Raw genomic sequence first — 63,786 nt, 5'->3', positions numbered from 1 at the left:
AGAGAGAGAGAGAGAGAGAGGGGGTGGGTTTAGAGAAGGCTGGAAAATCTGGAAAAACATGGTAAACCAAGGGAAGCAGGGTAAAGCCACAGAAGAGAGGTATGGAACAGCACCAGGGAAGCATTGTAAAAGACAGAGGTTCTGTCTGGTTAGGTGTTCTCAGGGGTTGTTGCTGTTCGTTGTGGTAAAGGTTAGTTCTCTGGAGCCGAGGGGGCAGTAGACGAACGTTCTCCAAGTACAACCTTCACTTTGTAAGAGCCCCTCCCGCCACCACCACATGCACACCACCACCAAGCCAGGGCTGGCTGGCGGCCCTCCTGCCTCCTCATGTCACTCACTCACAGGATCGAGGGGGCCTGTCAGGCTGTGGGACCCCCTGGACTCAAGATGTTTGAGGCGACTGGCGGGTTGAGAAACACGACCGGCCCCACCCATAACCCTAGCCCCGACCTAACTCCGCCTCCTTCGCTAACCCCCTCCCACTAGTAGGGGAAAAAGAATTTACATACCTATAGAGAGAGGAGGAGAAGGAGGGTGGGTGAGAGGGCTCTCTCGCTCTCTCTCCTCTCCTCCTCCCCACTCTCTCTCCTCCACCCCACTCTCTCTCTCTCCTCTCCTCCTCCCCACTCTCTCTCCTCCACCCCACTCTCTCTCTCTCCTCTCCTCCTCCCCCCTCCTGATGAGAGAGCGGAAGGAGGAGAGGAGGAGTGGTTGAAGGAGAGGCGGGGGGTGAAGGAGAGATGAAGGAGGGAGTGGTGGACGCTTCTCTCGCACGCTCTCTCTCTCTCTCTCCTCCTCCCCACTCTCTCTCCTCCACCCCACTTTCTCTCTCTCTCTCCCTCTCCTCCTCCCCACTCTCTCTCCTCCACCCCACTCTCTCTCTCTCTCCTCTCCTCCTCCCCTCTCTCTCCGCCTCTCAGGTTTTAGAGGAGCCCTCTGTTGAAGAGACTTCCCTTCATGACCAGATCATGCCCACTGTGGTGCGCCCCGCTAATTAATTGTGTTGCGGTCTCATCTCCCTGGCCATTCTTGGTTGGAGATAGATTTTCATGATTATTATTATTCTTATTATTATTTTAAATAATCCTAATCAAGTAAGGCGCTCCGAAATGTTCTCGCTGGAGTGTCTCTGGTCCCCCACTTGAGACGGAGTTTGTTTGGTCTACGACGACGTCTCAGAAAGTTATCCTACTCCTGCTCTACGTCTCGTCCTCTCCTCCTCCCCACTCTCTCTCCTCCACCCCACTTTCTCTCTCTCAGTGTTGTTATTGTCTCTCTCCTCTCCTCTCTCCTCTCTGTCCTCCCCCCCCTCTCTCTCTCTTCTGTCCTCCATAACACCCTCTGTCTCTTCCTTTCTCAACCCCCTCCTCTCTCAGGGCAGGTTTGAGCTGGGTCTCTCTCAGTTCCTCCTCCCCTCTCTCTCAGGGCAGGTTTGAGCTGTGTATTCTCTCTTCGACCAGCTCCTCTCCTATCTCCTCCCCTCTCTCTCTCTCCTCTCTCAGGGCATGTTTGAGCTGGGTATTCTCTCTCAGTTCCTCCTCTCCTCTCTCCTCTCCACTTTCTCTCTCTCTCTCAGGGCAGGTTTGAGCTGGGTATTCTCTCAGTTCCTCCTCTCCTCTCTCAGCTGGGTATTCTCTCAGTTCCTCCTCTCCTCTCTCTCAGGGCAGGTTTGAGCTGGGTATTCTCTCTCAGTTCCTCCTCTCCTCTCTCTCAGGGCAGGTTTGAGCTGGGTATTCTCTCTCAGTTCCTCCTCTCCTCTCTCAGGGCAGGTTTGAGCTGGGTATTCTCTCTCAGTTCCTCCTCTCCTTTCTCAGGGCAGGTTTGAGCTGGGTATTCTCTCAGTTCCTCCTCTCCTCTCTCAGGGCAGGTTTGAGCTGAGTATTCTCTCTCAGTTCCTCCTCTCCTCTCTCAGGGGTTTGAGCTGAGTATTCTCTCAGTTCCTCCTCTCCTCTCTCAGGGCTGAGCTGAGTATTCTCTCCGAGTTCCTCCTCTCCTTCTCAGGGCAGGTTTGAGCTGGTATTCTCTCTCAGTTGCTCCTCTCCTCTCTCTCGGGGCAGGTTTGAGCTGGGTATTCTCTCAGTTCCTCCTCTCCTCTCTCAGGGCAGGTTTGAGCTGGGTATTCTCTCTCAGTTCCTCCTCTCCTCTCTCAGGGCAGGTTTGAGCTGGGTATTCTAGCTCAGTTCCTCCTCTCGTTCTCTCAGGGTGTTTGAGCTTAGTTGTCTATGTGAGCAGTCCTTTCCCCTCTCAGGGCATGTTTGAGCTGGGTATTCTCTCTCAGCACCTCCTCTCCTCTCTCAGGGCAGGTTTGAGCTGGGTATTCTCTCTCAGTAACACCTCTCCTCTCTCAGGGCAGGTTTGAGCTGAGTATTCTTTCTCAGTTCCTCCTCTCCTCTCTCAGGGCAGTTCCTCCTCTCCTCTCTCTCAGGGCAGGTTTGAGCTGGGTATTCTCTCTCAGTTCCTCCTCTCCTCTCTCAGGGCATGTTTGAGCTGGGTATTCTCTCTCAGTTCCTCCTCTCCTCTCTCAGGGCAGGTTTGAGCTGAGTATTCTCTCTCAGTTCCTCCTCTCCTCTCTCAGGGCAGGTTTGAGCTGGGTATTCTCTCTCAGTTCCTCCTCTCCTCTCTCAGGGCAGGTTTGAGCTGAGTATTCTCTCTCAGTTCCTCCTCTCCTCTCTCAGGGCATGTTTGAGCTGGGTATTCTCTCTCAGTTCCTCCTCTCCTCTCTCAGGGCAGGTTTGAGCTGAGTATTCTCTCTCAGTTCCTCCTCTCCTCTCTCAGGGCAGGTTTGAGCTGGGTATTCTCTCTCAGTTCCTCCTCTCCTCTCTCAGGGCAGGTTTGAGCTGAGTATTCTCTCTCAGTTCCTCCTCTCCTCTCTCAGGGCAGGTTTGAGCTGGGTATTCTCTCTCAGTTCCTCCTCTCCTCTCTCAGGGCAGGTTTGAGCTGAGTATTCTCTCTCAGTTCCTCCTCTCCTCTCTCAGGGCAGGTTTGAGCTGGGTATTCTCTCTCAGTTCCTCCTCTCCTCTCTCTCAGGGCAGGTTTGAGCTGGGTATTCTCTCTCAGTTCCTCCTCTCCTCTCTCAGGGCAGGTTTGAGCTGGGTATTCTCTCTCAGTTCCTCCTCTCCTCTCTCAGGGCAGGTTTGAGCTGGGTATTCTCGTTCAGTTCCCCTTCTCCTCGGCTCTGCAGAGGGCGAGTGTCGTGACTAGAAGGCTGGGGGAGAAGCGGCTCCACGCCTACATGAAGGGGGCGCCAGAGACAGTGTCCCGACTGTGCAAGAGAGAGACAGGTGAGACACTGAGACACACTCACTGAGACGCACACAAACTGAGACAGCGTCCCGACCGTGCAAGAGAGAGACAGGTGAGACATGCTGGCAGAGAGACACACTGAACGCATTCACAATGTGTCCCCCCCCCGCCCCCTCTCTCAGTCCCGGCTGATTTCTCGGAGGTGCTGGATAGCTACACTCGGCGGGGCCTCCGTGTGATCGCCTTGGCTCACCAGCGGCTGGCCAGCCGTTTCATGTGGCACCGCGTGCAGAGCTGCGGCCGGGAGGCGGTGGAGAGCGGCATGGACTTCCTGGGGCTCGTGCTGCTGCAGAACAAGCTGAAGCCACAGACCCTGCCGGTCCTGGCAGCGCTGCGCAGAGCCGGGATCCGCACTGTCATGGTCACAGGTAACAAAACCACATGCATAAAAACGATTCTGGCTTCAGACTCGTGGGATTTGAGGAGGTTTGCGCGCCCTTAGAACATCCGTGCTCTGCGGAGACTCACTGCAGTGAGGAGAAGAAACACGATTGGACATTCCAAAATAAAAGGGGCGGGGTAAATAAAAAAACTACTACTAATAATAGTACTAATAATAATAATAACTGCTCACTAAAATAAAAACAAATAGAGAAGCAGTGATAGGGATGTAAAGCTGAATGCTGGTAAAGAAACAATATCTCTCCCTCTCTCTCCCCCTCTCCCCTCTGTCTCTTTCCCGCTCTCTGTCTCTCTCCCTCCCTCTCGCTCCCCCTCCCTCCTCCCAGGTGACAGCATGCTCACTGCCGTCTCCGTGGCGATGGAGTGTGGGATGGTCCCCCCTCAGGGCAGGGTGATCATCACTGAGGCCACGCCCCCCCGTGAGGGACAGCCAGCCACCATCCACTGGATCCACGGAGAGAAGAGGGGGGAGGAGGTGAGAGGAGAGGGAGAGAGGAAGGGAGAGGAGAGGAGAAGGGGAGGAGGTGAGAGGAGAGGAGAGGAGAGGGAGAGGAGAGGAGAGGGGGTGCAGATGAGAGAGAGAGAGGGAGAGGAGAGAAGAAGGGGGAGGAGGTGAGAGGAGAGGAGAGGGAGAGGAGAGAGAGGGGGGAGGAGAGGAGGGAGGAGGAGAGAGGAGGGGAGAGCAGGAGAGGAGAGGGAGAGGGAGAGGAGAGGAGAGAGAGAGAGAGGGGGAGAGAGAGGGGAGAGGGAGAGGAGAGTGAGGGAGAGGAGAGAAGGGAGAGGAGGGGAGAGGAGAGGGAGAGAGAGAGGGAGAGGAGAGAGAGAGAGGGGGAGGAGGTGAGAGGAGAGGGAGAGGAGAGGAGAGGGGGAGGAGGTGAGAGGAGAGAGGAGAGAGAGGAGAGAGGAGAGAGGAGAGGGGGAGGAGGTGAGAGAGAGAGGGAGAGGAGAGAGAGAGGGAGAGGAGAGAAGGGGGAGGAGGTGAGAGGGGAGGGAGAGAGGAGAGGAAGAAGGAGGTGAGTCGGAGAACCAAAGCAACTCCTTCTCTCCTACCAGTTCAAACCCTGAAGAGCCAGGAGAGCTACTCAAATAGAAAGATGATGGGGAAGCTCTGTGGGGAGAACCTGCATCACAGAGCATCAGAACAGCTGCTTTAATCAGTGATATCTAGAATAGCCACCGCCCTGGAAAACACATACCTGATACAGAGAGAGGAGAGCGTGTGTCAGCGCGTGTGAGTCACACCACACACACACACACACACACACACACACACACACACACACTCGACGTGAAGTGTGACTGTCTCTCTCCTCTGGCACTCACGCGCACTCAGTTAAGACAGTGTGTGGGTCACACACACACACCACACACACACACACACACACACACAGAGCTGCACTTCACACTGCAGAGAGAGGAGAGCGTGTGAGCAGCGCTGTGAGTCACACCACACACACACACACACACACACAGAGCTGCACTTCACACTGCAGAGAGGTCTCTCTCCTCTCACACTACTCAGCACCGTCGTGACACTGTGTGTGGTGGGTGTGGTGTGTGTGGGGTGTGTGTGTCTCGACGTCACGGTGCTGCACACCGAGCGGTGAGTCTGACGCTCTCTCCTCTCGCACACTCGTCGCGAGACTGCGCACACCACACACACACACACACACACACACAGAGCTGCACTTCACACTGCAGAGAGAGGAGAGCGTGTGAGCAGCGCTGTGAGTCACACCACACACACACACACACACAACACAGAGCGCTGTGAGTCACACCACACACACACACACACACACACAGAGCTGCACTTCACACTGCAGAGAGAGGAGAGCGTGTGAGCAGCGCTGTGAGTCACACCACACACACACACACACACACAGAGCTGCACTTCACACTGCAGAGAGAGGAGAGCGTGTGAGCAGCGCTGTGAGTGAGCTGCACACCACACTGCAGAGAGAGGAGAGCACACCCACACACACACACACACACACACACACACACACACACAGACTGCAGAGAGAGGAGAGCGTGTGAGCAGCGCTGTGAGACACACACACACACACACCACACACACACACACACACACACAGAGCTGCACTTCACACTGCAGAGAGAGGAGAGCGTGTGAGCAGCGCTGTGAGTCACACCACACACACACACACACACACACAGAGCTGCACTTCACACTGCAGAGAGAGGAGAGCGTGTGAGCAGCGCTGTGAGACACACCACACACACACACACACACACAGAGCTGCACGACGTCGTCTCACGTGAAGAGTGACGTCTCTCTCACTCTCGCGGTAAACGTCGCGCAACTCCAAACCCCACACACACACACACACCCACACACACACACACACACACACACACACACACACACACACACACACACACACACACACACAGAGCTGCACTTCACACTGCAGAGAGAGGAGAGCGTGTGAGCAGTGCTGTGAGACACACCACACACACACACAGACAAATATCAGATATTTTTAGGAGAGGTGGGGTCAGCTTGTGGACTAGCTGCAGAATACATGACTGCCTGCCACAGTCTACCAGAAAAAAATGACCTGCACTGAAAATATCTCTTCATTTTCATATTTATACATTCTGCCTGTCTCTCTCTGTCTGCCTGCCTGTCTACCCGTCTGTCTGTCTGTCTGTCTGCCTGCCTGCCTGCCTGTCTGTGTCTGCCTGTGTGTCTGCCTGTCTGTCTGCCTGCCTGCCTGCCTGTCTGCCTGTCTGTCTGTCTGTCTGCCTGCCTGTGTGTCTGCCTGTCTGTTTGCCTGTCTACCTGTCTGTCTGCCTTTCTGTTTGCCTGTCTGTTTGTTTTTTTTTCTTATACATTGTAATTTGGCAAAACGTGTTTATTCATGTCATGCGAATGACGCTTATTGAATTGAGAGGAGAGGAGGAGGAAGAGGAGAGAGGGGGGAATCAGAGGCGTGTGAGAAGGGAGGGAGAGTTGATAACTGAGTTTTAATACAGTACAAAATATTACAACAAACTTCAGACAAGATACTCTGGTGCATCTTCATTAAGAATGGTCAGTTTCATAATTTATTATTATGATGATGATGATTATTATGAAAGTCCAGCTTGTTATAAACTGGTCTCTCTCCCTCTCTCTCTCCTTCTCTCTCTCTCTCAGAGTGTGATTGTGGAAGGGGAGGGCGAGGGGGAGGGCTCCAGCTATCACTTTGCAATGAGCGGGAAATCCTTCTCTGTCATTAGCGACCACTTCCCAGACCTGCTGCCCAAGGTCAGTGCAATTGTAGATTTAGATAAATTCTCAGCTGTCTCTGTTTTTTTACGTTAATCTGGGTTCTTTCTGTAGTTTCAGTAGTTGTGTCCTCTCTCCCTCTCTCCCTCCCTCTCGCTCTCCTCTCTCTCTCTCTCTCAGTTGTTGCTCTGTGGTACAGTATTTGCTCGCATGGCTCCTGATCAGAAGACACAGCTGGTGGAGTCGCTGCAGAAAGTGGAGTGAGTATCACGCTACTCGCACGCTACTCGCATGCTTGTCTGATTGTGATGAAACTTGGTAAAGACATTCTCCCCTCTCCCCCTCCCCTCCCCTCTCCTCTCATCACAGCTACTACGTGGGCATGTGTGGGGATGGAGCCAACGACTGCGGGGTGAGGCAGAGGAAAACCCTCTCTGTGTGTGTGTATGTGTGTGTGTCTCCGTATCTGTCTGACTCTCTCTATATCTGTCTGACTGTGTCTCTCTCTCTCTCTCTCTCTGTAGCTGTCTGACTCTCACTCTGTGTCTGTCTGACTGTGTCTCTCTCTCTGTCTGGCTGACTCTGTCTCTCTTTATCTGTCTGACTGTCTGTCTGTCTGACTCTGTGTGTCTCTCTCTGTATCTGTCTGATTCTCTGTATCTGTCTGTCTCTCTCCCCTCATTCTGAAGCGTGCTCAAACCCGCTGTGTGTGTGTGTGTGTGTGTGCGTCTCTCTGTCTCTTATGTTTGTGTGTGTGTGCGTGTGTGTGTCTGTCTCTGTATCTGTCTGACTCTCTTGCTCGCTCTCTCTCTCCCTCCCCTCAGGCTCTGAAGCGTGCTCATGCAGGAATCTCCCTCTCGGAGCTCGAAGCCTCCATCGCCTCCCCCTTCACCTCCAGGACCCCCGACATCTCCTGCATTCCCCACCTCATCAGGTACAGCAGAACTCTCCCTGCGCTCCCTGGGAGCCCCCTGGTCCTCTCACTGACCCCCAGAACTCTCCCTGCGCTCCCTGGGAGCCCCCTGGTTCTGTCACTGACCCCCAGAACTCTCCTTGCGCTCCCTGGGAGCCCCCTGGTCCTCTCACTGACCCCCAGAACTCTCCTTGCGCTCCCTGGGAGCCCCCTGGTCCTCTCACTGACCCCCAGAACTCTCCCTGCGCTCCCTGGGAGCCCCCTGGTCCTCTCACTGACCCCCAGAACTCTCCTTGCGCTCCCTGGGAGCCCCCTGGTCCTGTCACTGACCCCCAGAACTCTCCCTGCGCTCCCTGGGAGCCCCCTGGTCCTGTCACTGACCCCCAGAACTCTCCCTGCGCTCCCTGGGAGCCCCCTGGTCCTGTCACTGACCCCCAGAACTCTCCCTGCGCTCCCTGGGAGCCCCCTGGTCCTGTCACTGACCCCCAGAACTCTCCCTGCGCTCCCTGGGAGCCCCCTGGTCCTGTCACTGACCCCCAGAACTCTCCCTGCAGTCCCTGGGAGCCCCCTGGTCCTGTCACTGACCCCCAGAACTCTCCCTGCGGTCCCTGGGAGCCCCCTGGTCCTGTCACTGACCCCCAGAACTCTCCCTGCGCTCCCTGGGAGCCCCCTGGTCCTGTCACTGACCCCCAGAACTCTCCCTGCAGTCCCTGGGAGCCCCCTGGTCCTGTCACTGACCCCCTCCTCTCTCTCTTTTTGTCTCTCTCAGGGAGGGCCGGGCTGCGCTGGTCACTTCGTTCTGTGTGTTCAAGTTCATGGCTCTGTACAGCATCATCCAGTACCTGAGTGTGCTACTGCTGTACTCTGTGAGTGCCGGAGACCTGACGTGACTCTCGTCATTATTATTATTATTATTATTATTATTATTATTATTATTATTAATAGGAGTTTGAGCTGTATCTGTTCTTGTTGTTTGTTGTTCAGATCCTCAGTAATCTGGGAGATGTTCAGTATCTCTTCATTGACGTGGTGATCATCATGTCTGCAGCCTTTACCAGTGAGTAAAGAGTCCTCTCAATACACCGCACTGCAACACAGTACAGCGCAGTGCGGTACAATACACTGCACTGCAATACACCGCACTGCAACACAGCACAGCGCAGTGCGGTACAATACACTGCACTGCAATACACCGCACTGCAACACAGTACAGCGCAGTGCGGTACAATACACTGCACTGCAATACACCGCACTGCAACACAGTACAGCGCAGTGCGGTACAATACACTGCACTGCACTGCAATACACCGCACTGCAACACAGCGACAGCGAGTGGAAGCGACAGCAAGTGGGAGAAGTACAGCGTGGAAAAGTACAGAGCAGTTTCGAAGCAGTTGGAAAGCAGGTTGACGGCTGCAGAAGAAACTAAACTTCAAAAAAAAAAAAAAAAAAAACCCTCAACATGGTCTTCAAGCCAGTAATCTGTGACACCTGCTTGATGTGGGAAATCCGAGAAAACCCAGCGGAGCTAAACCAAGTGTGCGTAAAGTGCCGCGCGATCCAGGATTTGCATAAACTAGTAAGCATGCTAGAAATGGAGCTGGAAGAAGTGAGACAGCAACAAGATCTTGAGGAACTGGCACACCCACAATTCATGGAAGTCTGCATCACCCCTAACAGACTGAAAGCCACCAGGGAGATAGAAGGTCAGAACAGCTGGGTTCAGGTAGGCAGAAGCAGGGAAAAAAAGAAACTTCGTCAAACACAACCACCAGAAATCAAAACAACCAACAGATTTGAGTCACTTCAGAATTGTGATGAGCAGAACCAACAACAAGAGAATGAAAGGAACAACATCCAGGACCCCATTGACAGTGGTGACCAGACAGCAAAAAGAAGGGAGGTCATGATTGTTGGGGACTCCATATTGAGAAACACAGCAAGTTCAGTTCGCAGTTTGGACCCCCTTACTACAACAGTGTGCTGCCTTCCGGGAGCCTCGGTCAAGCACATCACTGAAAACGTGGACAGGCTCCTAGAACGAACAGGAGACGACCCGGTAGTAGTCGTCCACATCGGTACAAACAACATTGGAAGAGACAGACCAAAATCCCTGCAAAACAAATTCAGAGAGCTAGGAAGGAAATTAAAAGAGAAAACCAAAACTGTGGTATTTTCTGGTATACTACCCGCACCTTGCAAAGGACCATATGGACAGCTGGAAATAATAAATCAAAACCAATGGTTGAAGACGTGGTGCACACGGGAAGGCTTCACCTATCTTGATCATTGGACCACTTTCTACAACGAGGACTATCTGTATAGACGGGATGGACTGCATTTAAATAACAAGGGAACTAGTCTACTTGGAGAAAAGATCCTTCCAGCAGGTTCGGAAGCATTTAAACTAGAAAGGAAGGGGGGAGAAATCAACAAAAAAACAGAAGGGAGACCGCATCAAAACAAGAACAACAACTCAGGTAAGACAACCATTAAATGTATTTATCTAAATGCTAGAAGTATCAGAAAAAAAATTCTAGAACTTGAAGCTACTGCACTAACAGGTAACTATGATGTGATAGGTGTTACAGAAACGTGGTTATCTGAGAGTGATGGGGACGAATATAATATTTGTGGGTATACACTGTATAGGAAAGACAGGCAGGACAGACGAGGAGGAGGGGTAGCGCTATACATAAGAAACAGTCTTGAAGCCCAGGTGTTAAACCTGGACAAAGAAAATAAAGCCGAATCAATATGGGTCAGAATAACAGACAAAAATTCAAAAGGCATAATAATAGGAGCATGCTACAGACCGCCAGATTCAGACGGTGAGCACAATAATCTGTTATACAATGACATTAGAAATGTGTGTAGCAAAGGAGAAGCCATACTAATGGGGGATTTCAACTTCCCCCAAATAAAATGGGAAAACCCGGTGGGTAGCGCGAAGGACGAAATAGAAATGGTGGAAATGACAAATGACTGCTTCCTAACACAATTTGTCAAGGCACCCACTAGAGGGGAGGCATGCCTTGATTTAGTCTTTTCAAATAACGAAGATAGAATAACTAAAACAGAGGTCAGAGAACCACTGGCAAACTCAGACCACAACATGGTCTCATTTGAAGTGTTTTTTAAATCCTCAAAAGTAAAGACTAAAGCTAAGGTTTACAATTTTAGAAAAGCAAACTATGAAGGCATGAAACAGAGACTAACAGAAGTAGATTGGAGTAAAATAGAGAAAACACCCACAGAAGAAGGATGGTTGTTCTTCAAAAATGTAGTACTAGAGGCGCAAAACAATTATATCCCTAAAGTAGACAAATCTAAATGTAAAACTAAATTGCCAAAATGGTTTAATAGATCAATTAAAAAAAATATTCAGCGAAAAAAGGCACTTTACAGAGCATTAAAAAAGGACCAAAAAGAAAGTACACAGAAAGAGTACACAGAACTGCAAATGCAAGTCAAAAAGGAAGTTAGAAAGGCCAAGAGAGAAATAGAAATGAACATTGCTAAGGGAGCTAAAACCAATTCCAAAATGTTTTTCCAATATTACAACAGCAAGAGAACATTCAAAGAGGAGATTAAATGTTTAAGAGATACAAATGGCAAAATCGTAGAGGAAGAAAAAAAAATAGCAAATATGTTAAATGATTACTTTTCACAAGTTTTTACAAAGGAAGATACTGACAACATGCCCCACATGTCATCCAGTTCCTATCCAGTTTTAAATAACTTTAGCATAACTGAGGCAGAAGTGTTAAAGGGACTAGGAGCTCTTAAAATAAACAAATCCCCTGGGCCGGATGAGATCCTCCCAGTAGTACTCAAAGAAATGAAAGAAGTAATTTACAAACCGCTAACCAAGATCATGCAGCAGTCTCTTGACACAGGGGTGGTACCGACAGACTGGAAAATTGCAAACGTAATACCGATCCACAAAAAGGGAAACAAAACTGAACCAGGTAACTACAGACCAGTAAGCCTGACTTCTATTATATGCAAACTTATGGAAACTATAATAAGATCCAAAATGGAAAATTACCTATATGGTAACAGAGTACTGGGAGACAGTCAACATGGTTTTAGGAAAGGGAGATCGTGCCTAACTAACTTGCTTGATTTTTTTGAGGATGCAACATCGATAATGGATAATTGCAAAGCATATGACATGGTTTATTTAGATTTCCAGAAAGCTTTTGACAAAGTCCCGCACAAAAGATTAATTCTCAAACTGAACGCAGTTGGGATTCAAGGAAACACATGTACATGGATTAGGGAGTGGTTAACATGTAGAAAACAGAAAGTACTGATTAGAGGAAAAACCTCAGAATGGAGTGTGGTAACCAGCGGTGTACCACAGGGATCAGTATTAGGTCCTCTGCTATTCCTAATCTACATTAATGATTTAGATTCTGGTATAGTAAGCAAACTTGTTAAATTTGCAGACGACACAAAAGTAGGAGGAGTGGCAAACACTGTTGCAGCAGCAAAGGTCATTCAAAATGATCTAGACAAGATTCAGAACTGGGCAGATACATGGCAAATGACATTTAATAGAGAAAAGTGTAAGGTACTGCACGCAGGAAATAAAAATGTACATTATAAATATCATATGGGAGATATTGAAATTGGAAAAGGAATCTATGAAAAAGACCTAGGAGTTTTTGTTGACTCAGAAATGTCTTCATCTAGGCAATGTGGGGAAGCTATAAAAAAGGCTAACAAGATACTCGGATACATTGTGAAAAGTGTTGAATTTAAATCAAGGGAAGTAATGTTAAAACTGTACAATGCACTTGTAAGACCTCATCTTGAATATTGTGTGCAGTTCTGGTCACCTCGCTATAAAAAAGATATTGCTGCTCTAGAAAGAGTGCAAAGAAGAGCGACCAGAATTATTCCGGGCTTAAAAGGCATGTCATATGCAGACAGGCTAAAAGAATTGAATCTGTTCAGTCTTGAACAAAGAAGACTACGTGGCGACCTAATTCAAGCATTCAAAATTCTAAAAGGTATTGACAGTGTCGACGCAAGGGACTTTTTCAGCCTGAAAAAAGAAACAAGGACCAGGGGTCACAAATGGAGTTTAGAAAAAGGGGCATTCAGAACAGAAAATAGGAGACACTTTTTTACACAGAGAATTGTGAGGGTCTGGAATCAACTCCCCAGTAATGTTGTTGAAGCTGACACCCTGGGATCCTTCAAGAAGCTGCTTGATGAGATTTTGGGATCAATAAGCTACTAACAACCAAACGAGCAAGATGGGCCGAATGGCCTCCTCTCGTTTGTAAACTTTCTTATGTTCTTATGTTCTTATGTTCTAATACACTGCACTGCAATACACCGCACTGCAACACAGTACAGCACAGTGCGGTACAATACACTGCACTGCAATACACCGCACTGCAACACAGTACAGCACAGTGCGGTACAATACACTGCACTGCAATACACCGCACTGCAACACAGTACAGCGCAGTGCGGTACAATACACTGCACTGCAATACACCGCACTGCAACACAGTACAGCGCAGTGCGGTACAATACACTGCACTGCAATACACCGCACTGCAACACAGTACAGCACAGTGCGGTACAATACACTGCACTGCAATACACCGCACTGCAACACAGTACAGCACAGTGCGGTACAATACACTGCACTGCAATACACCGCGACTCGCTGCACTGCAACACACTGCACTGCGACACACTGCACTGCAACACACCACACTGCAATACAGTACAGCGCAGTGCACTGCAATACACTGCACTACACCGCACTGCAATACAGTACAGTGCATTACAATACAATGCACTGCAATACACCGCGATACACCGCACTGCAATACACTGCGATACACCGCACTGCAATACACTACAGTAAAGTACACTGCAATACAGTACAGCACAGTACACTGCAATACAATGGAATACACTGCAATACAGTACAGTACTGTACACTGCAATACAGTACAGCACAGTACACTGCAATACAATGGAATACACTGCAATACAGTACAGTAAAGTACACTGCAATACAGTACAGCACAGTACACTGCAATACAATGGAATACACTGCAATACAGTACTGTACACTGCAATACAGTACAGCACAGTACACTGCAATACAATGGAATACACTGCAATACAGTACAGTAAAGTACACTGCAATACAGTACAGCACAGTACACTGCAATACAATGGAATACACTGCAATACAGTACTGTACACTGCAATACAGTACAGCACAGTACACTGCAATACAATGGAATACACTGCAATACAGTACAGTAAAGTACACTGCAATACAGTACAGCACAGTACACTGCAATACAATGGAATACACTGCAATACAGTACAGTAAAGTACACTGCAATACAGTACAGTACTGTACACTGCAATACAAGCTAATTCAGTACAAGCCCATGCAAAGCATTTCAGTTCAATTCTTTGTAAATTCTATCATATTTAAATTCGCATGACTCTGTACAAGCAATAGAAAAGCTGATAGTCCCATCAGTGCAGTTACATTCAATCCTGCTCTCTCTCTCTCTCTCTCTCTCTCTCTCTCTCTCTCTCTCTCTCTCTCTCTCTTCTCTTCTCTCCCCTCACTCTCGCTGCAGTGAGTTTGAACACTTCCTGGAAGGAACTTGTCCCTCAGAGGCCACCGTCCAGCCTCATCTCCGCCCAGCTCCTTGTCTCCGTGGCAACGCAGATCCTACTCACCCTGGGCTTCCAGGTCGGGGCTTTCCTATTGGTCAGGAGCCAGCCCTGGTACAGCCAATGGGAGCCAGGCATGGAGTGAGTATAGAAGGGTTAGCTCTCTGAGGGTCTGTCATGAGTCAACAAGATATGATTGATTGTGGATCAGTTAATTAACCCTCTCTCCCCTCTCTATCTTCCCCCTTACCATCTTCCTCCTCTCTCCCTCTCGCTCTCTCCCTCTCTCGCCTCTATCTTCTCTCTTCCTCTTCTCCCCTCTATCTTCCCTCTCTTCCTCCTATCTCCCTCTCGCTCTCTCCCGCTCCCCTCTATCTTCCCCCTCGCTCCCTTTCTCCCCTCTCTTCCGCCTCTCCTTCACTCCTCCTCCCTTTCCCCCTGACTCTGCCCCTCTCAGTGCCTGTAACCCCGCCCCCCTGAACGGCAGCCTGGCTGGTGATTGGCCGGGCGAGAATTCCTCCTCCTCCTCTGCGGCGCATCACAATGGGACAGGGCAGGAAGGGGAGGAGCCTGACGAGCACAACGTGAGGAACTTTGAGAACACGACGCTGTTCTTCATCTCCTCCTGCCAGTACCTGACAGCGGCCCTCGTCTTCTCAAAGGGGAGGCCCTTCCGACAGCCCATCTACACCAACTGTGAGTCTCCATGATACTGAGAGACAGACACAGACACACACAGAGACAGAGACACAGAGAGACACACACACTGAGACAGAGACACTGTGACACATAGACACACACAGGCACTGAGATACACTGACACACACACACACAGACACAGACAGAACTCTCACCCACACTGTGAGTCTCCTGTATTGCAGGCCTGTTCCTCGCCTCAGTCCTCACTGTGTACAGCTTCCTGATGCTCATCCTGTTCCACCCCCTGCAGGCTGTCCATGAGTTCTTCATGGTGAGTGAGGGGGGGGGGAGAGAGTGCAGGGGGCTGTGTGTGTGAACATGAACTGTAAACCCAGGCTTTAAAATCCATCCTCTTACCTCTTATTAGCTTAATTAACATGATCGATGGTCCTCTCTCTTTTCTGTACACACAAGGGTAAAAAAAAGCAGTCTTTGAAGCTGCACCTTCTTTAATTAATTGTTAACTCCCTCTCTCTCCCCTCTCTCCTCCCCTCTTCCTCTCCCCTCTCTCTCCTCCCTTCCTCTCCCCTCTCTCTCCTCCCTTCCTCTCCCCTCTCTCTCCAGCTGGTGTGCGTTCCCTTTGAGTGGAGAGTCACTCTGCTGTTTCTCATCACAGCCAACCTCCTGCTGGCGTTCTTACTGGAGGTGATACCATAGACTACAACACCAGCCTAGACTATACAACACCAGCCTAGACTATACAACACCAGCAGACTATACAACACCAGCCATAGATACAACACCAGCATAGACTATACAACACCAGCCTAGACTATACAACACCAGCATAGACTATACAACACCAGCCCAGACTATACAACACCAGCCCAGACTATACAACACCAGCCCAGACTATACAACACCAGCATAGACTATACAACACCAGCACAGACTATACAACACCAGCACAGACTATACAACACCAGCACAGACTATACAACACCAGCACAGACTATACAACACCAGCACAGACTATACAACACCAGCACAGACTATACAACACCAGCACAGACTATACAACACCAGCAGACTATACAACACCAGCATAGACTATACAACACCAGCCCAGACTATACAACACCAGCATAGACTATACAACACCAGCCCAGACTATACAACACCAGCACAGACTATACAACACCAGCCCAGACTATACAACACCAGCCCAGACTATACAACACCAGCCTAGACTATACAACACCAGCATAGACTATACAACACCAGCATAGACTATACAACACCAGCCTAGACTATACAACACCAGCCCAGACTATACAACACCAGCCCAGACTATACAACACCAGCCCAGACTATACTATACTATATACTGAAATGTGAAAAGGATTCTTACTAGTTACTTAAGTAATCTCACTCACACTGACTCACACACACACACACACAGAGCTGTGCTTTTATACAATGTCTCGTGTGTTAATATTAATACCCTCCCTCTCTCTCAGAGCGTGATCGATTGTGATCAGCTGTGGGTCAGACTCTTCTCTGCTAAAAAAGAACATGAATTCACAAAGAACCCCAACTCCACTCAAGTGAGTCCCCCCCCAACCCCAACCCCCAAAGCACAGAGAGGTCTGGTAAAGCACAGGGAAGCATTGTAAAGCACAGAGAGGAGTGGTAAAGCATAGGGAAGCATTGTAAAGCACAGAGAGGAGTGGTAAAGCATAGGGAAGCATTGTAAAGCACAGAGAGGTCTGGTAAAGCATAGGGAAGCATTGTAAAGCACAGAGAGGTCTGGTAAAGCACAGGGAAGCATTGTAAAGCACAGAGAGGTCTGGTAAAGCATAGGGAAGCATTGTAAAGCACAGAGAGGTCTGGTAAAGCATAGGGAAGCATTGTAAAGCACAGAGAGGTGTGGTAAAGCATAGGGAAGCATTGTAAAGCACAGAGAGGTGTGGTAAAGCATAGGGAAGCATTGTAAAGCACAGAGAGGAGTGGTAAAGCATAGGGAAGCATTGTAAAGCACAGAGAGGAGTGGTAAAGCATAGGGAAGCATTGTAAAGCACAGAGAGGTATGGTAAAGCATAGGGAAGCATTGTAAAGCACAGAGAGGTATGGTAAAGCATAGGGAAGCATTGTAAAGCACAGAGAGGTCTGGTAAAGCACAGGGAAGCATTGTAAAGCACAGAGAGGTCTGGTAAAGCACAGGGAAGCATTGTAAAACACAGAGAGGTCTGGTAAAGCACAGGGAAGCATTGTAAAACATAGAGGTCTGGTAAAGCATAGGAAAGCATTGTAAAGCACAGAGAGGTCTGGTAAAGCATAGGGAAGCATTGTAAAGCACAGAGAGGTCTGGTAAAGCATAGGGAAGCATTGTAAAGCACAGAGAGGTCTGGTAAAGCATAGGGAAGCATTGTAAAACAGAGAGGTCTGGTAAAGCATAGGAAAGCATTGTAAAGCACAGAGAGGTGTGGTAAAGCATAGGGAAGCATTGTAAAACAGTTTGGTAATACAGTTTGTCTTTGCAGCTGGAGCTGGGAGATGCATCCTCATCGTACAGCCGGTGCCTGTGTTGCCGTGGTAACCACGCCCCCAAAGCGAAGTACCAACGCCTGGCACAGGAGCTGCTGCAGGACCCAGACTGGCCACCACAGCCCCAGAGCAGCACCAAGGCCAAACCCCACTCCTCCCTCCACAGTGGTACGCTCCGGGGCTGGGATCCAGAGACCACTCCCCTGTGACTGAACCATTGCGCTGGGAGAGAAAGGGGGGAGGAGAGCACAGGCCACTGAAACTACATGTTATTATTGAACTTGATCAATGCAGCGACTAACTTTTCCACCAGAAGCCTCCTCCAGCGTCTTGAAACGTCTCCTCGGATCCTCCACGCTTCTCCCAGCGTCCCTGTCGGATTTGTGATGAAACTGGCCGAGGATCTTCTCGCAGCACCAGTTCTGTGTTCGGAACCTGGAGGCTGTCCGTCTGTCCGTCTGTCTGTCTGCCCGTATTACAAGATTAAATCAAATAAAAAAATACTTTCCATAAATGATATTTATTTATTAGGACTTTGAAAAGGTGTGTATATATATTTGTCGTTAAGATCTAGTTATTTTTATTAACAGGGAAGGGGTTTAGATGTGTGATTGAAATTCTGTATCTCTTAATATATCAAGAAGACAGTGTGTCTGTCTGTCTGTCTGTCTTTTCCTTTCTGCACCCACACCCCGCCCGGCTCCTCTTTCACCCAGGGGAGGGTCCAGGCAGTGTTTGGAAACAGAATTCTGACCCCCCCCCCAGGGGTACTTTGTTTAGTGACCCCATCGCTGGATCACTACAGTAACCGTGCTTCTCAAACTAAACAAACCCACAAAACCAAAAAATATAAAGAACAAAAAACAAAAAATAAACAGGAAGTTTAAAAAACGAGAGGGTGCCGTTCCCCGGTTTATCCTGCATGAAATGCTGACTTTCCCCTGGGCAAGGCCGGGCACTTCATACTGGATATTGATAGAGATTTACAGATAGATAGAGATATAGAATTATTAATGGGAAGAACTGCTGTGTAGCAAAATGTATAAAAACAATGTGAGTAATTCATTAAAAAAATATCAATTATATCAGGAAGGTCTGGACTACAAGTCTTATATATTTGTGTGTGGGGGGGGGGGCAGGTATTACTCTCAGTGTGTGTGTGTGTTTATATATATTTGCTTCCCTATGCTTTACCAGACCTCTCTGTGCTTTACAATGCTTCCCTATGCTTTACCAGACCTCTCTGTGCTTTACAATGCTCCCCTATGCTTTACCAGACCTCTCTGTGCTTTACAATGCTTACCTATGCTTTACCAGACCTCTCTGTGCTTTACAATGCTTCCCTATGCTTTACCAGACCTCTCTGTGCTTTACAATGCTTCCCTATGCTTTACCAGACCTCTCTGTGCTTTACAATGCTTCCCTATGCTTTACCAGACCTCTCTGTGCTTTACAATGCTTCCCTATGCTTTACCAGACCTCTCTGTGCTTTACAATGCTTCCCTATGCTTTACCAGACCTTTCTGTGCTTTACAATGCTTCCCTATGCTTTACCAGACCTCTCTGTGCTTTACAATGCTTCCCTATGCTTTACCAGACCTCTCTGTGCTTTACAATGCTTCCCAATGCTTTACCAGACCTCTCTGTGCTTTACAATGCTTCCCTGTGCTTTACCAGACCTCTCTGTGCTTTACAATGCTTCCCTATGCTTTACCAGACCTCTCTGTGCTTTACAATGCTTCCCAATGCTTTACCAGACCTCTCTGTGCTTTACAATGCTTCCCTATGCTTTACCAGACCTCTCTGTGCTTTACAATGCTTCCCTATGCTTTACCAGACCTCTCTGTGCTTTACAATGCTTCCCTATGCTTTACCAGACCTCTCTGTGCTTTACAATGCTTCCCTATGCTTTACCAGACCTCTCTGTGCTTTACAATGCTTCCCTATGCTTTACCAGACCTCTCTGTGCTTTACAATGCTTCCCTATGCTTTACCAGACCTCTCTGTGCTTTACAATGCTTCCCTATGCTTTACCAGACCTCCCTGTGCTTTACAATGCTTCCCTATGCTTTACCAGACCTTGCTGTGCTTCCCTATGTTTTCCCATGCTTTCGCTTTGTTTTGTTACACTATGCTTTTGCTATGGTAGACTTTTAGAAGGGTAATCACCATCAAAGAACCCTATAACAGAAGCAGGGTCTAATTTAATAGGGGGTCTTCTCAATTAATAATGTAACAGTGATATTCCAAAACAGAAAAAAACCACACAGGGAGCACACTAGGGTCACGCAAAAAAAAGAGTTTAATTCAAGAACTATGCCAGTGTGATACAAAGGACTATAATACTTAATAATACTGACATCAAAATAAGATAGCTACCTGCCTCTCCACTACACGGCTTGCTCTGTGTTGAATGGTAAAACATTCCTCTTTGAACTGTAGTTAGTGGTTTGCTTCCAATCCTCGCCTCTCCATTCAGTTCAACAAATTGAGAAGCACCATTCACACCTCTGCAAGGTTAGCGTTTGACAGAAAACAGCTCTTTCCTCTACTGGGTCCATTAAGAGATCACACTTTATCAAACTGGGAGGCCACATCACCCAGTGATATAAGAAAATGAATCAAACCTCATTTCAATATTGAAGACCTGGAGAAAGAGTCGAGTTTCTTCTCTGATTTCTAGAAGCATTTTGTAAGGTACTGAAGAGCCTCTAGACTAATCCCAGGTTTTACAGGAATGACATCTGAAGATTGAGGGAACTGAATCTAGACAGAACAAAGAAGAAATAGGGGGCCACTTTTTTGAAGTCTTTAAATCGAAACAAGTTGATAAAGTCAACCTAACCCAAATTCAAGCACAGCACAGAAACCAGGACCGGAGGACACACAGCTGAACATGAAGAGGTGATAAGACTTAGACCAGAGGGAAGGAGACTCTTCTTCACACAGAGAGGGGTGAGGGGGTGGAACGGGTTACCCAGCTGTGTTGTTGAAGGAGACTCTTCTTCACACAAAGAGTGGTGAGGGGATGGAATGGGTTACCTAGTCATGTTGCTGAAGGAGACTCTTCTTCACACAGAGTGGTGAGGGGATGGAATGGGTTACCTAGACATGTTGCTGAAGGAGACTCTTCTTCACAGAGAGTGGTGAGGGGATGGAATGGGCTGCCTAGTCATGTTGTTGAAGGAGACTCTTCTTCACACAGAGAGTGGTGAGGGGATGGAATGGGTTACCTAGTCATGTTGTTGAAGGAGACTCTTCTTCACACAGAGAGTGGTGAGGGGATGGAATGGGTTACCTAGTCATGTTGCTGAAGGAGACTCTTCTTCACACAGAGAGTGGTGAGGGGATGGAATGGGTTACCTAGTCATGTTGTTGAAGGAGACTCTTCTTCACACAGAGAGTGGTGAGGGGATGGAATGGGTTACCTAGTCATGTTGTTGAAGGAGACTCTTCTTCACACAGAGAGTGGTGAGGGGGTGGAATGGGTTACCTAGTCATGTTGCTGAAGGAGACTCTTCTTCACACAGAGAGTGGTGAGGGGGTGGAATGGGTTACCTAGTCATGTTGCTGAAGGAGACTCTTCTTCACACAGAGAGTGGTGAGGGGATGGAATGGGTTCCCTAGTCATGTTGTTGAAGGAGACTCTTCTTCACACAGAGAGTGGTGAGGGGGTGGAACGGGTTACCCAGCTGTGTTGTTGAGTCAGAATCACTGGGATCCTTCAAGACCCAACTTGACAAAGTTCTGAGATCAATCAGCTAGCATGAACCGGACGAGCTCTGATGGGTTGAATGGCCTCCTCTCGTTCGTTAACTTCCTTCTGTAAATACTATAGATACAGGATGTTTGAATACAACGACAATATTGTTTATGAATCATCCTGCTCTATTTATCTCCATTGAATATGAATATACTGGTATAGGTGGTTATAATAAAAAGTACATAGGAACTATACTCTCCATTTCCACTGTCTTCTTAGGTTCAGCATTGCAGGAGGACGCTTAGCCCTCTGCTTGCTGAGAAGGTTGCTGGACAGAAATCACGGGCTGTAACAAAAGAAATGGATTAAAACAAATGTGCTTGAATGAGTTGTAAGAAACCAAACAACGCCCCTGTCATGCACCTCCGTTCGCTATGTAGCTCTCAAACGAGTAGTTTGGAAATCTAGACCTGCACTCTGTTTTCATGACTTTAATTAAGGGAGTGGTCCCCGCCCCTTCACTGGCTTCTTTCCTGTCAACAACCAATCATCTGCTTCCCCCACTGACTGCCATGCTTTCAGCCAGTAACATGACCCTGGAAGACACTGCTGAGGTGAAAGGGAGTAAGGCAAGAAAACTGAGAACTTTCTTTAACCTGGTGTAGAACCAGATATGGTGTCCTTAAATGACAATTTAGGGATGAGAGTGCAGTGAAAGGGATCAGACTCACCACGCTCCTGGGGGCACCACAGCACTGGACTGCTTTACAGCAGTAGGAAGCAATGGTTATGCTGACCGCAACTTGCGCGGCTAATGCAAAAAGACTCTCCATGTAAACAAAATCACTAATCAGCTGTGGAGGAAACAGAAAAATAATCAAAGAGAATACACACAGAGCCCTGGCATAAGAATTCCAACTTGAAAATCTTAATGGGGTTCAAATGCAGATTCCGACCGTGCCTTTATCGGGGGAGAGCCTCGGAGGACCCCATGCGCTCCCCTGACTGTGTGACTACCCCCCTGCACACCACGTGGCCGTGCCTTTGCCAGGGGAGACCCTCGGGGACCCCTGCGCTCCCCTGACTGTGTGACTCCCCCCTGCACACCACTTGGCCGTGCCTTTGCCAGGGGAGACCCTCGGGGACCCCTGCGCTCCCCTGACTGTGTGACTACCCCCCTGCACACCACGTGGCCGTGCCTTTGCCAGGGGAGACCCTCGGGGACCCCTGCGCTCCCCTGACTGTGTGACTCCCCCCTGCACACCACGTGGCCGTGCCTTTGCCAGGGGAGACCCTCGGGGACCCCTGCGCTCCCCTGACTGTGTGACTACCCCCCTGCACACCACTTGGCCGTGCCTTTACCAGGGGAGACACACTAGGGACAAGGTTGCAATTTTAAAAGAAATTCAAACTCAGTTGCTTCAGACTATGAACTAAGTATTACCCTGTTATCATTTCAAGGATAGGAAAACAATGTGAGGGGCAACTGGAGAGAATGGTTACCGAAAAGTTAGGAAGCTAATATAAAGAATACTTTGACTGTAGTTCTTTTTCAATGTCTTAGTACAAAAAAATAACTACAAGTTCTAAGGTAAAATAAAAAAAGAATTGAAATGTTACGAGGAAATTGTAAAATTGACCTGCTGGTTATTTTTGAGAGGGTTCAGCAGACAATCTGGGTGAGACTTACACCATCAAATAAAAGAACACTTGCCTCATACTTCTGACACAGTTTCAATTCTTGGCTGTGTGTCTCATTCCAAAAGCGGTACTCACAGTAAGGATGATAACTTGAGTAATACCCCACAGTGGGCCAGCTATATATAAATAACATAAAACCAGTGCAAGCAGATCCCAGGACTTCCATGCAAAAACAGGCCTTGATCTGAAACGATACAAACAAACAGGCAAGTGAGACTCACGGTGACGTTCAAGCAGCTCTAAACCCATAGGCACCCCAGAGCCCCAGTTTGGTGATCCCCGCTGTGGATGCACCCCTCAGTGAGGGGGAGATACGGCAGGGGAGGTACTGCACACTTCACATCTTCCAATGTCTCATAGCTGCTTATCCAGTCGTCATGGGAACTGGTATTGACAACATTAAACATACCCTAAAGGGAGCTTGCATGAGTCTGTGAACCCATCGTCATGAGCCCTTTATACTGACAAAGTGCTCTGGAAACTCTGCTGGCAAGATCTAACTACACCCTGCTGTGAGTGAGTGAGTGAGTGTGTGTTGTGTTGTGTTGTGTTGTGTTGTGTTGTGCTGTGTTGTGCTTTTTGTACCAGTTTGCAGCTTTATATTACTTATATATTGTTTTGTTTAATCCTTTTATTTTTGGCTCTGATGCTCTGTTTATTTGTTCCTGTTTGTTTTTGTTAATTGAAGTGCGCTTTGTGTGTAAAACTGCAGCTTTCCAGGGATACGTCAATACAAATATCATAACAATCGCGATTCTGCTGAAAAAGACACTGCAGGAATGCGCGCCTCAAAGCAGAGCGTTAGGAAAAGTAACATACTGTGTTTTAAACCCGACAGCTTGCTCAGCGACACTTTAATATCAGACTGACATACAAACAAGACTTACGAGAGGGAGACGAAGGGTTTTATCAGAAGCTATTGCCAAAGCCCCAGCGATCAGCACCTGAAGAGAAGAATCAAGCATGTCACCTGTAATCTACAGAAAAATCACAGGGGGAATAAAGGCACCAGACATATAATGATGTGGTATATACAAACAGGCAAGTTACATAGAAATAAACACTAACCTTTAGACCACTCTACATGTCCACGCTAAACCTTAGATCAGTCTGCCTGTCCACACTAAACCTTAGATCAGTCTGCCTGTCCACACTAAACCTTAGATCAGTCTGCCTGTCCACACTAAACCTTAGATCAGTCTCTGTCCACACCACCCCTGAGATCAGTCTGCCTGTCTACACTAACCCTTAGATCAGTCTCTGTCCACACCACCCCTGAGATCAGTCTGCCTGTCTACACTAACCCTTAGACCACTCTGCCTGTCTATGTTAACCTACAGATCAGTCTGAGACCGGTCCAACGTCATTTACCAACAGGAAAGGACAGTAGAGGACAGCACAGGGCAGTAGGGACAGCACAGGGCAGTAGGGACAGCACAGGGCAGTAGGGACAGCACAGGGCAGTAGGGACAGCACAGGGCAGTAGGGACAGCACAGGGCAGTAGGGACAGCACAGGGCAGTAGGGACAGCACAGGGCAGTAGGGACAGCAGAGGGCAGACCATTCTCCAACCTTCTCTTTAATTCTACAAGCGAGTTCGATAACAAAATGAACTGAACGGCAGACTGGGTTGAAATTGACAGAAAAACACTAACCAAGAACACAGCAGCAACTTCAGCCCAGTGCTCTGCAAAGGGGGATCCATACTGAATGGTGCCACACGCAAAGAAAAACACGCAAAGCATTATCTGAGTCACCTGAAAACCACAAAGAGAACGACGGAGAATTACAATGGGGTGCAGAGAACAAAATGATTCCACAAATCTTACTCACGTTTACTTCCATGAGCTGCAGAGCTCTCCAAATGTGCAGTTTTGAAGAAGAAAAAAACAACAGAAAGACACACGTTATAGCACATGCGTGTTATTATTTTAAAACTGTTCATGAAACTGTAGTGAATCTCGGGAGACTGGTGGAACTGTCGTGTCTCTCTGTAGAGTCCACTCACCCCCAGAGATCCAGGATGTCCTTCTCTGAACTTCTGGATTCGGTTTTGGACCTTCTCAAAGCGGATGGTGACAGCAGGCCCTTCTTCCCTCACACTGGGTCTGAGGGGGGAGGAGGGCTGAGTGCTTTGGGGCTGATCCATCGCTGCGCTGGGAATAAAACACGTAGTTAATACTGCTTGAAGTATTCGACTCACAGGATGGTAATACACATGCAGGCTTCATGCTAAACACATCGAATGGGGCGTTTGCTCAAAGTTCATTACATGTGTAGTACATCTGTTTCCGATTTCAATTTGACCTTCTGGACAGTGTGTGTGGGTGTGGGGGTGGAACATTAAAAAAACATTGTTGTTTGACAAATAGCCACTAGGGTTTGGAGAACCAATCATTTTCATAATAATAATAATAATAATACTATCTACTACTACTATATTATTATTATTAGTATTATTATTATTTTTTTTTTATAAAATGAATAACAGACACCATACAGTACATACATCCTCAAGCTTTCACTCCATTGTTGTTAGAAGTCCATACTGACAGATAATACTGACAGAAAGTGACAGACTGAGACCCCCTCTCCTTCTAGCTGCACTCTGATCCTGAGGTAACAGAGACAGGCATCTGCAGTGAAAGACAGTATCCAACATTCTCAACTCACCAAGAGTCCGCGTTCCTAGTTTTTCTTCTCGAAGGGTGTCTGCTGTTTTGTCCTGTGCTCTGTGAGTCTCTGCTTCTCTTTGCACACGAAATGTTGAATATAGACAAAAAGGGGAGCTGCTTTGGTGTCCGGTTTCATTGCTGTTAACTCTTGGGGTGCTAGCACTGAAGTTTAATGTTGAACCAAATCTATTTAGCATAGAGCTAAGAAGATTGAAGGGAGAATTGACTGAAATGTATCTTAAAAGGAATTGACATAATTAACCTGAAACAATACAATAAGAGAAGCACAGAAACCGGGACCAGAGGACACAGCTGGAAATCAAGTGGAGATAGACTCAGGACGAAGGGAAGGAGACTCTTCTTCACACAGAGAGTGGTGAGGGGATGGAATGGGTTACCTAGTCATGTTGTTGAAGGAGACTCTTCTTCACACAGAGAGTGGTGAGGGGATGGAATGGGTTACCTAGTCATGTTGCTGAAGGAGACTCTTCTTCACACAGAGAGTGGTGAGGGGATGGAATGGGTTACCTAGTCATGTTGCTGAAGGAGACTCTTCTTCACACAGAGAGTGGTGAGGGGATGGAATGGGCTACCTAGTCATGTTGTTGAAGGAGACTCTTCTTCACACAGAGAGTGGTGAGGGGATGGAATGGGTTACCTAGTCATGTTGTTGAAGGAGACTCTTCTTCACACAGAGAGTGGTGAGGGGATGGAATGGGTTACCTAGTCATGTTGCTGAAGGAGACTCTTCTTCACACAGAGAGGTGAGGGGATGGAATGGGTTACCTAGTCATGTTGCTGAAGGAGACTCTTCTTCACACAGAGAGTGGTGAGGGGATGGAATGGGTTACCTAGTCATGTTGTTGAAGGAGACTCTTCTTCACACAGAGAGTGGTGAGGGGATGGAATGGGTTACCTAGTCATGTTGCTGAAGGAGACTCTTCTTCACACAGAGAGTGGTGAGGGGATGGAATGGGTTACCTAGTCATGTTGCTGAAGGAGACTCTTCTTCACACAGAGAGTGGTGAGGGGATGGAATGGGTTACCTAGTCATGTTGCTGAAGGAGACTCTTCTTCACACAGAGAGTGGTGAGGGGATGGAATGGGTTACCTAGTCATGTTGCTGAAGGAGACTCTTCTTCACACAGAGAGTGGTGAGGGGATGGAATGGGTTACCTAGTCATGTTGTTGAAGGAGACTCTTCTTCACACAGAGTGGTGAGGGGATGGAATGGGTTACCTAGTCATGTTGCTGAAGGAGACTCTTCTTCACACAGAGAGTGGTGAGGGGATGGAATGGGTTACCTAGTCATGTTGCTGAAGGAGACTCTTCTTCACACAGAGAGTGGTGAGGGGATGGAATGGGTTACCTAGTCATGTTGCTGAAGGAGACTCTTCTTCACACAGAGAGTGGTGAGGGGATGGAATGGGTTACCTAGTCATGTTGTTGAAGGAGACTCTTCTTCACACAGAGAGTGGTGAGGGGATGGAATGGGTTACCTAGTCATGTTGCTGAAGGAGACTCTTCTTCACACAGAGAGGTGAGGGGATGTTTGTCCTCCTGCAGTGTGTGGAGTGAAGGGTATGTCACAATACATTACATTATTTCTTATTCTATACTATTCAATACTGTCACGTCATGGTCATTAATGTTCACATACTGATTGCTCTCAGTTTGAATTTACAGCCATGCCGATGGGGATGGTAGCTTTGACACTAGATGTGTGCTGTTTTCACCCTGATTGTATGACACGTTGCTTTGTATATGTAATGAACTCTCTCTCTCCCAGCTTTGGTTCGTGGTGCTGTGACCGTCGCTCGCTGAGTCGACGTTAAATTAAGCTTTCGATAACGTGCCCTTATTTCTTGTTCCCTCTTGCAACATTATTGCAGGCTCCCTTCATCGCAGTGCAACCCAAGAGTTTATTAAATCCACTATTCTCGTGTTATCACAGTTTTGTTTTCATGAAAACTTCTGATAATGACCAAAGGAAATAAATACCGTGTGTAGTGTTCACGTGTCCGCTCCGGGCTGTCGCCGGGTCCGCGGTTTTCCCGCGGAATTGGGCTACTTTTAAAAACACAGCCGCGGGAAATGTGAAGGAGTCGCGGGTTGATAATGTAATTAGATCAACACTCTAAGTACAATAAATACTAAAGATAAATCGTCTTTTTTAGTCTGTATTCTACTAAGATGCTGCGTAACTGAGAGATGTATACACGGTGTTATTCAGCACGCATTATATAGTTACTGTGCATAGCTGCTATTTAGGGTTTGGGTTATGATTGGTGTTCGGCTTCATTAGTGCCATAGAAATCATCGTGCATGATCAATATCACTTCATTCACAATAACACTTAAATATTTAAGAAGTCTTAGGAATAGCGACATCTACTGGTGCTTATGGTATAACACCACATGTTAATCAATACCATGGCAATGAATCAAAAATCAAAGTTATATAATTAAAAAAGGAATTCATTCTATATTATCAGACTGGGTCCTGGTAGTCCCGTGAGGTCCCAACATGATTTCCCAATCAAACTCAGAAAAAAAAAAAAAAAAAAAAAAAATTACAAAACCACGTCACTTGTTTTACATTCACATCTTGACGGATCCTGATTCTGTTTCGCCTCATTTGTCCTGCCAGACATTATTTTCAGCGTACACAATGCCTTGTTTAAATCTGGTTTGGGATTTATTGAACGTTCACATCATTTCTAAAAATGGGACTTTTTGAGTTTTGGGTCCTTTCATTGTGTTTTTTAATTTAATTTTGTATTTTTTTTGTATTTTAGTGTTTATATTTTATGCAGTATGTGGATTCTGAAAATAATAATAAAAAAATTATATAGGAAAAAGTGATTTTAACAGTGCAATGAGTAAAGGTGGGGGAGTTAGTCTCAGGCAGGGGTGTCTGTCCCTCCTGATATGGAGGGAGAGGGGAGCGGCACGGCGAGGGGCTCCAGACCCACCACTGTGCAGCGCTCTTCTCTCTCTGATCCCCAGCAAGCAGAGACAGAGGAAGACACTGAGAGACACACACACTGAGACTGAGACACTGAGACACATAGACACACACAGGCACTGACACTGAGACAGAGACACTGAGATACACAGACACACTGAGACAGAGACACTGACACACACACACACTGATACACACATATACTGAGAGACAGACTCACTGACAGACACACACACTGAGACAGAGACACTGAGACACACACACATATACAGAGACACACACTGAGACAGACGCACTGACACACACACACAAAGACAGACCCCTCACCCACACTGTGAGTCTCCTGTATTGCAGGCCTGTTCCTCGCCTCAGTCCTCACTGTGTACAGCTTCCTGATGCTCATCCTGCTCCACCCCCTGCAGGCTGTCCATGAGTTCTTCATGGTGAGTGAGGGGGGGAGAGAGAGTGCAGGGGGCTGTGTGTGTGAACATGAACTGTAAACCCAGGCTTTAAAATCCATCCTCTTACCTCTTATTAGCTTAATTAACATGATCGATGGTCCTCTCTCTTTTCTGTACACACAAGGGTAAAAAAAAGCAGTCTTTGAAGCTGCACCTTTTTTAATTAATTGTTAACTCCCTCTCTCTCCCCTCTCTCCTCCCCTATTCCTCTCCCCTCTCTCTCCTCCCCTATTCCTCTCCCCTCTCTCTCCTCCCTTCCTCTCCCCTCTCTCTCCAGCTGGTGTGCATTCCCTTTGAGTGGAGAGTCACTCTGCTGTTTCTCATCACAGCCAACCTCCTGCTGGCGTTCATACTGGAGGTGATACCATAGACTACAACACCAGCCTAGACTATACAACACCAGCATAGACTATACAACACCAGCCCAGACTATACAACACCAGCATAGACTATACAACACCAGCATAGACTATACAACACCAGCCCAGACTATACAACACCAGCATAGACTATACAACACCAGCCCAGACTATACAACACCAGCATAGACTATACAACACCAGCCCAGACTATACAACACCAGCATAGACTATACAACACCAGCCCAGACTATACAACACCAGCATAGACTATACAACACCAGCCCAGACTATACAACACCAGCATAGACTATACAACACCAGCCCAGACTATACAACACCAGCATAGACTATACAACACCAGCATAGACTATACAACACCAGCCTAGACTATACAACACCAGCATAGACTATACAACACCAGCATAGACTATACAACACCAGCCCAGACTATACAACACCAGCATAGACTATACAACACCAGCATAGACTATACAACACCAGCATAGACTATACAACACCAGCATAGACTATACAACACCAGCATAGACTATACAACACCAGCATAGACTATACAACACCAGCCCAGACTATACAACACCAGCATAGACTATACAACACCAGCATAGACTATACAACACCAGCATAGACTATACAACACCAGCATAGACTATACAACACCAGCATAGACTATACAACACCAGCATAGACTATACAACACCAGCATAGACTATACAACACCAGCACAGACTATACAACACCAGCCCAGACTATACAACACCAGCCCAGACTATACAACACCAGCCAGACTATACAACACCAGCCTAGACTATACAACACCAGCATAGACTATACAACACCAGCATAGACTATACAACACCAGCATAGACTATACAACACCAGCCCAGACTATACAACACCAGCACAGACTATACAACACCAGCCCAGACTATACAACACCAGCATAGACTATACAACACCAGCACAGACTATACAACACCAGCACAGACTATACAACACCAGCCCAGACTATATAGACTATACAACACCAGCACAGACTATACAACACCAGCACAGACTATACAACACCAGCATAGACTATACAACACCAGCCCAGACTATACAACACCAGCGCTAGACTATACAACACCAGCCCAGACTATACAACACCAGCACAGACTATACAACACCAGCACAGACTATACAACACCAGCACAGACTATACAACACCAGCCCAGACTATACAACACCAGCATAGACTATACAACACCAGCCCAGACTATACAACACCAGCCCAGACTATACAACACCAGCCCAGACTATACAACACCAGCATAGACTATACAACACCAGCCCAGACTATACAACACCAGCATAGACTATACAACACCAGCATAGAATACAAAAAAAGCCCAGACTATACAACACCAACAGACTATACAACATCAGCATTGAAAATATAAATGCCGTGTTTATTTGCGTAGCTGTCTGAACTGAAGTTACGCGATTATTAAGCCGTTTGACTCACAACACACACACACAAGCGCTTTTAAACAATATGTGTCTCGTGTGTTATCTTAATACAGTTGTATTACTTATCAGTGTGTGTGGGGGATGGGGGTGGGGTATTACTATCAGTGTGTATATATTGGGGGGGGGGGGGGGCAGGTATTTCTATCAATGTGTGTGTGTGGGGGGGGGAGGGGGGCAGGTATTTCTGTCAGTGTGTGTGTGTGTTTATTTGACTTGCAAGCATAATAACATACATACACAAAAATACACACCGTACCTTTAGGGGAGAAGGGGCGCTGGGAAATGTAGTTCTTTTTGACCGGTGTTTACCGCAAAGGTCTTTCGGCTTCGCGTGGAGACTTGTGGGAAGTGTAGTCCGTTTGAAGGATGTCCGGGTTCCGGGAGGTGGCGATGTGACGTCACAGCTTCTGTTTCAACTGTCAACAGCATGGCAGCGCGCGGCGGAGGGAGGTTTACGAGCCCGTTTCTATAGTAATAATAATAATAATAATAATAAAAAAGAGAACATTTTCAACTATCAGAAATATCTCATTGAAAATGTAAATGCCGTGTTTATTTGCGTAGCTGTCTGAACTGAAGGCGCGATTATTAAGCCGTTTTTCTGTAATAAGAATTGCAACGTTTTTGCAGGTAAGTTAATTAAAAGTATGTTTGGAGAAATCTTACCATGGGCTGTGCTTTACAATGCTTCCCTATGCTTTACCAGACCTCTCTGTGCTTTACAATGCTTCCCTGTGCTTTACCAGACCTCTCTGTGCTTTACAATGCTTCCCTATGCTTTACCAGACCTCTCTGTGCTTTACAATGCTTCCCTATGCTTTACCAGACCTCTCTGTGCTTTACAATGCTTCCCTATGCTTTACCAGACCTCTCTGTGCTTTACAATGCTTCCCTGTGCTTTACCACACCTCTCTGTGCTTTACAATGCTTCCCTATGCTTTACCAGACCTCTCTGTGCTTTACAATGCTTCCCTATGCTTTACCAGACCTCTCTGTGCTTTACAATGCTTCCCTATGCTTTACCAGACCTCTCTGTGCTTTACAATGCTTCCCTATGCTTTACCAGACCTCTCTGTGCTTTACAATGCTTCCCTATGCTTTACCAGACCTCTCTGTGCTTTACAATGCTTCCCTATGCTTTACCAGACCTCTCTGTGCTTTACAATGCTTCCCTATGCTTTACCAGACCTCTCTGTGCTTTACAATGCTTCCCTATGCTTTACCAGACCTCTCTGTGCTTTACAATGCTTCCCTATGCTTTACCAGACCTCTCTGTGCTTTACAATGCTTCCCTATGCTTTACCAGACCTCTCTGTGCTTTACAATGCTTCCCTATGCTTTACCAGACCTCTCTGTGCTTTACAATGCTTCCCTATGCTTTACCAGACCTCTCTGTGCTTTACAATGCGTCCCTGTGCTTTAACAGACCTCTCTGTGCTTTACAATGCTTCTCTATGCTTTATTCCACTGTGCTGTTCTGTACTATTGGGGTGCTTGTATAAAGCTAGTTTATCCTGGTTTATTAATTTCTTGTGTTTCTCTGAAAGGGGGTTGGGCTGTTCTTAGTCCAATAAGAGGAAGCTCAGTGCTTCCCCCTGCTGTTGAAGATGAAACTGGCAGTGCCTACGACAGATTGTACCCCCAAACCCTACACCCCACTACACTACACTGACCAGGAGAGCCTCCCATTGCACTGCGCCCCAAAACGACCGGGGCACACAGTCCTGGAACCTGTCTCTGCGACGAGCAAGCCCATGTTATTGGGATCCACTGACCAGGAGAGCTTCCCGTCGTACTGCGCCCCAGGACCAGTGGGGTGCGATGACGGAGACGCATCGTTACGGCAGTGCAGTGACCCCGAGAGCCGGCCTGTGCAGAGCGGCGCCTCACTGTTGGGGTACCCAGAGTCTGTGCCCATGCGCCACGCCCCCACTCCCCTGCACTCCGAACCACAGCCCCTGGGGTCCCTCCCGGACCTCGATATCTCACTGACCCCTGAGAAGATGAGCCGGGGAACGGGGGGGATTCTGAAGAGAGGAGGAGGAGGAGAGAACAGACACCGACAGGTAGAGAGATGGAGGGAGTGTGTGTGTATATCTGTCTGTCTGTCTGTCTGTTTCTGGGTGACTCTCTGTCTGTCTGTCTGTGTGCCTGTATGTCTTTTTCTTTGTGTGTGTATCAGTCTGTGTTCGACAGTGTGTGTGTGTTGTGTATCAGTCTGTCTGTCTCTGTGTGAGTGTATATCTGTCTGTCTGTCTGTCTCTGTTAGATAGAGACTGACAGAGACTGTCTCTGGGTGGCTTAGTCCCACCGCTCAGACAGAGAGACCTGTCCCACACTGACAGACAGACAGTGAAGAGTGTGTCCACTGTCTCACAGACAGACACACTGTGTCTGGTCTGTCTGTGCAGACATGACAGACACACAATAGTCTTGTATGTGTGTGTGTGTGTGTGTGTGTGTGTGTGTATCTATCTGTCTGTTTGCTTGTATGTCTTTTTCTTTGTGTGTGTATCAGTCTATGTTGTACAGTTTATGTGTGTATCATTGTGTTTGACGGTCTCCGCTCCCCTGTCTCATTGTGTTTGACGGTCTCCGCTCCCCTGTCTCAGTGTGTTTGACGGTCTCCGCTCCCCTGTCTCAGTGTGTTTGACGGTCTCCGCTCCCCTGTCTCAGTGTGTTTGACGGTCTCCGCTCCCCTGTCTCAGTGTGTTTGACGGTCTCCGCTCCCCTGTCTCAGTGTGTTTGACGGTCTCCGCTCCCCTGTCTCAGTGTGTTTGACGGTCTCCGCTCCCCTGTCTCAGTGTGTTTGACGGTCTCCGCTCCCCTGTCTCAGTGTGTTTGACGGTCTCCGCTCCCCTGTCTCAGTGTGTTTGACGGTCTCCGCTCCCCTGTCTCAGTGTGTTTGACGGTCTCCGCTCCCCTGTCTCAGTGTGTTTGACGGTCTCCGCTCCCCTGTCTCAGTGTGTTTGACGGTCTCCGCTCCCCTGTCTCAGTGTGTTTGACGGTCTCCGCTCCCCTGTCTCAGTGTGTTTGACGGTCTCCGCTCCCCTGTCTCAGTGTGTTTGACGGTCTCCGCTCCCCTGTCTCAGTGTGTTTGACGGTCTCCGCTCCCCTGTCTCAGGTGCGTTTTCACATCACTCCCCAGTCGGACACCAGCACCTGCAAGGAGAGCGATGACCTTTCACCCCGGCCGGAGAGGGAGGCGGAGCCCCGCACTGTGACGCCGGTGTCGGGGGGCGGAGTCAGAGAGAGGGGTGTCGACACCCCCAAACCCAACCCCAACCCCACAGCCATCTTCTCAAAGGAGGGGTCCTCGTCACGCCAGAAGGCACCTAAGAGGACAGCTAAAGCCAAGGCCCCCAAGGGTGGGGCTGAGTTTGCACTTTTGAACGAGCTGGAAAACAGAAATTTTAACTTCGTACCACAGTAAGAAAAAATAAATCGGGACTTTAGTGAAATAAACCCTTTTTTTTTTTCTTTTTTTTTTTTGTAGCCAGTGATGAGCGGACGAAAAGCAGAGCCCAGCAGGCAGTGGGTGAGACGCCCGTGGAGGCCGGGCCAGGGGTCCTTCTGGAGAGACCTGCGCTCCACACCACGCTGGCTCTGGGGGCGGAGCTGAGGGGCGTGGAGGGGGCGGAGTTTCATCCCAGGAGGGCGGTGCTAGAGCAGCTGAGGAAATCATCCCTGACAAGAAACATTGTGGAGGGGAAAATAGCAGAGGGTGAGAGAGAGAGAGGAAGGAAGGGAGGGAGGGAGAGAGAGGAAGGAAGGGAGGGAGGGAAGGAGGGAGAAAGGGAGAGAGAGGAGGAGGAGGAAAGGGAGAGGGAGAGAAGAGGGGGAGAGGGAGAGGGGAGAGAAGAGGGGGAGAGGGAGAGGGGAGAGAGAGGAGAGAGGAGAGAAGAGGGAGGGGAGAGAAGAGGAGAAGAGGGGAGAAGAGGAGGATAGAGAGGGTGGGGAGACTGAGGGAGAGCCAAGTGTGAGAGGGCAATGAGGGAAGATGGGGTAGCTCGGGAGCAAAGCAGGAGGAGAGGAGAAGATAAAGAGGAGGGGCCCTCTAGGGACGAGGGTAGAGGATAGAGAAGAGGAGCAGGGAGAGAAGGGAGAGGGGGGAGAGGAGAGAGGGGAGAGGAGAGGAGGGGTGAGGAGAGAAGAGAGGGGGGAGGAGAAAGATGGAGAGAAGAGGGGAGAGAGAGGGGAGGAGGAAAGGGTTAGGGAGAGGAGGAGAGAAAGGGATGAGGAGAGAGGATAGGAGAGGAGTGGACGAGGAGGAGAGAGAGAAGGTGGAATCAGGAGAGGGGAGGAGAGAGGGAGATAAGGGAGGGAGAGTTGATAACTGAGTTTTAATACAGTACAAAACATTACAACAAACTTCAGACAAGATCCTGTATCCTGAATCTGTTGAATCTTTATTAAGAACAGTCAGTTTGATTATTATCTCTCTCTCTCTCTCCTCACCTCTCCTCTCTCTGTCTCTCTCTAGCTGTGAATGTTCCTCGGTATCAGACCCGGTTCCAGGCTCTGGTCAGCCTGGCGGTTCCGCAGCAGGATGTTCTGAGCTCCGCGCTGAGGGAGCGGCTGGCGCTGGTCCCGCCCGGTCGGACCCAGCCCGGGAAGGTGAGACGGTCTGATTCTCTGCGTTTCCACAGTGTTTCTTTGTTCTTGCGTTTTTAAAAGGTCGTGGGGTGATAGTCTTTCAGAAAGCTGTGATATTCAGAGCCCCGTACAGGTTGTTAGTTTCGGAGGCTGAAGGCAGTCCGGCTACATTCGCTCTCTCTAGCGTTGAAACGTCTCTTTCCACATCATAGGCACTTAGCCTGCAATGTCATAAAGGAGGCCAGGTCTGCTGCCTTGTGGGGACTGTCTTCACAAACACACAATAAAGAGCAGAGACAGACACACACACACACACACAGACACAGACAGAGACACACACACACACACACACACACGCAAACACACACACAGACACACACCCACACCAGGGTTTATAAAATAAAAGAAAACCACACAGCTGATAGTGAAATGTTTGCTGGCAAGAAATATTCTCTAAATTCGCTTTAATTTTAAAGAAATAAGTGTTTGTTGCTCTCAGGCGTCTTCTGACTCCACTGAACTCGCTTCATTCTTTCTATTTATTTTGTATTCATTTCCGACCCTGCCTCATGTGTGGTGGTTTTGTGTGCAATTCCAGAGTTCCCCAGCAGAGGGCCCCGACCTCCTCGCCTTCTACAGCCCCTGCGAGCTGCTGTGGGAGACCCCGCACCTGCCCCTGGAGGGGTTGCCCCCTCTCCGAGTGAGCACCAGGACCAGACCCCCCGAAACTACTTTCAACCTCTACAGCAAGCGCAGGCAGTGGGAGTCCTGAGCGGGGCCCCCTTATTGATCTGCACCCCAAAGGCACTTCCAGGCCCCCCTCTCCGAGTGAGCACCAGGACCAGACCCCCCGAAACTACTTTCAACCTCTACAGCAAGCGCAGGCAGTGGGAGTCCTGAGCGGGGCCCCCTTATTGATCTGCACCCCAAAATACTACAGACCCCCAGCACAGCGCACCCCGCTGGATTCTTGTCGGATTGGAAATATTATGTGACGTGTGTCTGCTGTGATCTGTGTTTTTTTTTCCTACTAATTTTATACCGTATGATTTTGCAATAAAAAATTACATAAAAACAGTGTCTGGGTGTTTTTATATTTTATGTTGATGTGCAGACACACGAAAACACTGCTTCCCTCCCTCCCTCCCCGTCCCTCCTCAGCTCCACTAGAGCCACACTGCCTCCCTCCCTCCCAGTCCCTCCTCAGCTCCACTAGAGCCACACTGCCTCCCCCTCCCCGTCCCTCCTCGTTACGGGTTGATGGGTAGACTCCCTCCCTCCCGCATAAGAGCCAGGGCGAAAACGACTGTGTCGAAAGCTCGGCGCCCACCCACGCCTCCCTCCCTCCCAGTCCACTCCTCAGCTCCACTAGAGCCACACTGCCTCCCTCCCTCCCAGTCCCTCCTCAGCTCCACTAGAGCCACACTGCCTCCCTCCCTCCCAGTCCCTCCTCAGCTCCACTAGAGCCACACTGCCTCCCTCCCTCCCAGTCCCTCCTCAGCTCCACTAGAGCCACACTGCCTCCCTCCCTCCCAGTCCCTCCTCAGCTCCACTAGAGCCACACTGCTTCCCTCCCTCCCAGTCCCTCCTCAGCTCCACTAGAGCCACACTGCTTCCCTCCCTCCCAGTCCCTCCTCAGCTCCACTAGAGCCACACTGCTTCCCTCCCTCCCAGTCCCTCAGCTCAGCTCCACTAGAGCCACACTGCCTCCCTCCCTCCCAGTCCCTCAGCTCCACTAGAGCCACACTGCTTCCCTCCCTCCCAGTCCCTCCTCAGCTCCACTAGAGCCACACTGCTTCCCTCCCTCCCAGTCCCTCCTCAGCTCCACTAGAGCCACACTGCTTCCCTCCCTCCCAGTCCCTCCTCAGCTCCACTAGAGCCACACTGCTTCCCTCCCTCCCAGTCCCTCCTCAGCTCCACTAGAGCCACACTGCCTCCCTCCCTCCTCCGAAGGTTCGGTGAATGCTGTCGGGTGATCACGAAGTGACGAGGGTGTCTGAGGCCCACTCCTCAGAAGGGAACTAGAGCCACACTGCCTCCCTCCCTCCCAGTCCCCTCCTCAGCTCCACTAGAGCCACACTGCCTCCCTCCCTCCCAGTCCCTCCTCAGCTCCACTAGAGCCACACTGCTTCCCTCCCTCCCAGTCCCTCCTCAGCTCCACTAGAGCCACACTGCTTCCCTCCCTCCCAGTCCCTCCTCAGCTCCACTAGAGCCACACTGCTTCCCTCCCTCCCAGTCCCTCCTCAGCTCCACTAGAGCCACACTGCCTCCCTCCCTCCCAGTCCCTCCTCAGCTCCGCTAGAGCCACACTGCTTCCCTCCCTCCCAGTCCCTCCTCAGCTCCACTAGAGCCACACTGCTTCCCTCCCTCCCAGTCCCTCCTCAGCTCCACTAGAGCCACACTGCTTTCCCTCCCTCCCAGTCCCTCCTCAGCTCCACTAGAGCCACACTGCTTCCCTCCCTCCCAGTCTCCTCAGCTCCACTAGAGCCACACTGCTTCCCTCCCTCCCAGTCCCTCCTCAGCTCCACTAGAGCCACACTGCTTCCCTCCCTCCCACAGACGGTCGAGGATCTCGGGTGACGAGGTCAGTAGGAGTCTCGGTGTTCGGTCAGACTGAGGGAGAGTGTCAGGGGATCCTTGCTTGACAATAATCTCCCCCTACCCCAGATTCGGTGCCTCCTCAGGATCCTCCCAGTCCCTCCTCAGCTCCACTAGAGCCACACTGCTTCCCTCCCTCCCAGTCCCTCCTCAGCTCCACTAGAGCCACACTGCTTCCCTCCCTCCCAGTCCCTCCTCAGCTCCACTAGAGCCACACTGCTTCCCTCCCTCCCAGTCCCTCCTCAGCTCCACTAGAGCCACACTGCTTCCCTCCCTCCCAGTCCCTCCTCAGCTCCACTAGAGCCACACTGCTTCCCTCCCTCCCAGTCCCTCCTCAGCTCCACTAGAGCCCACTGCCTCCCTCCCTCCCTAGAGCCACACTGCTTCCCTCCCTCCCAGTCCCTCCTCAGCTCCACTAGAGCCACACTGCTTCCCTCCCTCCCAGTCCCTCCTCAGCTCCACTAGAGCCACACTAGGATCTCGGTCCCCTCCCATTCCCCCTCTCGGTTACAAGGAGCCCCACTCCCTCAGTTCGATGTGCTCAAAGGGACTGGGACCTCACTCCAGGGTAGTGAGGCCCAGTCCCTCCTCCTCAGTGACGGAGGGACCGTTAGGGACGCTGCGAAAGGAGGCCATCACGGGAGTAGGTCCTCGACGGAGTCCCAGATCAGGGCGAGTCTAGGTACTCGGTGTGCGCTAGGATCGTCTCAGGAGGCTTCGCTCCCATCCCAGAGGGACCTCGGCTCCAGGCTGATCTCACTAGGGAGGCCCCAGTCGAGGCTGATCTCGTCCCTCCCAGGAGGGAGGGTCAGCTCCGGAGACCGACAGTCGAGTCAGTATCTTAAGCCACCCTGCTTCCCTCCCTCCCAGTCCCTCCTCAGCTCCACTAGAGCCACACTGCTTCCCTCCCTCCCAGTCCCTCCTCAGCTCCACTAGAGCCACACTGCTTCCCTCCCTCCCAGTCCCTCCTCAGCTCCACTAGAGCCACACTGCTTCCCTCCCTCCCAGTCCCTCCTCAGCTCCACTAGAGCCACACTGCTTCCCTCCCTCCCAGTCCCTCCTCAGCTCCACTAGAGCCACACTGCCTCCCTCCCTCCCAGTCCCTCCTCAGCTCCACTAGAGCCACACTGCTTCCCTCCCTCCCAGTCCCTCCTCAGCTCCCTAGAGCCACACTGCTTCCCTCCCTCCCAGTCCCTCCTCAGCTCTCAGCTCCTAGAGCCACACTGCTTCCCTCCCTCCCAGTCCCTCCTCAGCTCCACTAGAGCCACACTGCTTCCCTCCCTCCCAGTCCCTCCTCAGCTCCACTAGAGCCACACTGCTTCCCTCCCTCCCAGTCCCTCCTCAGCTCCACTAGAGCCACACTGCTTCCCTCCCTCCCAGTCCCTCCTCAGCTCCACTAGAGCCACACTGCTTCCCTCCCTCCCAGTCCCTCCTCAGCTCCACTAGAGCCACCCTGCTTCCCTCCCTCCCAGTCCCTCCTCAGCTCCACTAGAGCCACACTGCTTCCCTCCCTCCCAGTCCCTCCTCAGCTCCACTAGAGCCACACTGCCTCCCTCCCTCCCAGTCCCCCGGGCCTCTCCACTGACCGAAGCCACCTACCGCCTGGTAGGGAGGTTCCTCATCCTCAGCTCCACTAGAGCCACACTGCTTCCCTCCCTCCCAGTCCCTCAGCTCAGCTCCACTAGAGCCACACTGCTTCCCTCCCTCCCAGTCCCTCCCTCAGCTCCACTAGAGCCACACTGCCTCCCTCCCTCCCAGTCCCTCCTCAGCTCCACTAGAGCCACACTGCTTCCCTCCCTCCCAGTCCATCCGGTGGTGCGGCCGTCCCTCCCTCGTCGTCGCCTAGATCTCCATAAGCACACTGCTGCCGCTCATCCCTCCTACGAAGGAGGGGCGGGTCCAGGGAGGAGTGTCTAGGACCTCGGTGTGACGGAGGGAGCCCTCCCAGTTCCCTCCTCACTCCACTAGAAAGCCGCCTAGTCGTGTTGGATCCCAGGTCTTCTCCCTCTCAGCTCCACTAGAGCCACACTGCTTTCCCTCCCTCCCAGTCCCTCCTCAGCTCCACTAGAGCCACACTGCTTCCCTCCCTCCCAGTCCCTCCTCAGCTCCACTAGAGCCACACTGCTTCCCTCCCTCCCAGTCCCTCCTCAGCTCCACTAGAGCCACACTGCTTCCCTCCCCCCCAGTCCCTCCTCCGCTCCACTAGAGCCACACTGCTCCTCCCTCCCTCCCAGTCCCTCCTCAGCTCCACTAGAGCCACACTGCTTCCCTCCCTCCCAGTCCCTCCTCAGCTCCACTAGAGCCACACTGCTTCCCTCCCTCCCAGTCCCTCCTCAGCTCCACTAGAGCCACACTGCTTCCCTCCCTCCCAGTCCCTCCTCAGCTCCACTAGAGCCACACTGCTTCCCTCCCTCCCAGTCCCTCCTCAGCTCCACTAGAGCCACGCCGCTTCCCTCCCAGCACCTCCTCACTCCACTAGAGCCACACTGCGCCTCCCTCCCTCCCCCGTAGTCCCATCCCTCAACTAGAGCCACACTGCTTTCCCATTCCCTCCCTGGGCTGGCTACAGCTCCACTAGCAACCACAGGCATGCTCTGAGAAAGGGTTCCCAGGTATCAGCACAAATAGAGCCACACTGCTTCCCTGCCTAAATGAATAAATAAATGCTGCCTGGTGTTGTCATACAGCGAAAGAGCTCTCCCTCCCAGAAAGGTAAATGCTAGTCCACCCCTAGTACCCACACAGCCCAGCCCTCCCAGTCCCTCCTCAGCCCAAAAAATCCGCGTTAGAGCTGCTGACCCACTGAGAGGGCTGCCCCAGCCGGTGGTGCGGGAGCGGGTGCCCGCCCTCCCTCCCCGGGGGTGTTCCCCTGTCCCTCCACGGTCTCGCCAGCGCATAGCCCGAACCACAGGTCTTCCCCATGCCTCTGAGAAAGGGTTGGTAAGGGATCAGCACAATAATAAATGAATGATAAATGAATAAATAAGAATGCCGGGTGGTGTTTGATTTACAGCCAAAAGAGCAGTAATAAGGTAAAATGATTAGTCCACACCCGTACCCCCCACAGGCCCCAGCCGGTCCTGGTCTGGCGGTTAAAGCCGCGTTATTGTGCGCCTCGGACTCGTTATTTATCGCGCTGCGCTCTCCGGCCAGCGCCCCGCTTCGTTTGTTTGCAGACGGTCCCTAACGGGCGCGCCCGCTGTTTGAGGGAAGATGGCCGGGAAGCGGAGAGCCCGGCGAAAGAATGGACGATTTTTAATCAAAATCAGACAACTTTTACATCAATAACATCACTGAGTAAAAGCGGGGCACAGTGCAGCCCGTTAACGGGGGGACAAAATAATAAATAACAACAACAAAAACAACAACAAATAAGGTAAATAATAATAATGAAAACAACTAACTAATCCCCCCCCCAATAACACGACAACGAGAAAAACAACAATAATACAAGATATAATGAATAATGATAATAATAATAATAATGATAATGATAATAATGATAATAATGATGATAATAATAATAATACTAATAATAATAATAATAAAATGATAGATATAAGATGATAATAATATAATAATGATATGATAATAAATAATAATAACAATAATAATAATAATAATAATAATAATAATGATGATAATAATAATAATAATGATAATGATAATAATAATAATAATAATAATAATAATAATAATAATAATAATAATCTGTCTCTATGAATAATTATATACTATTATTATAATAATTATACGGATAATAACTAATAATGAATAATCATGATAATAATAATACATAATACGACTAATACTACTTACTAATCCTCCCCCATGATACTAATAAATGAGATAATAATAATAATGATGATAATGATGATAATGATGATGATTGTTTAAGTTTCTGACCGGTGTTTTTGTCTCTGTGTCGCTCGCAGGGTCTGAGGGAGGCCGTGTCTCTGATGGCAGCTCTGAACAGTAACCTGGAGGTGTGGAGCGAGAGGACTGGGGAACTGGGCAAACTGGGACTGGTGAGAGAGGACTGGGGAACTGGGCAAACTGGGAGTGGTGAGAGAGGACTGGGGAACTGGGCAAACTGGGAGTGGTGAGAGAGGACTGGGGAACTGGGCAAACTGGGAGTGGTGAGAGAGGACTGGGGAACTGGGCAAACTGGGAGTGGTGAGAGAGGACTGGGGAACTGGGCAAACTGGGACTGGTGAGAGAGGACTGGGGAACTGGGACTGGGAGTGGTGAGAGAGGACTGGGGAACTGGGCAAACTGGGACTGGTGAGAGAGGACTGGGGAACTGGGCAAACTGGGACTGGTGAGAGAGGACTGGGGAACTGGGCAAACTGGGACTGGTGAGAGAGGACTGGGGAACTGGGCAAACTGGGACTGGTGAGAGAGGACTGGGGAACTGGGCAAACTGGGACTGGTGAGAGAGGACTGGGGAACTGGGCAAACTGGGAGTGGTGAGAGAGGACTGGGGAACTGGGAGTGGTGAGAGAGAACTGGGAACTGGGACTGGTGAGAGAGGACTGGGGAACTGGGCAAACTGGGACTGGTGAGAGAGGACTGGGGAACTGGGCAAACTGGGACTGGTGAGAGAGGACTGGGGAACTGGGAGTGGTGAGAGAGAACTGGGCAAACTGGGACTGGTGAGAGAGGACTGGGGAACTGGGAGTGGTGAGAGAGGACTGGGGAACTGGGATTGGTGAGAGAGAACTGGGGAACTGGGCAAACTGGGACTGGTGAGAGAGGACTGGGGAACTGGGAGTGGTGAGAGAGAACTGGGCGAACTGGGACTGGTGAGAGGACTGGGGAACTGGGACTGGTGAGAGAGAACTGGGGAACTGGGCAAACTGGGACTGGTGAGAGAGGACTGGGGAACTGGGACTGGTGAAAGAGAACTGAGGAACTGGGAGTGGTGAGAGAGAACTGGGCAAACTGGGACTGGTGAGAGAGGACTGGGGAACTGCAAACTGGGACTGGTGAGAGAGGACTGGGGGACTGGGCCTGGGAGAGAGAGTATTGGGGAACTGGGCAAACTGGGACTTATTGTGTTGTTGTGTCTCTCATAGGCCCTGTATTGTGTTTTTGTCTCTCGTAGCTCCTGTATTGTGTTGTTCTGTCTCATAGCTGCTGTATTGTGTTGTTGTGTCTCTCACAGCCCCTGCATTGTGTTTTTGTCTCTCGTAGCTCCTGTATTGTGTTGTTGTGTCTCTCACAGCCCCTGCATTGTGTTGTTGTGTCTCTCACAGCCCCTGTATTGTTGTTGGATTTCTTGTCCCTCTAGGTATGGGGAGTGTTTCAGAACCGCATGGCCTCTCTCTCCGATGCTCTGACTTCGCTGGACCCTCCCCGGGACGAGGGACAGTCAACACGGCCCCCAGAGCACTGACAACAGGACAAGGGGACAGCCGGACCCCTCCCTGTTCCTCCACTGCACTGTCATGGTCCTGCTGCAGAACATAGTTACACGTGTATATTGAGTGACTGCACACTGACTTTTGGTTCATAATAAACCTGCTTTAATTTATACAAAACACTCTCGGGGTTGTGATGTCGTATCGATGGATCGTCCTTTCTGTAGAGCAACGCTTCTGAAACCCACCCCCCACCCCCCGGGGCTGCTGGTTTTCATTCCAACCGAGCTGTCGATTACTGAACCAGATCCTTCCTTGATGATCATTCACTTAATTAGACCTTTGTTTTCAGCTCTTAAACAGTTGCAAATTTCACAAACCTGCACACACACACCCAACCTGAGAAACACAGAGACATTCCCAGATGCACATTCATAAACACTCATGTGCACACCATGACACACACAGACAAGAGACTGAAGAGCAGATCCAATTGAAGCTTTAATAATATGCAAATCAGTGTGGGACTGACCAGATGAGAAGCATCCCAACACATCAGAGTCATTGTGAACAGAACCAGGAGGGGCTAAAAACAATAACACCTCCCTCAGTCATGATAAAGATAACCCTGTTCTCTCCTGCTGGGACCAGCCTGAGTGGATAGACCTTCTCTCCATGGCTGCCTGATTGCCCCACACACATTACCGTTGGAGCTCAACTACCAGCTGTATATCAGACCTTATCAAGATGGCTACCACACCATTAACCCTTTCATTTATTTCAAATCAGATGCAGGAATTCCAATACAACATGTCATGACTAGAACCAGTGCCTGCTTCTGCCGAGGACTGAAAAAAACCCCAACATATATATATTTATTGTGTCTTCAATGAAAATATCCCCTCGGTTTCAGCTTGAGTTTCATCCAGGGAGGAGAGGGGTGGGACAGCAAACCCCACATAATATCCAAAGTTAAAAAATCAAAAGCAACCTTCACAATCCTCCTCTCTCAAAGTCCAACAAGCAAGAAAAAAAAAAAAATAATAATTTGTGTGTGTGTGTGTAGGGTGGGGGAGCTTTTGAATTTAGGTCCTTAATAAAGTCAATGTGTAGATTCCTCCCCCTCTCAACAGCAGTATAATCTCCTCCCTGGAGTCAGGCCAGTGGGGGGGTGGGTGGATCCGATCCATCAATCCGTTTTTGTTTTCCACAAAAAAAAGTATTTATTAATTCAAAAAAAAATTAAAAAAAACAAAAAAGTAAGTCAGTGTTCAGCTTAAACAACCGTCCGCATCATCGACAACAAACAAAACAACTTAAAACAGAGAGAGAGAGGGGAGGGGAGTGCAGAGAGAGACTCTCCTTTCTCCCCAGTCAGTGGTCACTTTCTCTGTTCAGCAGAGAAAGGGGGAAGACCGTCCCCCTCTCAGGGGAGCATCGACCTCAGCTCCCCCGTCAGAGAGAGAGAAGAGAGAGAGAGGGGGGGAGAGAGAGAGAGAGAGAGGGGGGGGAGTGCAGAGAGAGAGAGGGACGGAGAGAGGCAGGGAGAGAAAGAGGGTGCACAGAGAGGGAGGGGGAGTGCAGAGAGAAGGATGGAGAGAGGCAGGGAGAGAGAGAGGGGGGAGTGCAGAGAGAGAGAGAGAGGGGAGTGCAGAGAGAGAGAGAGAGCAGAGGGAGAGAGAGAGAGAGAGAGGGGTTGGGGAATTGCAGGAGAGAGAAGAGGGGACGGTGCAGAGAGATAGCAGAGGGAGAGAGATAGGAACGGCAGTGGCAGGGAGAGAAAGAGGGGCAGTGGTCACGGAGTAGAGAGAGGAGGGGGAGTGCAGAGGAGAGAGGGAAGGAGAGAGCCTGCAGAGCAAGAGAGAGAGGAGAGAGAGAGGGAGAGGAGGGGAGGGGAGGAGAGACGGGAGAGAGAGAGAAAGAGGGGGCAGTGCAGAGAGAGAGAGGAGGGAGCGGGGAGTGGCAGGGAGAGAAAGAGGGGGCAGTGCAGAGAGAGGGGGGAGTGAGAGAGAGAGAGAGGGGGGAGTGCAGAGAGAGGGAAGGAGAGAGGCAGGGAGAGAAAGAGGGGGAGTGCAGAGAGAGAGAGAGAGGGGGAGGGGAGGGCAGTGCAGAGAGAGGGACGGAGAGAGGCAGGGAGAGAAAGGAGAGTGCACAGAGAGGGAGGGGGAGTGCAGAGAGAGAGAGGGGAGTGCAGAGAGAAAACCGGCCCTCTGAAGAGGGGAGTGCAGAGAGAGAGAGAGGGGGGAGTGCAGAGAGAGAGAGAGAGGGAGGGGGAGTGCAGGAGAGAGAGAAAGGAGAGTGCAGAGAGAGAGGGAGGGGGAGTGCAGAGAGAGAGGGAGATGGAGAGAGAGAGGGAGAGAAAGAGAGGGGGAGTGCAGAGAGAAGGATGGAGAGAGGCAGGGAGAGAAAGAGGGGGCAGTGCAGAGAGAGAGAGAAAAATTATTTTGAAGTCCAAAAATGCCAGGTGTTGGATTTTTTTTTTTCTTCCTTTTTTCCTCCCAAACTCCCTCTTGTTTTTCTTAACTGTCATTCTGAAATGTTCTTACTTTTAAAATAAAAAAGATAAAGAAACAGACAGGAGCAGCGGCGTGGAGGATCCAAGAGCTCCCTCACTTCTCCACGGATGCCAGTCCCTTGTGATACAGATAGATCGGACGCTGAAACCCTGCAGAGAGAGAGAGAGAGAGAGAGCTCTCTTTTGTAGAAAAAAAAAGATTCGTACGTGTCCTCGCCGTATAGTGTACCCTGCAGCACCTCATCCTACCTCCTCTCCTGCACAGTGAAGCTGGAGCTAGCCTGCGCGTTTTATCTAAATTATGAACGAGTCACTCTCCGGCAGATGGTTTTATCCAGAGTACCTTTCCAGGATGCTGCTCCTTATTCCTAGAATTGAACAGTCAGACTCTAGTCCACTGCCTTTACCATCAAAACTCATATGCTCTTTTCTATGTCCTTCTCACTGCTATTTATTAGTGAAGAGCTCTTGCCTACGGTCAGGAACACTATTCCTATCTGCCATTGACATCAGTCTGCACAGTGAAGCTGGAGCTAGCCTGCGTATCTATAATTCTTTCCGGCAGATGGTTTTATTTAGATGCACTATTTCATGTATTCTGCTGCTATCCTGTATTCTGCTCTTTCCACTGTATTTAATGCACTATTTCATGTATTCTGCTGCTATCCTGTATTCTGCTCTTTCCACTGTATTTAATGCACTATTTCATGTATTCTGCTGCTATCCTGTATTCTGCTCTTTCCACTGTATTTAATGCACTATTTCATGTATTATGCTGCTATCCTGTATTCTGCTCTTTCCTCTGTGCATCATGTTTATGCATTTCTCTGTATTTGAAATATTATGGATTTTCATGTTCTTATTGCATCTTGTAAAGCACTTTGTGATGGTGGTCCGCTATGAAAGCCTCTATATAAAATAAAGATTGATCAATCGATTGATTAATTGACTAACGGGTGAGAATCATTTATAAACTGCAGTGTACAAAACTGCAGGCATATTAATATATATTTTTTTTAAATGCACACAAGATTTACAAGATTCAAAAACCTTATTTTTAGAAATGACTCACTTCACGACTTGATCTCCTCTACATATATTCATGCTCTGCGATGCCTCAGTTATATAGAGCTCTATAATACATGGATGAAGGCTGTATTTGCATCCTGAGCCATACTTGAACTCTGACCCACTCGACTCCGAGACCATCGCTTTCAATTCAAAACTCGTTTTCAATCACTCGACACCCGCAGCACAGAAACGTTCATTAATGATCAAATGAGAATGCATTTAAAATAACGTCGAGCTGCTGCGTTCGTATCTCGCAGAAACTGGAGAGGAACGGGAAATTAAAACGAGGTAAAAGGCGAATCGTCCAAATAAAGCCGAAGCGCTAACGGATAACGAGACGGACCGTCTTGCACAGCCCTGAAACACGACACCCGACTGACCCTCTGAACCTCATCTTCTGTAATATCAGCATCACAAGGGCATGACATTCCACACTATCGCGATACTGTGGATCATACTGGTCCTCTACATGTTAAAGGGCTGGCTGCTGTGCTGTGCGCGGGAGGACTGACCTTTGGGGGCGCTGTCGGGGGTCCCCAGGAGCTCGTAGCTGCTGAACCCCACCTCTGGAGAGACTAGGTACGAGGAGAACTGCTCTGGCTTCAGGCGGATGCTGTAGTAATTGCTGTAAATCGTTTCCTGTGTACGAGGAAACAAAGTCAGTAACACATGAATCAATCAATTAATAAATACACTGCAGAAGACGGGATTGAATGGGCTTCACATTTAGACATTTCACACAAGATAAAAACGGTAAGTGATTTAACCCATTCACTGCTGCAACTCTTATTTGAGGTCAGGGCTGAGTTTAATATATTTTTGGAACACTCATTTTTTCAATTAGTATTTGATATGTTCTAAATTAACTAATTAAATCTGCTCTTTGAAGTGTACTGTTATGATAACTTAACTCTGATTTTTGTTATTGAAAAAGTTTATCAAGAGAGTAGAGTGATTTACAGTCATGGGTGGAATAAGACTCCTGTTCCACAGCAGTGTCACCCAGTCCAGGTTTTACTACCAGCTTGATCAGCCCCAGTATGTCTACGTAACAAGCACAGGTGTGTCTTATTATTAAACTCGCAGTGAAAGCAGGACTGGATCAAACTGCTGTGCAGCGGGAGTCTTATTCCCAGCCCTGGATAGGAGCTTTTCCATTGACTTGAATGTCATTCTCCATTTTGTCGAAACGCCAGCCGTGGGATTTTCAGTGGCTTGTAATTTTTGCTCTGAATGCAGAGCTGGCGTGCGTCTAGCAGTCACTTCAGGAGAGGAACCAAGGCAGCCGGGTCTATTCTCCAGCACTGTTTCAGTCACAGTGATGCGATAGGGAGAGAATTCCCTGCTGCAAATCTACAGTTGCGGACAAACAAAGCAGTTTTGCCTCGCCTAGAATTTTAGGATTGAGAGATCATTTAAAAAAATTAATGAACGGAATTTTGATCTTTTATTTAACCGTGTCAAAGAAACTACAAAAAAAGAAAACAAAAAAAAAAAAAAAAGAGAGTCTATACCGGAAACCATAACAGTTCACGTTAGATAATTCATGTTAGATTTGGAAATGTCACTTTTTCCTGGTCCAGAGGTTAAAGAAAGGGGGCTTTTACAGAAATGGGATCTTGATACCAGGAGGTTCAAATCCCTCAGCACCCTTTGAACTGTGGTGTGTGTTGAGGTTCAAATGTTCAGTGTGTGTGTGTGTGTGTGTGTGTGTGTGTGTGTGTGTGTGTGACCCTGAGCAAGTCACTGAAACTCCTTGTGCTCCGTCCTTCAGATGAAGACTTCAGCATGAGACTGAAAAAACAAACAAGCTCACCCCCCGAGTCCTTGTGAGTCCTTTGGATAAAAGCCTCTGCTAATGCTATTAATAATAATAATAATAATAATAATAATAATAATAATAATAATAATAATAATATACAAAATTACAGGACAGCAAAATATCTGCAGTCATGGTTTAGTTAAGTCCTGCTGTGTGTGAGACACACTAGCTTGACTATTTCATCCATACCTATGCATTTAAAAAACCACTCAAATGCACGTCTCTCACAGTCCTGAGCTGGGGTTTGAACCTCCTGACATCAAGCTAGCATCACCCCTCTGGACCCCCCCCTGGTCATTTTTTCTCTCGAAAAAGCCGAGAAAACCTTTCAATGGCCGAGTGAGACCGACAGGAGAGGGCCGGCCGAGAGTTTGGTGATAAAACGAGTGATCAGGAGAGGATTTATCAGTGTGCACGTCTATAAAGAGGTGTGTGAAAAATACAGCGAGCAAGGGGCTTGGCTGGAGATGCAGTGCTGAATGTCCTTTTGTGATTCAGTGCCTTTTAAACCCGTTTTACTCTGAAAAAAAAAATTTTAAAACAGAGCGTGTAAAAATAAATTGGACCCGACGCGTCTGACAAGCGCTGAATAAATGGACTGCAAAGGGTTAAAGTTCAATCTGCAACTGTTTAAGAGCCGAAAACAATTAGAAAAGACTCATTAAGCAAGCCATCATTTCAGTGAAGGGTCTGGCTCAGGAATTGGTTCAAATGGAAAGCTGCAGACACACTCAGGGGGTCCCCCAGGACTGGGAACGCCCTGCTTTGCAGAGCAAACCGTTGTTTTTGGCTGCGGTCGCTCCGAGAGACTCACTGTGAGCTTCTTCCTCTTCCCGTAGGACGTCCAGGGCTGGGGCTCCAGGATGAAGACACCCCCTGGCTGCAGGTGGCGGTAGACGCGCTTGAAGAGGCGCTTCAGCCCGTCGTCCCCCCAGTTCAGGTGAACCCACTTGGACACGCTGAGGCAGAGAATGACATCATACTCTGGCTTCTGAGTAAGGAGCAGATCGTCCTGCTGCAGAACATAGTTACACTGAGGGAGGGGAGGAGAGACACAGAGAGGGAGAGAGGAGATATAAATCACACAGTCAGCAGTTCATCAGGCTTAACACATTTACAAAATTAATCAATTTAATTGCAAACGTTTTAAGAGTTTGTGTTTATGTTTAATAGCTACGAATTAAATAATCAAGTCAGTCTGTCACTCGCACACATATCTATACAAACACACACTAAAACAAACAGAGAAAAACACACACACACACACACACACACACACACACTCACATACTGTCTCACACTGTCAAATACACACACTCTACTCTGAAGTGGGTCTGGCTCAGACTCAAGTCTGTTTTAACACTGCTTCGATTTCGCAACGCTGCCGAGAACAGGACTCTGGGAGCGGAGACAAGCGAGCGTCTAGCAGCTACTGCAGGACAGGAGCACAGGGGCGGCAGGGACTGTTTCTGGAGCTGTCTGCAGAGCAGACTCGCTCACAGTGATGAGATAGGGGGAGAATTCTCTGCTGTGCTTCAGTGTGAAGCTGCAGAGAACAGAGGACAAGAAGGCCCTGAAGAACCTGGGTTACAATTTGCATTGTGTGTGTTTGTGGGTGTGTCTGGTGTCTCCAGGTGTGTGTGTGCATTAGCGAGAGTGTGCTTGTATGTAAAAAAAAAAAAAAAAAAACACACACAGCACAACATACAAAATAAATAAATAAAAATAATTTTAAAAAAAATAGCAGTAACATTTTAAAATACGATTTCTTTTTATAAAGAACACCATGTAGAAGGTAGGCAGCGTTCCCTCACCTGCAGGAAGGAGACGTTGTCAGGAAACTCCCCCGTGGCGCCGGGCCGCTCCCCGCAGACAGGGGGCGCCGCGATGGGGCCGTGGCAGACAGCCAGCGAGTCCGGGAAGCGCCTCCCGGGGGGGCCTCCGCCAGCAGCCTGCTCTGACAGGTAGTGCCGGATGTTCTGCCTGGCGCAGTGGATCAGCCCTCCGTCGATGTCGACGCCCACGATGCGGGCGGGGCCGCAGTCCCTGGCGATGGCAAGGGTCAGGTGACCCGCGTTGCAGCCCAGGTCCAGCACGGCCTTCCCCCGGAACCACTCGGGCTTCAGAACCCCGGCCCGCGGGTCCGAGGCCAAGCCCGGGTTGCGGTAGCCATAGTATTTGTTGTAGTTGCCGTACTGGAACTTGCGCTGTTTGTGTTTGGAACCCGGTTTCTTCTTGTTGGCGACCAGTTGCTTTTTCACAGTCGTCCCTCCTCCTCCTCCTCCTCCTCCTCCTCCTCCTCCTCGAAGGGAAAAGTCCTTCTCGTTTTTTTCCGAGGGGGGGAGAGGGATGGTCCCCCTCTCCGACGACGGAGATCTTGGACCAGTTTCAGCTCTCGCTCCTGCTCCCCCTCGAGCCAGCTCGCGTCTTACCCCTTCCGAGAAGCCTCCGACAAAAATGAGTCGTCTCCAGCCTTCCCCTTTTCCGGGGTGAGCTTCTTCTCCCTCTCCCCCCCTCCACTCCCTACAGTTTCAGGCTTGCTGCTCGAGACCCTGCGTCTCTTACGAGAGCGAGACGAGGGACCGCAGCTCGAGGAGTGAGAATTGGGAGGCTGCGACGAGGGCTTGTTTTTCTCAGCAGAAGAACGACGATGATTATTAGCAGCGCCGGCAGACGGGGCGGAGGCAGCGGCGGGCAGGAGGGGTGGCACCACCTCGTCCCTGCAGTTGATGGAGGTGTTCAGCTCGTAAGGCTCCGGGACCCCCGAGGAAGGTGGAGAGGAGGAGCCAGCAGCGGCCGGGGCAGAACCGAGAGACGCCCTCGGAGAAGGGGAAAGAGGATGCGGCTGCAACGTGGGTTTCGTCATCGCCGTTGCCCCAGGGCCCCCCTGCTGAACTGGCCTTGCAGAGGGGGGTGAGGAGGAGGAGGAGGAGGAGGAGGGAGGGGCGGAAGCACTCGCTCCCTTCCTCCTGCTCCTCTAGGGAGCTATAGGCGATCCCCGCCGTCCCTTTTCCCTCCACTCGACACAGGAGAGAGTCAGAAACGCTGGAAGGAGGAGGAGGAGGGGGAAGATTATGAAGAGGGTGATTAAGAGAAGCGATCGCGGATCCCTCGACCGCTGCCACCGGGGGTGTCCGTCTCGCTTTGTCGCCCGCAGTGTCGGCTTGTTGTTCGGGTGCCAAGCTGCCCGACGATTGGGTCTGGGTCTGGGTTTGGGTTTGGGGGGGTACCCCTGCCCCCCCTCCTCCTCCTCCTCCGTGATGCCTGTGCCTGTGCCTCTTTCTCCCTCCCCCCCCCTTCACGGGGGACACCAGGATGCCGGCATCGCTCCCGCAGTTCAGGTTGAGCGGGTCCGTGATGTCTTTGGGGATCAGGATCTCCACGGGCTCCTCTCGGTTCTTCGGGGGGAGCGGGGACGATTTGGGGGTCTCCGCGTTGAGCGCCCGGTTCACCTCCTCGTCCAGCAGGCTGTTCAGATTGAGGGGGTCGAAGATGTTGCCCCCCAGGAGGAAGTTGGTGGGCAGGACCGGGTCGGACTCCGAATTCGCCCGCCTCCGTCTCTTGCAGCCCGGGTGCTTGAAGCCAATATTGACACTGTTCCGCCTTTTGTTCTGCTTCTGTGCCTGATTAGGATTATAATTAGAACTGTAATTATGCTGCTGCTGCTGCTGCTGGAGCCCGTTTTTCGGTTTCAGAAGCTGCCCTACCCTCTGCTGCTCCTCCTCCACTCCTCTGCGCTCCTGTGCTTTCGTCTCCACTGCCACGCTGTCGGAAACGGCGCTAGCAGGATCCTCCGAGAAGCCCCGTGTGGCCGGCCCTCTCTCGGGGTTGCTGGATCTGGGGCCCAGGCTGGCCCCGCTTGAAGGGGCAGCGTAGTTAACCCCGTCCCCGCCAGGCTTAGTCCTGTGAGACGCGGAGGGGCTGCAGTCAGCGAGTGACGTGGCGTCCCCAGCGCGAGGGCCCTCCGGAGGCACAGAATCCACTTTCTCTTCCACAGAGATCTCGTTCTCCATGGACATCTCGATCATTTTTCTATTGTTTCAGACGCTGCCGTTGCTCTCCTGCGCAGTCGACTGAGAAAGGCATCGAGCTGCAGTAAGCAAAAAAAACAACTTACAATCCAAATAATTTATATCATTACTGATTACACTGTGTAACACAATTTTTGTTCCTGGGTAGTAAGTGTTATTTCCTAATTGCTTATGCCTCACAAGTATAGAAAATGGCTATTATTCCCCACAAACTTTGCTTTTGTGACCAGGACAGTGATATTTCAAAATATCACTATTTCCAACGGGAAAACGGGTAAATGTGTGTCTTTTCGTTCACATAAAGTCAGAAAAAAACAAATTAACATGTATTTATACTAAGTAATACAAAAATGACTACAAAAGATTTAGAAGTGAGTAGTTTATACTGTATTTACAGTATAATTGTAAATCTCAAAAAACTACTCACTTCTAAATCTTTTGTAGTCATCAAAAAATTTATTTTGTTGTTCTTGTACACAGCCAGTTCCTCTGACCTGCTTACCAACCCCCTGCCTGCTACCGAGCAGCTACTCCATCAAGAAATAAGTTACTCTGCACTCCTGGAAAAAACTGCAGTATTTTGCTTAAGTTGCTGTCTTTGTGGGGACATTTTTTCAAATTCTGTCCCCGCAAAGACAGTAATGCTACACACACTGATAGTAATGCCTGCTCCCCCCCCACCACACACACACTGATAGTAATACCTGCTCCCCCCCCACCACACACACACTGATGCCTAAAGGGGGGGGGTGAAGGTGTGACTAGTAATTATGGACGCAGGGGGGTGTGTGTGTGTGTGTGACTACTTATCATTATGCGGACGACAAGGGGGGGGTGATACCCTGTTTGTGACTATCATTCACGGACGAAGGGGGGGCACCCTGATCCCCCCCCACACACACACACTGATAGTAATACCTGCTCCCCCCCCACCACACACTGTGGTGACTATCATTATCATACGACGAGGGGGGGGGTGGTGTAGGGTGGGGACTATCATTATGACGAGGATTGGGGGTGGTGTGTGAGTAATCACTTACTATGGATTATGGACGGGGCCCCCCACCACACACACACTGATAGTAATGCCTGCTCCCCCCACCACACACACACTGATAGTAATGCCTGCTCCCCCCCCACACACACACACATACACCACACACACACCCCCACTGATCACACTGATAGTAATACCTGCACACACACAACACCACACACACACACTGAATCTTATTACGGGGGTAATACCTTGTGTGTGACTAATCATTATGGACCGAGGGGGGGTGGTGTGTGCCACACCCACACACACACACACACACACACACACACACACCCAAGACTATCCTTATGGAACGACCCCCCCCACACACACACACACACAGTAATCACCTGCTCACCCCCACACCACACACACACACACAACTAAATCCCAAATTATGGCGACCTGTGTGTGTGTGTGGTGTGTGGGACTATCATATACGTAACGCCCCCACCCCACACACACACACACACACACACACAGACTTCTTACGGACGAGGGGGGGTGGTGTGTGTGTGATAGTGGACGATACTTATGACCTGCTCCCCCCCACACCACACACACACTGATAGTAATACCTGCTCCCCCACCACACACACACACACACTGATAGTAATGCCTGCTCCCCCCACACACACACACACACACACACATACAAACACCACACACCCCCCCCACCTGTTGCCACACACTCATTTACGAGGTCTCCCCCCCCCACAACACACACTTGATAGTAATACCTGGCTCCCCCCCCCCAACCACAAACACACCAATGACTAGGGGTAATTATGTGCGTCCCCCCCCACCACACATTGTGGGTATGTTGGTGTGTGTTGTGTGTTACTATCATGGGCCTGCTCCCCCACCACACACACACACACTCACACCACACACACCCCTGCACCCCACACACCCACCACCACCACACAATAGGTGGTTTGGTTGTGTGACTATGCTGCCTCCCCGCCCCCCCAGGGAAGACATTGTGACCAATCGTGCCCCCCACACACCACACACAGTCACACCACACAACCCCCACCACACACACACACACACTATCATGATAGGCCTCTGGTGGCCGGACCCCCCCACCACACACCACTGTAGGTCGGGGTACCTTGTCCCCCCCCACCCCCCACCACGCGGGGGGGGGGGGTAATCCACACCCACACACACACACACACACACACACACACATAGCATACGTAATTGGACGCCCCCCCCCCACCACACACACACACACACCCCACACACACACACACACACACTGATAGTAATACCTGCCCCCCCACCCCACCCACACACCACACAAACACACACACACACACACCCGCACCCACCCACACACACACACACACACACACACACTGATAGTAATACCTGCTCCCCCCCCCCACACACACACACACACACACACACACACACACACACCTGACTATCAATTATCCTGCACCCCCCCACCACACACACACACACAACACACACACACACACTGACTATCATTATACCTGCTCCCCCCCTCCCCCCCCACCACACACACACACCACACACACACACACACACCCAGCACACACTATCATTATGATAGTAACGAGGGGGGCGGCTCCCCCCACAAACACACACACCACACCCACACACACACACTGATAGTAATACCTGCTCCCCCCCCACCACACACACACACACACACACACACACACACACACACAGGACTATCATTTATGGGTGCCCCCCCCTCGCCCCTCCTCTCTCTCGATACGTACTTGTTTTCCCGGCTGGTTCGGTCTCAGCGGGTCCGGTTTCGTTCGCCGCTCCGCGCAGTTTCCTGGCTGTAGTAACGACGCTCTCCGCTCCGCCGTGCACCGCAAACACCGCCGCCCGCCTCCTGTGCGTGGCGTGGCGTGCCTTGCGTGCCTTGCGTCGCCGCCCCCCCCTTTCTCTTGCGCCTCCAGACGGCGGAGACAATTTGCATAAGAACCCCGCCCCCTTCAGACGTCTTCCGCGCTCATGAATAATTCATAAACTACGGAAACTCTTTTGGACAAAAAAAAGAAAAGAAAACACACACACACCACCAAACTCTCCCTCTCTCTCTCTCTCGCTGCTGCTGCTGCTGCTGTGCACGACGCTCCGAGTAAGAGGCGGAAGAACATGTGGGGGTGGAGAAAAGCGAGTTTCTTTTTTTTTTTTTTTTTTTTTTTTTTGTTGTTGTTGAAAATGAAACAGATAAAAAACCAAAAAAAAAAAAAAAAAAAAAAAAAAAAAAAAGAAATTAAACTTTGGATAATTGTCATTGGTACCAAATTTTAAGTCAGCGGCCATTCAACTTTTTTTTTTAAGTTTGAAAAAATATATAATTATAAATATATATACCCGCGAGCTATATATCTATATAATGGTGTGTGTCATTAGGATATATATATAAATTTGATATATATATATATATATATTTTAGCCTAACTGATCAGCGATGATCTGACCGGTACAAGAAGCGCAGCGTCTCGGGTAGAGTGCGCCCCGGCTCTGCCAGTGTCTCTGTACCCAGCGCGTCTCTGCCAGAGTGAACGCGCTCTCCTGCGCACTCGCCTTAAATACCCTCCCTGCAGCTCGAGCGCCCGCTTCAGGGTCTCGCTCTGGCGTCTCCTCCAGCCTTTATATCCCTCTCGCGGAGCCCTGGAAAAACTGACGGGCAGCCCCGGCGGCCAATCAAGCGGCGATCCCTTCCACCCCCTCGGCCAATGGAAGGGCGAGAGGGCGGGGAGTTCGGAGACGGCGACTGGGCGGCGCCCACCGACAATGCCTGCTTGGTAAACATTCCTTACACTGAATGAAATAAAATAAAAAAACACACGCTAAACAAAACCTCTCGTCCACACAAAAGAAATTACCGACAGGACATTGCATTCATAGCGTTTATTTCTTCGCGTCTCAGAGAGAACTGACACCATTTTGTTTGTGTGCGTGTGTATAAAAGCAGGCGAGCGCCGGGGCCACCCCACCCCGTGTAAACACTCTTCGCAGATGTTCGTGTTTCCGAATTTGAAAAGCGATTCTAATTTCTGTTTTGGGGCTAAAGGGTCGCAAAGCGGCTCCAAGTGCTGAAAACTGAGCTGAAACTTAATCTGAGGGGGCAAAACTGATGCCAAGGCGATTACCCCCCCCCTCTCCTTCGCTTTGCAACGTCACGTGTAGTTTGCAAAAGGGGGGCCTTTCTCGTCCCGCGGAGGATTCTGGTACTTGTAGTTTTCTCTTGCAGATCGCTTCCCGCGGAGGATTCTGGTACTTGTAGTTTTCTCTTGCAGATCGCTTCCCGCGGAGGATTCTGGTACTTGTAGTTTTCTCTTGCAGATCGCTTTCCGCGGAGGATTCTGGTACTTGTAGTTTTCTCTTGCAGATCGCTTTCCGCGGAGGATTCTGGTACTTGTAGTTTTCTCTTGCAGATCGCTTCCCGCGGAGGATTCTGGTACTTGTAGTTTTCTCTTGCAGATCGCTTCCCGCGGAGGATTCTGGTACTTGTAGTTTTCTCTTGCAGATCGCTTTCCGCGGAGGATTCTGGTACTTGTAGTTTTCTCTTGCAGATCGCTTCCCGCGGAGGATTCTGGTACTTGTAGTTTTCTCTTGCAGATCGCTTTCCGCGGAGGATTCTGGTACTTGTAGTTTTCTCTTGCAGATCGCTTTCCGCGGAGGATTCTGGTACTTGTAGTTTTCTCTTGCAGATCGCTTCCCGCGGAGGATTCTTACTTGTAGTTTTTTTTCTTGCAGATCGCGGTCTCTTCCCGCGGAGGATTCTGGTACTTGTAGTTTTCTCTTGCAGATCGCTTTCCGCGGAGGATTCTGGTACTTGTAGTTTTCTCTTGCAGATCGCTTCCCGCGGAGGATTCTGGTACTTGTAGTTTTCTCTTGCAGATCGCTTCCCGCGGAGGATTCTGGTACTTGTAGTTTTCTCTTGCAGATCGCTTTCCGCGGAGGATTCTGGTACTTGTAGTTTTCTCTTGCAGATCGCTTCCCGCGGAGGATTCTGGTACTTGTAGTTTTCTCTTGCAGATCGCTTCCCGCGGAGGATTCTGGTACTTGTAGTTTTCTCTTGCAGATCGCTTTCCCGCGGAGGATTCTGGTACTTGTAGTTTTCTCTTGCAGATCGCTTCCCGCGGAGGATTCTGGTACTTGTAGTTTTCTCTTGCAGATCGCTTCCCGCGGAGGATTCTGGTACTTGTAGTTTTCTCTTGCAGATCGCTTCCCGCGGAGGATTCTGGTACTTGTAGTTTTCTCTTGCAGATCGCTTTCCGCGGAGGATTCTGGTACTTGTAGTTTTCTCTTGCAGATCGCTTCCCGCGGAGGATTCTGGTACTTGTAGTTTTCTCTTGCAGATCGCTTTCCGCGGAGGATTCTGGTACTTGTAGTTTTCTCTTGCAGATCGCTTTCCGCGGAGGATTCTGGTACTTGTAGTTTTCTCTTGCAGATCGCTTTCCGCGGAGGATTCTGGTACTTGTAGTTTTCTCTTGCAGATCGCTTTCCGCGGAGGATTCTGGTACTTGTAGTTTTCTCTTGCAGATCGCTTTCTCTGCTGTAACCCGCGGCAGAGCAAGAGCAGACAGATCAGCGTTTTTTACAGTAACCTTCCCCTCCTTTCACAACTGGCTGAATCTGCGTTCACTGTTACGCGTTATGAGGAGCACATTTTGTGGTCAAGCACATTCCGTAGTTGGGTCAATGACAGAGCGCTTTGCTTTGTAGAGCGTGGTGAATGTGGACAATTATTCAGTAAATGTGGTATCTCGTCAGGTCTCTCAAAAGTTTAAAACAACCAACCATTCTAAAAAAATAAAAAAATAAAAAAATAAATAAAAAACAGTCTTCTGAAAACAAATGTGGCTGATACTTTATAAGGCCGTCTTGACAATGTACATTCGTTCGAAGAAATCAGTATAACAAACATAACCTACACTCCCCTCCCCCCCGGTACCAAAGATGAAGGATCACGAAGATTATTTATTTTACAGAACTGAATAAACGAGGCTATCTTAACCCAGTTGTATTACGTTTTGGTTTTGAGGACTCCAGACCATGTCAAACGGGCTCCTGTTTTTAAACCGATCTTTTTTGAGTGTGTGTATCTGCGAAGACATTATAATTAACGGCAAAGGCGGTCGAATTGACGAGCTCTTTGCTATGAGGCCGCCGTAGCCCGGTTACTGTTATATCCTGGCATGTCTAATCTTTGCTATGAGGCCGCCGTAGCCCGGTTACTGTTATATCCTGGCATGTCTAATCTTTGCTATGAGGCCGCCGTAGCCCGGTTACTGTTATATCCTGGCATGTCTAATCTTTGCTATGAGGCTGCCGTAGCCCGGTTACTGTTATATCCTGGCATGTCTAATCTTTGCTATGAGGCTGCCGTAGCCCGGTTACTGTTATATCCTGGCATGTCTAATCTTTGCTATGAGGCTGCCGTAGCCCGGTTACTGTTATATCCTGGCATGTCTAATCTTTGCTATGAGGCTGCCGTAGCCCGGTTACTGTTATATCCTGGCATGTCTAATCTTTGCTATGAGGCTGCCGTAGCCCGGTTACTGTTATATCCTGGCATGTCTAATCTTTGCTATGAGGCTGCCGTAGCCCGGTTACTGTTATATCCTGGCATGTCTAATCTTTGCTATGAGGCTGCCGTAGCCCGGTTACTGTTATATCCTGGCATGTCTAATCTTTGCTATGAGGCCGCCGTAGCCCGGTTACTGTTATATCCTGGCATGTCTAATCTTTGCTATGAGGCCGCCGTAGCCCGGTTACTGTTATATCCTGGCATGTCTAATCTTTGCTATGAGGCCGCCGTAGCCCGGTTACTGTTATATCCTGGCATGTCTAATCTTTGCTATGAGGCTGCCGTAGCCCGGTTACTGTTATATCCTGGCATGTCTAATCTTTGCTATGAGGCTGCCGTAGCCCGGTTACTGTTATATCCTGGCATGTCTAATCTTTGCTATGAGGCTGCCGTAGCCCGGTTACTGTTATATCCTGGCATGTCTAATCTTTGCTATGAGGCTGCCGTAGCCCGGTTACTGTTATATCCTGGCATGTCTAATCTTTGCTATGAGGCCGCCGTAGCCCGGTTACTGTTATATCCTGGCATGTCTAATCTTTGCTATGAGGCCGCTGTAGCCCGGCTACTGTTATATCCTGGCATGTCTAATCCTTGCTATGAGGCTGCCGTAGCCCGGTTACTGTTATATCCTGGCATGTCTAATCTTTGCTATGAGGCCGCCGTAGCCCGGTTACTGTTATATCCTGGCATGTCTAATCTTTGCTATGAGGCTGCCGTAGCCCGGTTACTGTTATATCCTGGCATGTCTAATCTTTGCTATGAGGCTGCCGTAGCCCGGTTACTGTTATATCCTGGCATGTCTAATCTTTGCTATGAGGCCGCCGTAGCCCGGTTACTGTTATATCCTGGCATGTCTAATCTTTGCTATGAGGCTGCCGTAGCCCGGTTACTGTTATATCCTGGCATGTCTAATCTTTGCTATGAGGCTGCCGTAGCCCGGTTACTGTTATATCCTGGCATGTCTAATCTTTGCTATGAGGCTGCCGTAGCCCGGTTACTGTTATATCCTGGCATGTCTAATCTTTGCTATGAGGCCGCCGTAGCCCGGTTACTGTTATATCCTGGCATGTCTAATCTTTGCTATGAGGCTGCCGTAGCCCGGTTACTGTTGTATCCTGGCATGTCTAATCTTTGCTATGAGGCTGCCGTAGCCCGGTTACTGTTGTATCCTGGCATGTCTAATCTTTGCTATGAGGCTGCCGTAGCCCGGTTACTGTTATATCCTGGCATGTCTAATCTTTGCTATGAGGCTGCCGTAGCCCGGTTACTGTTATATCCTGGCATGTCTAATCTTTGCTATGAGGCTGCCGTAGCCCGGTTACTGTTATATCCTGGCATGTCTAATCTTTGCTATGAGGCTGCCGTAGCCCGGTTACTGTTATATCCTGGCATGTCTAATCTTTGCTATGAGGCTGCCGTAGCCCGGTTACTGTTATATCCTGGCATGTCTAATCTTTGCTATGAGGCCGCCGTAGCCCGGTTACTGTTATATCCTGGCATGTCTAATCTTTGCTATGAGGCTGCCGTAGCCCGGTTACTGTTATATCCTGGCATGTCTAATCTTTGCTATGAGGGCCGTAGCCCGGTTACTGTTATATCCTGGCATGCCGCCGTAGCCCGGTTACTGTTATATCCTGGCATGTCTAATCTTTGCTATGAGGCCGCCGTAGCCCGGTTACTGTTATATCCTGGCATGTCTAATCTTTGCTATGAGGCCGCCGTAGCCCGGTTACTGTTATATCCTGGCATGTCTAATCTTTGCTATGAGGCCGCCGTAGCCCGGTTACTGTTATATCCTGGCATGTCTAATCTTTGCTATGAGGCCGCCGTAGCCCGGTTACTGTTATATCCTGGCATGTCTAATCTTTGCTATGAGGCTGCCGTAGCCCGGTTACTGTTATATCCTGGCATGTCTAATCTTTGCTATGAGGCCGCCGTAGCCCGGTTACTGTTATATCCTGGCATGTCTAATCTTTGCTATGAGGCCGCCGTAGCCCGGTTACTGTTATATCCTGGAATGTCTAATCTTTGCTATGAGGCCGCTGTAGCCCGGTTACTGTTATATCCTGGAATGTCTAATCTTTGCTATGAGGCCGCTGTAGCCCGGTTACTGTTATATCCTGGAATGTCTAATCTTTGCTATGAGGCCGCCGTAGCCCGGTTACTGTTATATCCTGGAATGTCTAATCTTTGCTATGAGGCCGCCGTAGCCCGGTTACTGTTATATCCTGGCATGTCTAATCTTTGCTATGAGGCCGCCGTAGCCCGGTTACTGTTATATCCTGGCATGTCTAATCTTTGCTATGAGGCCGCCGTAGCCCGGTTACTGTTATATCCTGGCATGTCTAATCTTTGCTATGAGGCTGCCGTAGCCCGGTTACTGTTATATCCTGGCATGTCTAATCTTTGCTATGAGGCTGCCGTAGCCCGGTTACTGTTATATCCTGGCATGTCTAATCTTTGCTATGAGGCTGCCGTAGCCCGGTTACTGTTATATCCTGGCATGTCTAATCTTTGCTATGAGGCTGCCGTAGCCCGGTTACTGTTATATCCTGGCATGTCTAATCTTTGCTATGAGGCCGCCGTAGCCCGGTTACTGTTATATCCTGGCATGTCTAATCTTTGCTATGAGGCTGCCGTAGCCCGGTTACTGTTATATCCTGGCATGTCTAATCTTTGCTATGAGGCTGCCGTAGCCCGGTTACTGTTATATCCTGGCATGTCTAATCTTTGCTATGAGGCTGCCGTAGCCCGGTTACTGTTATATCCTGGCATGTCTAATCTTTGCTATGAGGCCGCCGTAGCCCGGTTACTGTTATATCCTGGCATGTCTAATCTTTGCTATGAGGCCGCCGTAGCCCGGTTACTGTTATATCCTGGCATGTCTAATCTTTGCTATGAGGCCGCCGTAGCCCGGTTACTGTTATATCCTGGCATGTCTAATCTTTGCTATGAGGCCGCCGTAGCCCGGTTACTGTTATATCCTGGCATGTCTAATCTTTGCTATGAGGCTGCCGTAGCCCGGTTACTGTTATATCCTGGCATGTCTAATCCTTGCTATGAGGCTGCCGTAGCCCGGTTACTGTTATATCCTGGCATGTCTAATCTTTGCTATGAGGCTGCCGTAGCCCGGTTACTGTTATATCCTGGCATGTCTAATCTTTGCTATGAGGCTGCCGTAGCCCGGTTACTGTTATATCCTGGCATGTCTAATCTTTGCTATGAGGCTGCCGTAGCCCGGTTACTGTTATATCCTGGCATGTCTAATCTTTGCTATGAGGCTGCCGTAGCCCGGTTACTGTTGTATCCTGGCATGTCTAATCTTTGCTATGAGGCTGCCGTAGCCCGGTTACTGTTGTATCCTGGCATGTCTAATCTTTGCTATGAGGCTGCCGTAGCCCGGTTACTGTTATATCCTGGCATGTCTAATCTTTGCTATGAGGCTGCCGTAGCCCGGTTACTGTTGTATCCTGGCATGTCTAATCTTTGCTATGAGGCTGCCGTAGCCCGGTTACTGTTATATCCTGGCATGTCTAATCTTTGCTATGAGGCTGCCGTAGCCCGGTTACTGTTATATCCTGGCATGTCTAATCTTTGCTATGAGGCTGCCGTAGCCCGGTTACTGTTATATCCTGGCATGTCTAATCTTTGCTATGAGGCTGCCGTAGCCCGGTTACTGTTATATCCTGGCATGTCTAATCTTTGCTATGAGGCTGCCGTAGCCCGGTTACTGTTATATCCTGGCATGTCTAATCTTTGCTATGAGGCTGCCGTAGCCCGGTTACTGTTATATCCTGGCATGTCTAGTCCTTGCTATGAGGCTGCCGTAGCCCGGTTACTGTTATATCCTGGCATGTCTAATCTTTGCTATGAGGCTGCCGTAGCCCGGTCACTGTTATATCCTGGCATGTCTAATCCTTGCTATGAGGCTGCCGTAGCCCGGTCACTGTTATATCCTGGCATGTCTAATCTTTGCTATGAGGCCGCCGTAGCCCGGTTACTGTTATATCCTGGCATGTCTAATCTTTGCTATGAGGCAGGC

The 63,786-nt window shown here is 49.5% G+C and overlaps 4 protein-coding genes across 8 annotated transcripts; 2 read left to right on the top strand and 2 right to left on the bottom strand.

The window, feature by feature from the left end:
• Positions 1–3,091: 3,091 nt before the first annotated feature.
• LOC121305570 (probable cation-transporting ATPase 13A3) lies at positions 3,092–18,755 on the top strand. Its single transcript, XM_041237238.1, has 15 exons — positions 3,092–3,281; positions 3,426–3,671; positions 4,032–4,180; positions 6,869–6,979; positions 7,121–7,200; positions 7,310–7,352; positions 7,765–7,874; positions 8,623–8,719; positions 8,838–8,910; positions 14,489–14,666; positions 14,983–15,221; positions 15,407–15,495; positions 15,789–15,869; positions 16,685–16,771; positions 17,708–18,755. The coding sequence occupies exons 1-15, from the start codon at positions 3,233–3,235 to the stop codon at positions 17,918–17,920; spliced, it is 1,845 nt and encodes a 614-aa protein (XP_041093172.1). The 5' UTR covers positions 3,092–3,232; the 3' UTR covers positions 17,921–18,755.
• Positions 18,756–21,316: 2,561 nt separating this feature from the next.
• Positions 21,317–26,185, bottom strand: LOC121305582. 4 transcript variants are annotated; one of them, XM_041237260.1, is made up of 7 exons: positions 25,789–26,185; positions 25,124–25,266; positions 24,949–24,963; positions 24,003–24,059; positions 23,129–23,299; positions 22,146–22,268; positions 21,317–21,760 (listed from the first exon to the last, which is right to left on the bottom strand). In XM_041237260.1, exons 1-7 carry the CDS (start codon positions 25,985–25,987, stop codon positions 21,716–21,718), a joined length of 753 nt encoding a protein of 250 aa, XP_041093194.1. In that variant the 5' UTR covers positions 25,988–26,185; the 3' UTR covers positions 21,317–21,715. The 4 variants fall into 4 exon arrangements, with proteins under 4 accessions (XP_041093194.1, XP_041093195.1, XP_041093192.1 ...); XM_041237261.1 differs by lacking the exon at positions 24,949–24,963 and adding an exon at positions 24,771–24,872 and having other exon boundaries at positions 25,124–25,271; positions 25,789–26,183; XM_041237258.1 differs by lacking the exon at positions 24,949–24,963 and adding an exon at positions 24,771–24,872 and having other exon boundaries at positions 25,789–26,183.
• A 5,336-nt stretch (positions 26,186–31,521) lies between these two features.
• On the top strand, positions 31,522–36,781 carry ppp1r35 (protein phosphatase 1, regulatory subunit 35). Of its 2 annotated transcripts, none has more exons than XM_041237240.1 (7): positions 31,522–31,740; positions 32,658–33,176; positions 34,235–34,478; positions 34,607–34,834; positions 35,594–35,727; positions 36,305–36,417; positions 36,546–36,781. In XM_041237240.1, the coding sequence occupies exons 2-7, from the start codon at positions 32,718–32,720 to the stop codon at positions 36,604–36,606; spliced, it is 1,239 nt and encodes a 412-aa protein (XP_041093174.1). In that variant the 5' UTR covers positions 31,522–31,740; positions 32,658–32,717; the 3' UTR covers positions 36,607–36,781. The 2 variants fall into 2 exon arrangements, with proteins under 2 accessions (XP_041093174.1, XP_041093173.1); XM_041237239.1 differs by having other exon boundaries at positions 31,524–31,740; positions 36,305–36,497; positions 36,626–36,781.
• A 9,249-nt stretch (positions 36,782–46,030) lies between these two features.
• LOC121305640 (7SK snRNA methylphosphate capping enzyme-like) lies at positions 46,031–56,258 on the bottom strand. The gene is made up of 7 exons (XM_041237333.1): positions 55,909–56,258; positions 52,096–53,165; positions 51,539–52,052; positions 50,890–51,380; positions 49,890–50,108; positions 47,766–47,892; positions 46,031–46,332 (listed from the first exon to the last, which is right to left on the bottom strand). The coding sequence occupies exons 2-7, from the start codon at positions 53,101–53,103 to the stop codon at positions 46,277–46,279; spliced, it is 2,415 nt and encodes an 804-aa protein (XP_041093267.1). The 5' UTR covers positions 53,104–53,165; positions 55,909–56,258; the 3' UTR covers positions 46,031–46,276.
• Positions 56,259–63,786: the final 7,528 nt, after the last annotated feature.

The sequence above is a fragment of the Polyodon spathula genome, chromosome 44 (assembly GCF_017654505.1).
Source record: "Polyodon spathula isolate WHYD16114869_AA chromosome 44, ASM1765450v1, whole genome shotgun sequence".
Lineage (NCBI taxonomy): Eukaryota > Metazoa > Chordata > Actinopteri > Acipenseriformes > Polyodontidae > Polyodon > Polyodon spathula.
Note: the sequence above shows the minus strand (reverse complement) of the source record. Positions and strands in the feature narration are given on the sequence as shown.

What these genes read in the sequence shown, in the direction of transcription:
- LOC121305570 (XM_041237238.1), top strand. Translation starts at nt 3,233, where the DNA reads ATGAAGGGGGCGCCAGAGACAGTGTCCCGACTGTGCAAGAGAGAGACA. An exon ending in GTGTGCTACTGCTGTACTCT is followed by an intron (nt 8,720 to 8,837) that starts GTGAGTGCCGGA and finishes TTTGTTGTTCAG; the next exon opens with ATCCTCAGTAATCTGGGAGA. An exon ending in CAATGGGAGCCAGGCATGGA is followed by an intron (nt 14,667 to 14,982) that starts GTGAGTATAGAA and finishes TGCCCCTCTCAG; the next exon opens with TGCCTGTAACCCCGCCCCCC.
- ppp1r35 (XM_041237240.1), top strand. Translation starts at nt 32,718, where the DNA reads ATGAAACTGGCAGTGCCTACGACAGATTGTACCCCCAAACCCTACACC. An exon ending in GTCGGACCCAGCCCGGGAAG is followed by an intron (nt 35,728 to 36,304) that starts GTGAGACGGTCT and finishes GTGCAATTCCAG; the next exon opens with AGTTCCCCAGCAGAGGGCCC. An exon ending in CCTCTCCGAGTGAGCACCAG is followed by an intron (nt 36,418 to 36,545) that starts GACCAGACCCCC and finishes AGTGAGCACCAG; the next exon opens with GACCAGACCCCCCGAAACTA.
- LOC121305582 (XM_041237258.1), bottom strand. Translation starts at nt 25,987, where the DNA reads ATGCTAAATAGATTTGGTTCAACATTAAACTTCAGTGCTAGCACCCCA. An exon ending in ACTAGGAACGCGGACTCTTG is followed by an intron (nt 25,267 to 25,788) that starts GTGAGTTGAGAA and finishes TTCCCAGCGCAG; the next exon opens with CGATGGATCAGCCCCAAAGC. An exon ending in AAACCCTTCGTCTCCCTCTC is followed by an intron (nt 23,300 to 24,002) that starts GTAAGTCTTGTT and finishes GTATCGTTTCAG; the next exon opens with ATCAAGGCCTGTTTTTGCAT.
- LOC121305640 (XM_041237333.1), bottom strand. Translation starts at nt 53,103, where the DNA reads ATGATCGAGATGTCCATGGAGAACGAGATCTCTGTGGAAGAGAAAGTG. An exon ending in CTGACTCTCTCCTGTGTCGA is followed by an intron (nt 52,053 to 52,095) that starts GTGGAGGGAAAA and finishes ATAGCTCCCTAG; the next exon opens with AGGAGCAGGAGGAAGGGAGC. An exon ending in GGAAGAGGAAGAAGCTCACA is followed by an intron (nt 47,893 to 49,889) that starts GTGAGTCTCTCG and finishes CCTCGTACACAG; the next exon opens with GAAACGATTTACAGCAATTA.